Here is a 72,089-nt window from a genome sequence, read left to right as displayed (position 1 = left end):
CCTGAAAACTTGGCTTTTCAAAATAAATAAGTAAATCCGAAATCAGTGTGAATAGTAGGGCAGGGCATATGGTTATCCGAACCGGCTAGCCCGCCTAACCCGAATTGATCAGCGTACAAATGGGCGGTTTCGTAGACACAATGTCGGTAGATGCGGTTTGGACTATGACATGATTGCGGGTTACAGGTTTAACCCGTACCCGCAAAAACCTACCCGCACTTAGATTTTTTTAAAATTTTATTTTTACCTGCACTATTGTTATTTTATTATTGCATTTTGGATGAATGTAGAAGTTAATGAAAAATTACTTTTAGGTAAGTTTAGGATTTTGAATTATTTTACTTTAATTGTATTGTTGAGGAGTAGATAGTGAATGAGATTGATGATTTAGTTTAAGATTTTGAAAAATATGTTTATGTTAGTTTATGATTTGATTTAAAAATTTAGAATTTTGAATGATTTATTTGTAATAGAAATTATTTTTATTGTGTTTTTAATTTTATAAGTTTTAATTCATTAATTATTAATGTTAGAGCATTTTAAAAAATAGAAAAAAAATGACTCAAAATAAATATTTACAAAATTAAAAAAGAAGGTTTCAAAATAATTTTTTTTAAAAAAAATCTAATCCACAAAGCACCTACATTGTTGTAAACTCTATCTACACAAATCACAATCTACGCTATGAATTATTACGAATTAAATTTTTTTGAAATCATATATATATAGATCCAAATTAATTCACAAACCCTTCAAAACTGAGTCGCGACGACCCTAATGAATTGACGCTCCGCAATTTTCATTTTTTTCGATAAAGTGGTCGTTCGTCTCATGTGCTATTGAATGCACGTGACCCCACGATAAGCATCAATGTAACACATTACTTGTCCGTGTCTACTTTTAATAGTAGATAAAAAGTGTAGGTGTAGTCCAGGGTTTATTTATTTATTTTAATTTTTTTTAGAGTTGATTAAAAATTAATTTTTAATTTTTTTAAAAAAAATATGTAAAAAAATAAAGATATAATATGACTCAAAATAATTAAATTATCAAATTAAGCGTAAGCCAAAGTCATAAAAAAATATCTAAATTCCAAACTAACTCGCTTAATTCATAAATATGAAACACTGATTTAATTTTATACTTTTTTTTTTCTTGAAATCCTACAACATTAACAAAACTCAATAATAAAATAATATATATATATATATTATAAATGAACAAATTAAGCTGGGCTAAAAAACAAAACTTAACTCATACTCGGATTGAGTTTGAGAAGGTGGTTTGTGGCTAAAAAAAATAGTTATAAAAGATAAAATAGGTTATTTTAGTTACAACAAACAAAATATCACATCAAATCCATAATCATTACACTATTTTCTAAAAAAAAGGTCAAAAAAATAAAAAAGTCATTCCCAAACCAAACTTTTTAGTCCAGGCAAAAATAATCAAAAAAGCTAAAAAACCAACCCACTTCCTAAACCAACCCTCAATTTAAAAATGAAATAAACTCAAAATTTTAACTTAATTAATTGTAAGCTTATTTGGAGTGTGCTAGTATACTTTATTTTTTTGGAGTCCCATTATCTCTATATTTTTTTACATATTTTTTTTTATTAAAAATTAAAAAATATAATTATTTAAGTCATTCTAAATTTTAAAAATATGAAATTGGACTCGGGATAAGTGAGCCATCGACCATGGCCAACCCTAATCCCACACTTGGCTTAACAGATCAAATGGTACCCTTCTCTCACAGGCCCCGTTTGGTGTAGCTGTTAAAATAGTTTATAGATTATACCTTAACAGATTATAGATTATGACTTTAATCAGAAGTTGTTAATCTGTTTGGTGTAACTGTTGGATTATAGATTTAAGTTGCTGAGTAGTGTTTGTTAAATAAGCTGTGAAATAGTTTTTTTAATTAATTTTTATTTTTTGTTTGTCTACATTTCTCATAAAAAAAAATAATAATAATCTATAATCCATTTGAGTCTTTTTCTATTTTTAAAAACATAAAAAATAAAAAAATTTAAGAGTATAACCATAAATTAACATGTCCACAGCAGAAGTTGATAATCAGAAGCAAAGGGTAAGCAACTTCTCAGAATTAACTTTTTTGAGTTAAAATAAGCTGTTAGAATCAGAAGCTGTTTGAAATAAATTTAACCAAACAGTCCAAAATAACTTTTTCAAAGTTAAAAGCTATAAATTGACTCTGAAAAGCTGAAACAAACACCCCTTACAATAACATATGAAGAAAGGTTATGGTATATATTTTTTAAATATTTTTAAATGACGTGTATATATATATTTTATAGTTATAGAAAAAATAATATAATTTTATTATTTTTAAGTCATAATTAAAAAAAATCATAATATAAAAAAATTATAATAAAATATTTTAAAAAATATATATTTTTTTGGGTGAATTATAATTTAAAATATTACTCCAAAGAAAATGAAATAACCAACATGTATAATCGAATTCTCCTAACATGTAATGTAACATGACGATCATCGTGCATTGAAGTCTATGCAGCGCAGTTGTACACTCGTACTTTTTCTGTAACGCGTCCACCAAGTAGGCCAAAGTCTTTGAAACAGCGAAACTTCTCCATGTTTTCCTATTTTTCAATTCCAATCCCAAAATCGCCTTCGAAGAAGCGAGGATTTGTAAAACAAAACAAAAACCTCAGGAAGGAGAACGGGTAAACACTCCCATATTTCTCATCCTGTAACCCCAATCGATCCCTGGTAGGTTTTCTGCGACATTCTCCATCCAAATCTTGGTTTTTATTGATCAATTTGAAATGGGTTATCCTAGTTTTGATCTTATATTGAATGAGTTTTGATTAATCTCCAATCTTTCTCAAATCTTGATTGAATCTTGAACTGGGTTCGATTTTCTGGTCACTTTTGTTGTTTTTTTTAGGGGAGTGTGAAATATTGATCCATGGGGGCATTGTTTAAATTGAAGAGGGTTTGATTAGTTGGTCCTTGTGGTTAGTTTATCTGCATTTGTTGATGTATCTTGATAGTGGTATAGAAAAGGATCGGCTTGTGAACGTGCCCAGCTCATTTCCGGGTGTTCTCAGGCCATTATTGGCTCTACCCTTTGAACAAAAACTGTTCTCATTTTGTGTCCAGAGAGATAGATGGGATAGAGAGTTCTTCAAACTGCAGGGTGGGTAGTGAAATTTACCTGAATTTGTAAAGGGTTTTTGGCTGGAAAGTTGGTGTTGAGTAGAAAATAGGAATAATTTGAGATGGGTTCTTCGCAAGGGTCAACTTTGTCCACAAATGTGGCTGGGTTTGTTGATGGTTCATCTGCGCCTGGGTTTGTTGATGGTTCATCTGCCCGTAATGGCATTTCGCACGTTGATAGCTTACCCGTCTATGTCAAGGAGCTAATTGCAGGAGGTGCTGCTGGGGCATTTGCAAAAACTGCAGTTGCTCCCCTGGAAAGGATTAAAATACTCTTGCAGGTGAAAGTTTTTTAATTTGTTGTCCCAGGGCCCTTAAATGTATTTAGATTTAATTGGTTCAAGCTTATTGACTCACTGTATCTAACATTTTTGTTTGCTTATCATTTTTAATTAATTAATTTTTTTTTTTGAAGCTTGTTTATTTTCTTATAAAGGTTACTCTTTTATGTTAGTAAATTTCACATTGAGCATTGAAGAAGTTTCTCTCTCTCCCAAATATTTGTAATGTTTGGGGTAGAGTATGGAAATGCTAACACTAGCTGTTTCCTTTATGGAATGCACATTCAGAAGATGTAATCCCGTATTTATAAGACAGAGAGTTGAAATTAATGTTTAGGTATCTAATGGAATGGAGTCCCAAGACTACTTCAGTAGAGAGTCTTAGAGGGGATGAAGAAGCGGATAGGATCAAATACGCAATGATACAATATTAACAGGACATATTCAGTTCTATGTCTTTACATTGTTGGTTCCAATATATATATAATTTTGAAAGCAAGTGTTCACTTCTTTGTTCCAATTGCCCAATTTTCTCAGTATCTACTATTTCTAAATTACTATTGCATATAAAACTACCTCATCACATTCTGACCATGTGATCTAAATCAGCCTACACCAATTGCCAAATTTTCTTAGTATCTACTATTCCTATACATTACTTTTATATTTTTCTAACTCCCTCTATCTTTGGATATTTATAGACTAGAACTGAAGGGTTCCATTCTCTTGGGGTCTATCAATCATTAAAGAAGTTACTAAAGCATGAGGGTGTTTTAGGATTCTACAAGTAAGTTTAGATTAAATTTCATTGTTCACCTTTTGATATATTTCCCAGACAATGTTACTTATGAAAAAAAAACCTGACAATATTGTTTAAACTCATGTTTATTATCTCTTGTAGAGGAAATGGAGCTAGTGTCCTTCGGATTGTTCCCTATGCAGCATTACATTTCATGACATATGAGCAGTATCGCGTTTGGATTTTGAACAATTACTCTGCCTTGGGAACGGGCCCCATTATAGATCTTTTAGCTGGTTCAGCAGCCGGAGGAACAGCAGTTTTATGCACATATCCCTTAGATTTGGCTCGTACTAAACTTGCTTATCAGGTAAGTAGCTCATGTATATATTTTTGGATATTTTTTCCCCTTTTTATCACTTATGTTGACTATGTGTGACACTTAAAAGCATTAATCTAATTTTAGGAATACATTTTTTTATTAGCTCTAGTGTTTTACATTGTGATATTTTATCGATACATATGTAGATTTTTTAGTTTATGTACAATATGTCATCTCAATGATCAACTGTCTAAATATGTTGTAAAAAAGGATCTTATATATTTCGTCTATATTTTGTTCTCCATTCTAATTTTGGATATATGTTATTTGTTTTAATAGCTTCCTATCTCAATGATGATGAGATGTGTTGATTATCTACTCTCTAGGTTTAGGTGTGTACTCCTACAGTTTGTGAAAAGTGAGCTTCTATATTGCCTATTCCTTTATACATTTTCATATACTTGGTTGTTTGGTCTGTGAAACCATGTGTCTGGCATATGTATGAGATCAGAACAGCACCTTTTAATGCTTTTCATAGCTTTTATTTAATTGGAGGAATCAGGAGCAATGAATATAAAAGGTCTATGAAACATGGGTACTTCGAAAAACATGCCATATCCGTATCAGGTACTTACTGGTGTATGATATCTCGTATGGTACTTGTGCATACGTACCAGGTACACGAAACACGTACCCAAGTTTTTTCTTCTAATTTTTGGCGTATCCAGACATACCTAGTATATACCCAAGCCATATCGTACCTTAGTTGAAACAATATTTTCTTCTACTATAGAGAAAACTCCTTTCACTAGATTTCTTTTTTATTTTTTGTTTTATGCTTAACATAATTTTAAAATTAAACTATGGTTTGTAAGTTATTTAATATATTGACATTTAATTTTGATTTATGCCTTTACTTTTGGCATGAAATGTTAATTATAGGTTGGACCTTAACAAATTAAACAATTTAATTAATTTTTGTACTACTCTAAATTAAAAATAAATATTTTTTTTATAAGCATACCAAGCCGTACAACATACCTGTATCCTATTTTTTTTTTAATTTTACCGTATCGACGTATCCGTATTGTACTAGTACCAATACTCGTGCTTGATAGTAAAAGGTGACTGCACCCACAATGTGAACGGCTGAACAGATGAACCAAGAGATGGAAATTCTAGAACATGAAAAAGTGTAGCCTTAATATGTGAGAAGATTGTGGGCCACTAATTCATTTAGTTTCACTACGTTGAAAAAAAAAAAAAAAAAAGTGCCTGTGATAAATTATTAGTTTTAGATGTTTTTGTTTCTTATTGATATGCTCAAGGATTTTTAATGCAGCATTTATTGGTAAGTATATGTATTTTTGAAATTATAAATGAAGTTATATGATTCCCCAAGAGTTGTGAACTTGTGATTTTAAAACTATGATTTCATTATTAAATTCTGATTCCACTTGTTTTCCCATTTTTATTTTGCTAATTGTCTTTTTTTATAGGTTGTGGACACAAGAGGAAGTTTCAGGAATGGTACGAGAAGTTCTCACTTGCAGCCTGCATACAATGGCATAAACAATGTATTAGAGAGTGTCTACAAAGAGGGGGGAGCACGTGCTCTATATCGGGGAGTAGGTATATGATGCGCTTCTAATAAAATTATTCTCAATTACATTGTATTACCATTGCACAACTATTTATGGGCATGTATGTCATATTCACTATTCAGGGTTTATTGTCAGTTATATTTTAAGCTTGAATTTCTTGTTTTGTTGTCAGGTCCTACACTCATTGGTATTCTTCCTTATGCTGGTTTAAAGTTTTACATCTATGAGGAACTAAAGATGCATGTTCCCGAAGAGCACCAAAAGTCTATTGTAATGCGCCTTTCTTGCGGAGCTTTAGCTGGTTTATTCGGGCAGACCTTCACATACCCCTTAGATGTTGTTAGGCGGCAGATGCAGGTATTGCTTTGTCCACTTTTGTGCTTGTGGTTGAGTTTTCTTGGATTCATTTAGCCATGCATCTGTTTGACACACAGAATTTGGCAATAGATTCAAGATTTTAAAAATTGGCCACATTACTGCTTTATAGAATCAGCACCTAGTGACACATACATTTTGGGAAAGAGCAGATTTAGGGTTCCTGTAATGGGCCTAATGGTTATTAGAAATCCACGATGGCTCAATAGTGTTGCTTTCCAAAGTATGAATTGGAACCAGTTTGGAGTTTGGTTTGGGTACTGAGCAAAGCTTTTAAAGGTGAATGCATAACTTGAGGCGTTTTACCCCTCATGAAACAAGGCATATGCCTTGAGGCGTTGGTGGGTAAGCATTTTAAATTTTATTATTTAGTAAATAAAAGTAAAAATAAATAAATATAAAGGTGTAAATACTATTCTCCTGAAGACATTGAATATTTCACTGCAAAAAATGAAGTTTGCCTACGCTAAAACTAAAATTGATATCCTTAGTTTTAGTGATTGAGTTTTATCACTTGAGAATTAACTTTGCTTTTTCTTGATTGGTCATTTACTTAATTTGGCCTTTAGAATATAGTTACAAAATGAGGTTCTTTTTTATTTTATTTTTTTATGTTTAAACAATCTACTAGACTAAGTTTAACAAAAGCCCAAGTCAATCTCTTCATATGCGTACTTTTCTCATATGCTTATGCGCAAAAGGCATACAAGGTGTTCCTAAGGTGCATGTCTCAATCTCAAACTGTTATGCGCAGGTCTTTGGGGAATAAAGCCTAAAAATCAAAGCCTTGATGTGTTTTATCTTAGCCTTGAGGCGAGCTTCAGTAAAGCTTTTTAAAACTTTGGTACTAAGGTTGGACCGTGCTTATTATGGACAAAGGTTGGGTTTGCGCCCCATCCTAAATCCAACCAGTTGCAGTCAGAAATTTATTGCAATTTGATGAATGCCATTATTATTTCCTATTAAAATCTATTTAACACAAATGTCTTGCAGTTCATGTTACAAGACACGTCGGTGCAACTCTATTTAGAATCTTAGCACAACTATCCTGCTAGTTGGAGACATTGGCAGCATTAAATAGGTTTTATTCTTATTTTTATTTTATTTGAAATACATTTAGTGTATGTTGTTTTCAGGTTGAACATTCAGTACAAGGTGGTGCCAGATACAAGAGCACATTGGAGGGCCTTTCCACTATTGTTCGTAATCAGGGATGGACACAATTATTTGCTGGGCTAAGCATTAACTACATTAAGGTATATTTGCTTTAATTTTATTATTAAATAATTATAACTATCTTGATATTACAATTATTTTCTGGGCCAAGCATTAACTACTTTGTTGCTGCAAACTAGAACATTTTTTTAGAATGTGAAAATCAGTGTTGTGAAACTTGGACTGTAAGGAAAGCAAAGAGGCTGTTTTATAGCCACTGCTCAACCATAGGATCACTTACATTATTGACACATCAATTTTATATAATAGTTGTTTTAGATAAAAATAGTAAAAAATACGAATGATAGAAAACTACCAGAGTTGAGTAACAATGAATTTAAATTAATTGTAAAATAGTGGCATTGCAAGAAGCATCTCAATTTAGCACAATTTCATGGGGGAATGTTTGCCCAAAAAAATGAAGAAAGAAAAGAAGAAAGATTTAGAGAGAGATTGACTGGTAGCAGCCTTGTTGATTCTTGTTCGAACGATTGGTTTTTGGGTTCTAAGTTATTAGTCATGTGATTATTAGCATGAGAAGCAAATATAACATTTTCTTTAATTGTATCAGTTATATGCTGGCAATAATTTCTTATTATTCTCTTTTAATGGAGAATTTAATGAAAGGTTTATGATTTTGTCACCAGATTGTTCCTTCTGTTGCTATTGGTTTCACTGCATATGACATGATGAAGCTTTGGCTGAACGTACCACCTCGACAGAAATCACGATCAGTGTCCACTGCATAAATCCGTTACCGATCACTGAGATACACCATTATACATATATAAACTCGTTTATATGATTCTATGCCATTTCTACAATAGTGACAAAAGAAAGGCTTGTAATCTCTCATATGACATTGGATTTGTGATTTTCATTATTACTTGCGTGGATTACTCGGGGTGCTTGACAAAACTTTTATATTTAAAAATTGAGACACACTTTGCGTTGATGAAAATGGCAATTTTCAATTTGAGGGATTTGTTGCTATTAGAGCATGTCCAATGGTTTGTCATTGGAGCTATTATTGTTATAATTTGATAGCTGGAGAAAAAAAGTGGTACTCCAATGGCATATGTGCTAACTCAGGCAAAACCAACCTCCCTGCCTCCTTGCCTCCCTCTTTCCCTCTCATCAAAACAAATATATTTTTGCAATATTGCCATTTTTGCAGAATTAAACACAGAAACTAGTGTGTTCAGCGGTCGTCCTGAACACAGTTTTTGTGTTTGGTTCTGCCAAAATAACATGGCATCTGACCATAGGCGTACCAATGTTATAATTCTACAATTTTTTACTGTTTATAGTCAAATTATAGCAATGGCAACATTGCCATTGCAGATGCTTGTATGTGGTTTGTTGATGGGCTTGCTTGGTAGGGTTGTACAAAACACCGCCTAATTCGTTAAAATTGCACCGATTCGCACTGCACTATTTGCTAACTGCATATTAAATTTTAAAATTTATAATTCGCTTTTGAAATCGTTCTGTCCCGCCATAGTTAATATATATATATATATATATATATTAACCTTTAATGAAATATCAAAGTAAAAATGAGTGGAAAATTTAAGATACGAAATTTGTTACCAATTAGTAGTTAGATATATAAAATATATTATGTAAAATTAATCTGTGTTATATATATGAAAAATATTATGTAAATTAGTGTTATATATTATGCAAATGTTTGATAATTAGTTAGAATATTCTTCAATTTGTCAATTCGCTCAAAATTGCTCAAAACGCAATTTGTCAATCTCAATCTGTCATTCAATTTGTAATTTTATTCTCAAATCGTTTAAATCGCTCTGCGTACACCTCTACTTGGTATTTTAGGGTAGTGATGATGCCTGTCCATAGTTTCCGTAGTAGAAAGTACGGGTAAATCACATTAACATTACTTAAAGTTTGAAAAAAATAAAAACAAATAAATAAAATTTAACGATCTACTGTTTTAATATAATTATATTATTTTTTAGGAAAAATTAGTTAAGGTTCTTCTCCCATTTTTAGTAATGGAAGAGATCTACAATATTATTTTTTGATGTCTAAGGTCTCTCAACCCCATACTCATATATCACAGTAAAATTTGACTTTCTCAAATCAAATCTTATTTCTCTCTCACACACAAACACTCTAAACTCTCTTTCTCTCTCTCTCTCTCTTGATGATTTTCGATTTTGGGTCGAGTGAGAAACGAACTTGCAAAGCTCTCAAAGACATTAGAAGAACAAAACAGAGAGAGACCCAGTATGTGATTGAGAACCAGAACGATCAATTTATAGAATTTGATTGTAAATAGACATAGTCTAAGGCACGAGAAGAATGTTGAGGGAAGAACCAGAGAAGTCACCGATATAAGGAGGAGAAGAAAGAGCAAAGCTTCGATTGGGTATGCCTCTCATGGAGGACTGGGATGATTTTTTTGTAGTGAAACGGAGGAATGAGATTGTCGGTGATTGAGTGAGGAGGTGAAGATGGGTGAACGAAGTTGGTTCTCGCCTTTACTCCACGTATCGCTCGAGCGGCATAGTCGTAAGCGCACGCCGCATCCTCTGCTATGTCAAAGGTACTAGATTTAGTCACTGTGTGAATTTTCTCTGGATTTGGTCATCAACTTCTCTTGATGTTGCCAACAAAGATCTACACCACTTTTTTATTCTTCAATTGTTATGGGTAAGTGAAATCAGAAACATAAAAACAGAGATTTCATCACAGAAGCAAATGTATGTATTTAATCTATTTGTAATTAAATGTATGTAAATGCCAATTGCAATGATCAATATGGGCTTGGTGGTTATGTCAACCATTATAGCTATTGAAGGAGCTTGAATTGAATTGCAGTGGTTGTATTGAAATAGATTTGATGTGGGTTTTAAAGGAATTTTATTTGGTTTGGTCAAAAGTACAGAGAAAATTCTCTCAACTACATTAACAAACAACATTGAACCCAGTATCAAAACATTAGAGAAATTCTCTAGCCTTTCCATAGATGTGGAATTTGTGTGAATTTTTTTTGGATTTCTAGTTTTGTATTACAGTTTTGTTGTGTGCCATTATTGTTATTGAAGGAGCTTGAATTGAATTGTAATGGTTGTATCGAAATGGATTAATATGGGTTTTAAAGGGATTTTCTCTGGTTCAGTAAAAAATATAGAGGAAATTCTGATCTAGAGAAAATTCTTTCAACCACATTAACAAACAACATTAAACCCAGTACCAAAACATCAGAGAAATTCTTTAGTCTTTCTAGAATTTCTCTAGATCGGAATTTTCTCTGGATATGGGATTTGTGTGAATTTTCTCTAGATTTCTAGTTTTGTATTACAGTTTTGCTGTGTGCCATTGTTGCTATTGAAGGAACTTGAATTGAATTGCAGTGATTGTATTAAAATGGATTTAATGTGGGTTTTAAATGAATTTTCTCTGGTTCGGTAAAAAATACAAAGAAAATTTTGATCCAAAGAAAATTCTCTTAACCACATTAACAAACAACATTGAACCCAGTATCAAAATATCAGAGAAATTCTCTAGTCTTTTTAGAATTTTTCTAGATCAAAATTTTCTTTGGATGTGGAAATTGTGTGAATTTTCTTTGGATTTCTAGTTTTGTATTACTGGTTTTGAATTTCTGGGTTTAATTTTCTCTATGTTGTTCAATTTTCTCTGATTGAACTCAGAGAAATTTGAATTTTCTTTAGTTTGAACCTAGAGAAATTCTTTAGAAAGTCCAGAATTTATCTGGATTGAAATTTCTCTAAATTAATGTTGAGGGACTTTAGACATTATGAAAATATTGAATATCCTATATGTTATAAAATTTTAATATCAGATACCCTAAAAAAAAAAAATTCCCTATTTTCTATAATAGTAATCGTTGAATAAACAAAGTGATGTAATTGCACTAGTCACAAAAACACGATGTGATGCAGTGTAGTAGAGGAGTACATGTTGGCCGAGATCAACTAGCCCCAATAAGATCCAATGGATTTATTTGTTTGGGCTGTTATGGACTTGAATTTGGAAAAATTTTAATGCCGTCATTCTAGAGTACTCTTAATAAGAGAATTGAGGGTCATCGATGTTTTCAAATTTGGGTGAAACCAATTGTTTTGATCACGTTTTTGGCATGCTGCTGTATTGTGAAATTTTTTATTTTATGTTCAACTTAAGTTTTTGGTCGGTTTTAGAAATTATTTCATTTTATTTAGCATAGGAATTAGTTTATTTTTTCATTAATTTTAGAATTGATTTTTCTATATATAAATCAGTTACGTGAAAAATAAATTTTGATTATTAATAAAATTTGATATTATTTGTATTTTTTCCTAGGTATTTTGTATGAATTAATTGATTGTTAATTCTACAATTTATTATAATACCGAGGTGTCTTCAATATTACAATGACGATGATAATGTGTAGCTTGACTTTTCGTACTCCTTTTGGAACGCAAGCCTGAGCGATTTTTCTTTTATCTCAGGATGCGCGAAGTGCGGCCTTAGGCGGGTTTTATCTTGGGATGCATGAAACGTGACCCCGAGTTATTTTACTTGTTTCTCAAGACGCGTGAAGCGCGACCCTGGGCGTGTTTTATCTTAGGACCCGTGAAACGCGAGCCTGAATAATTTTCTTCTATCTCAAGATGTGTGAAGCACGGCCTTGAGCATGTTTTATCTCGAGACCCGTGAAATGCGAGCAAGAGCGATTTTTCTTCTATCTTAGGACGTGTGAAGCGCGGCCCTGAGCGGGTTTTATCTTGAGATGTGTGAAACACAACCTCGAGCGATTTTTGTTTCCCAATTTCTTAAGATGCATGAAACGTGACCTTGAGCAGTGTTTTCTTTCCTCGTCTCGCGTTTTGGCGTGGTTAGAGTGTGTTTTAGATCTTTTTGCATGGAACCTGTATTGGTTTTATGCTTGAAGCTACCTATTCATGTGTTGTTATCTTGTTGCCTTGGTTATCGCATCTATTATTGCTTATTGCATCATCTTGCATGATCATGAGTTTTCAAAATAGCCGGGTTCACGAAGCGTGTGAGTCCAGTTTTCAAAATTTTCTTCATGCATATCATTTGCATCTTGCTCCAGAACTATGTTGGTTTGATTCCTTGCAAAGGGATACGTAGGCAACTTGCGAGTGCAACCATTTAATTTATGTCTTGATTGTTTGTCCAAGTCTTACGGCCTTGTCAAAATGGATCGTCTTCGGGCTTTGACCTTTACTCACGCCATTTCATGACTTCGAGTTTTGTCAAAGAAGGACAGCTGTAGACACCCCATTTTTTATTGCCCTTATGACTTAGATGCCATCACTTGCACACCCAATGATGAATGTGTATGCTTGTCAAGTGCTCGAAGTCCCCAGCAGAATGCTACAGATTTGAGCCTTCAAATCCTATACACCTTTTGCCTTGTTTTGGACCACTACCATAGTTCTTTAAGCCTGAAAAACCTTGGGACCTGCCGACGACCACTGTTGGCTGCCGGTCACTTGTGTGGCCTGCTGGCCACAAGTGTGTTTTAGCATATATGTTTGCCAGTTGTTATCACAGATGTATGCACTTGCTTACACGCGTATGTATTGATATTTCTGAGGGAGTTTAATGTTTGTCTATATATAAAGTACCTCCCCTCTTGCTTTCAAGGTTGGAAAATTTTGGAGCAAATTATTTTCTCTCTCTCTCTTGCTAGTTATTGAACCTTTGCTTATACACTCTAAACCAAACCTTGCCATCTTTGAGTTGAGGCACTTTTGGGCCTACTTTGAGCTCTTGGGGGTGTGTATGTGTTGAATTGTTGCTTAGAACTGTTCTCCACTTCAAGCGGTATAAGGCTTGGCTTATTTCCTTGGTTTATTTGCTATTTTTCCTACTGTTTTTCTACTGTTTTTGAAATGTATAAACTCTGTAATTTTGGACTGAAACTTGTGGTTTAAGGCCTTAAAGGGTGGAGGGGTGGTTCACATTTCCTTCTACATTTTTTCTCTAGCCTTTACCCTTATGTTTCCCATATTTGCACTATCTTTTTTTGTGTTTTTAAATACTGAATTTCAAAGCTTTTTTAGTGGCTAAAATGTTGTTTTGAAGTCCAAAAATGAAGGGGGTAGCCTCCCCTCCTTATGCTTTGTTTACAAGCTTACATAGCTCCATGTTTTGCTTATTGTTCTATCTTTTTTTGTCTTAATTCCAGCATATTTTAGGACTATTTTAGAACTATTTTAAGACTATTTTTGGTTCTTAATTGCTTTTGAGCTTTGTATTGCATGCTTGTAGTGTAATTGTCCTCATAGGTTCGGTAGTTTAGGCCTTAGCTACCAAACTATTTGAGTTGATAGCATTTGTTTATGGCTTTCCATACTTGTTTTCACCCCTAATCACTTCTGCAATCTCTCTCCTTTCTTGGCTTTTGCTTTGCTTTGAAAGCTAGTTCAAACTAGTTGCTTGTTTAAAGCATGAGATTGAGGTCTTGTTCTTAATGGTTTAATCCCTTTGGGGGTTCATTACCAATGACATGACATTTCTCTTATGTCTAAAACAACTCTTGGTTTGATGCTTCTTTTCATTAGAGGACTTAAAGCTCACCTTTGGACTTAATTTACTAAGGAATTGTTGGTAATTAAAATGGAGTAATAAAATGAGGACTAAAAGTGATGCAAGATAATAACTTAGTTAGGGTTCAATTAGACGTTAATTGAACCCTTGAGTCTTGAATCGTTTCATACTTGTTCGTGATGAAAATGGTTCAAGAGTCATTGTCGACCATTTCCCTTGATCAATCTATGATAGGGAGTTGTCGACCGCTTCCCTTGATCAATCTATGATAGGGACGGGATTTGAGAGTCGTTATTTGTTGCATTTATTGAATTTGCACACTTTGGTTCATAAGCCATCATGCAATGAGATTGCATCGATTAATAGTTTATAAATCAAATTTACCACTCTTTTGAGCTGTTTGATGATAAGAAGGGGTAAGTTGTGCAAATAACCCTTGAGAATACCTTGGTTATGCTCTGTTTGCTCTCTGTTGTAGCAGGAGGAATTAGGATTTTATAGTCGGCAGACCACCATTTCTGGACGGCAGGCTACCATTTGTGGCAGACAGGCCACCACTTCTGGCCTGTCAGCCACTTTTGTCAATTTGAGCAGTGCCCTTTTGAAGCAGAAAAGAGTTGGTTTTAAGGTGAAAAACAGTGCAAGTGTTCTAACTGTGCAATAAAGGCTTTCTGGTAGTAGAACAGTGGCTTTTTCGGGTGGAAATCCGCACGCATGTATGAGCACTCCTCGCTTCGCGGGGCTATTTAGTCTAACTACTTAGCTTAGTTATTTGTTGCAATTAATTAGTTATAGCTAGTTAATTTTGTTGTTGTAATAAATAGTTAAGTAGTTTAGCTAATTTAATTTGTTTTGTAATAACTAGTTAATTAGTTTAGCTAGTTAGTTTATTCGGACCCTCCTGCGTGAGGGCGCAAACTTGTAATAATGTGTATGTCTTCCAACCTCACGTTTTTCTCTCTTTTATTTACCTACTTATGATGGTCAGTTTAGGGCATCATGTTTTGTTTAGCATCTCTTATGCCTTGCATCCATTGTCTTGCATGCATTGAGCTCAACACATCATTCTAACTTGCATTGTTATTGCTTACACTTCTTTGAAAACGTGCACATGCTATCAAATTGATTCATATGCCATATTAGTAGCCAAGCCTAGTAATTGCATATCGCATGCGTTGCATTAGTCACATTGCATAGTTAGAATCATACATTTTTCTTAACTCTTTCATCTTTTTGGCTTGGAGTACTAGGTGAGCATTTGTGCTTTAACATATTGCACGAATGTGATTGTTTCCATGTCTACCATGTTTGCCATGAGGCTAATTGCTTAAATGATAAACTGTTTAAATATTTGTAGATGAAGGCTAATTGCTTGAATTTGGATAGTTTGATTCATGTACATTTGAGCCCACTTTTTCAAGTGGCACATTTACAAACTCATTTCAAAAACAAAATATGAAATCAAGTGTTCCAATTTTTGCAAGTTAGTCTATACTTGCGTGTGGGCGCATCACATAATAATGTTAGCCTAATAATCGGAACAAGAGTATATAATGTAAATAAGATTCACATCATGATTAGTAGAGGCCGATCTTTGATCGGGCGAGCAGGATGCTCAATTCATGACCTTCCTCTCTTGTACCTAAGTTCCCGAGCCAAGACAATCTTGGTGATGACAGACATGTAGCCTTTGGCACGAGTCATGGGTTTCCTATATTTTTCAAAAATATTTAGGTGACGACTCTGTATCTGGAAAAATAGTCCATTTTTGGCAATTTGATTCAAAATCGATTTTCCAAAAGATTTGTTGGATTTGGACTCTTTGGTGTTTATCTATTTCACATTGCACTTGTGAGATCAGATTCAGAACTGTAGGAGTCTGATACTATAAGGCTTATTCATTTTCCGAAAGGGGGCATGAAAAGTCGAGCTACAGATGTATATGCTAGGGTTGTAGATGGATGACAGTGTATGGATTAGGTTGAAGTCATGTAATAACCCTCGTCACTGTTTACCGAATAACCACTGATTACCGTTAAACTGAACTGATTATGACTAATAACTGAACTGATTATGACTGATAATTGAACTGATTAAAGTACTGAACTGACTGACTGAAAACTGGAACTGAATTGACTGAGTGTGTGTGTTAATTTGTATTCTATTTGTTTGATTGATTATTTGATCTGTTCACGTTTTATGTTCAAACTGCTAATTGGAGGCCTTATCGGCGGCCGAACCGGGAATTGATTGATGTTTTATGATCATCATACTTTATGTGATTTTATGGTATAGTTATCCGAAAATTGATCTGGTATGATTAAATTAGATTAAAATGAGCCAATTAAAGAGTTAGGCTTAATTACTAAATTGCCATCCTAGTGGGTCACTTACTTAATACTTTGAGGACTCATTCTTATGCATTACAAAACATTTACTCAGCTCATTCCTTGCCTTTGCCGACCAGAGAGAGAGATAAGGGAGAGAGTTAGATTTCATCTCACTTTGCTTGGTCTTGCTTGGAATTTAAGAGAATTGAGGTATAGATTACATAATTGAGCTCCTAGTCTTCTAATTCAAGACTTAGGTAAGGATTTCATCTTCTCATTCTTGTGTTTGAGCTAATTCGTGCATGGTCCATGTTAAATTGTAGAGCTAAGCCATGTTTTAGTTCATACATGTTGATATAGAGCATAATCCATGCATGCATGTTTGAATTGTTGGATTTTGAGTTGAGTTCATGGAAAATTGTTACATGCATGTCCATGATTTTGTAATGGTCCATGTTTTCATCTTGTTTTTGGATCAATTGGCTCCTTAAAGCATCAAATTGAGCTTTGAGTTGTTTAAAATTCATGCATGTTTGCATGTTCATCTTGTTCTTGAAAAATGGTTTGAAATTGAGTTTGAATTAAACACCCTTGGGCTTTGATTTCTCAAATTGAGCTTTGAACCATGTTATTCTATGTGTTTACAAATGTTTTCTGGAAATTCAGCCCAAGAGGTCGAGTTTTGAGTTGTTAAAACTTGGTTTTTGGCTTGGAGGTGCAATATGGAATTCCCAGATTTTGCACTTCCGCTCGAGCGAGGACTAGTGGCGCTCGAGCGTGGAATCCGAGCATCCAGTATTTTCTCTGCACTGTTTTACAGTCCGCTCGAGCGGAGTATTGGGAGCTCGAGTGGAGGCATGTGTCTCACGATCGAGCGAGCGTCGAGCGTCCGTCGAGCGGAGATTTCACCCATCCAGTACTTTTACAGTACGCTCGAGTGGGAAAGTTGACGCTCGAGCGTGTACCTTTGTTGCATGACCGCTCGAGCGGGGAAACCTGCGCTCGAGCGGGACTCTATTTTCCTGAAACTTCTGAAACTGTTTTCTGGTACATCTTTGCATCCTCATCTCATTCTAGGCATTCTTAGGCCTAGTTTAAGACATCTTATTGAGGATATAGATGTAGAACACACCGAGGCAAATTAGGGATTAAGTTATTATCTTTCCCAGCTGTGTAGCTTAGTGTGTTCATCTGTTAACTGTGTAGGGTTGGCGACTGGGGAGACACGCTCTAGCATACTGTAGCCCAGAACTCTGTGAGTAACGATTGTGTAAAGATATGTTCAAAAATGATTATTTTCTGAACAACTGAACTGTACTGATTACTGTTAACTGAATGAATGTATGTCCTATATTCTGAACTGTATTGTGGCATCCTTAGCACCTACTGTTTACTGTAACTGTGACAGAAATCTCTGTCGGTTCCCTTGTTGGAACCACTACTGTTTACTGACTGATGGCCATCACTACTGTTTGGTCTTTTAAGACCTACTTTTTACTATACTGTTATGCTAATGGATGTACCACATATGACTGTACTGACTGAACGACTGAAATACTGATTTAATGAATTGTTTTCATTACTGTAAGGGCATTCATTCTTAACCTCTTTACACATTATGTTATTCACTGGGCTTTAGCTCACTGCTTATATATATATGTAGGTGTACAAGCACCAGACCGCGGCTAGGAGCGTCAGGGTTACTCCAGTTTTGTCAAGCCAACTACTGTGCCTCACTGCGAGGTTTCGAGCCTATCGTGTTAAGGCTTAGGGGTGTTTTGCAATTCCCCCTTCTGTACTGTCTTACTGTTCTGTATAGACTGAATGTTTACTGCACTGTTATGTAAAGGGTTGAGTCCCTAGTTTGAATGATTGTACATTTTGTGCATACTGTTCTGTACTGATTATGTATATATGTATGAAAAGTCTTTTTGCATACAGACCGTCACAGCTCATTGGACATTGTTTATTTACTATTTTGGCTTCCGCCAGGCCCTGTACTCTGTTTTACTGTTCTACTATTCTGTAGGCCTTCGGTAATCTCGGATTACTGGCCGGTTACGGTGCTAAACCCATAGGGCCGGGTTTGGGTCGTGACAAGTCAGGAGGTGATGGGTTAGTGGTAACTTGAGGTCTTTTCAGTGGAGTTGTGATCTCTTCGCCAATATGATCTTGAATCTTATGACGGAGGCGGATGCAACAGTTTGTATCATGACTGTACTGTTGATGATAGGCACAGTATTTAGTGGGGTCATGTCTTGGTGGAAGAGGATTTGGAAAGGGTCGAAGTTCTAGAAGCTTTAGAAGCCCTTTTTCTAGCAGCGTTTTCAAGGCTTAAGAGAGACTCATGTAAAGAGGATGAAAATTTTGGACTTGGGGCCAAGTTGAAGCGGTTGGGTTTTGACTATTATCAGGAAAATGATTTTTGATGGGAGTGGTGACAATGTTTACTTTTAAGCATTTCACAGCTGTACTACCATTAGTAGTAGCATTGGAACTGTGAACAACATTCTTCTTCAAAGGCTCATTATCTTCCACAATGATCCCTTATCTGATGGCATTCTCGATTTGAACCCCCATTTCATAAAGTGTCACGACCCAAACCCGCCCCTATGGGTTTAGCACCGTAACCGGCCAGTAATTCGAGATTGCCAAAGGCCTGCTTAACAGTAATACAGTAAAACAGAGTATAGGGGCCTGGCGGAAGCCAATACAGTAAATAAACAATGTCCAATGAGCTGTGACAGTCTGTATGTAAAAGACTTTTTCATACATATATGCAGTCAGTGACAAAACAGTACGTACATATATACAATCATTCAGTTCAGAGATCTAATCCTTATTAAACAGTACGGTAACAATCTATACAGTTATACAAAACAGATACAAAGACAGACAGGGAAATTAAAACACCCCTAAGCCATAACTTGATAGGCTCGGAACCTCGCAGTGAGGCACAGTGGTTGGCTTGACAAAACTGGAGCTTAACCCTAACGCTTCTAGCCGCGGTCTGGTGCCTGTACACCTACATATATATATGAGCAGTGAGCTAAAGCCCAGTGAATAACGTAATGCGTAAAGAGGTTAAGAATGAATGTCCTTACAGTAATGAAAACAGTTCGTTAATTTAGTATATCAGTCATTCAGTCATATGTGGTACATCCATTAGCATAACAGTACAGTAAATAGTAGGTCTTAAAAGACCGAACAGTAAATGATGGCCATCAATCAGTAAACAGTAGTGGTTCCAACAAGGGAACCGACAGAGATCTCTGTAACAGTAACAATAAACAGTAGTTGCTAAGGATGCCACAATATAGTTCAGAATATAGGACATACATTCATTCAATTAACAGTATCAGTTCAGAAAGTAGTACAGTTCAATTGTTCAGAAGATAATCATTTTGAACATATTTTTACACAGTTGTTACTCACAGAGTTCTGGGCTATAGTAAAGCTAGAGTGCGTCCCCAGTCGCCAACCATACACAGTTACAGATTGAACACACACTAAGCTACACAGTTGGGAAAATAATAACTTAATCCCTAATTTGCCTCGGTGTGATTCTACATCTATATCCTCATTAAGATGCCTTAAACTAGGCCTAATAATGCCTAAGATGAGATAAGGATGCAAAGATGCACTTTAAAAGCATTTTCAGAATTTTCAGAAAATAGGGGTCACGCTCGAGCGTAGGTTACTCCGCTCGAGCGGACATGCAGACAAAGGTTTCCGCTCGAGCGTAGACTTACCTGCTCGAGCGTTCTGCAAAACAGTGCAAAAGTACTGGATAGGTGGCAATCACGCTCGATTGGGCGCTCGACACCCGCTCGAACATGAGACACAATGTCCCGCTCGAGCGTCAATTATTCCGCTCGAGCGGACATCAAAACAGTGCAAAGTACTGGGAGCACGAATTTCATGCTCGAGCGCCAGTCACCCCGCTCGAGCGTGAGTTCAAAATCTGGAATTTCCAGATTTGAACTTCCAAGCTCAATCCAAGTTCAAATGCATTAAAACCAATTCCTTTGGGCCCTTTTCCCTGGAAGACATTTGTAAATATATAGAATAACATGATTCAAAGCTCAATTTGTAAAATCAAGGCCCAAAAGGAAGATCAATTCAACTCAATTTGAAACCAATTTTCATGAACATAATTCAAACATAACATGCATGAATTTAAACCATTTCAAAGCTTCAATTCATGTTCTAATGAGCCAATATTTTCAAAGACAAGGTGGAAACATGATTTATGATCAAAACATGGACATGCATGTGGCAACTTTATGAAGAACAAGCTCTAAAATGCAAGAGTATACCATGCATGCAATAATTAAGCTCTAATTCAACAATTTGAGCCATAAGTTGGCTCTAGACTTCAACTTTGCTCAAAACCATGCAAGAACAAGCTTAAACACAACAACGAGAGGTTGAATTCCCTTACCTAGGTCTCCAATACAAGGTGAGGAAGCTTAATTTGCTAATTCTCTCTTCAATTCTACCAAGTTTCCAAGCAATTTGGTTGAAATCAAGTCCTTCTCCTAGCTCTCTCTCTCTAGTCTGCTAAGTCTAAGAAAAATTGGCTGATGAAGTGTTGTAATGTTAGCATAGAGATCAACTAAGAGGCTCATGAAAGTCCACTAAGTGGCAAAATGGCAATTAAGTCCAACTCTTGTAATTTAACTCATTTTAATCCAATTTAATCATACCAAATCACATTTTAGATAAATACACCATAAAATCATATAAATTCCAATGAACACAAATCATCAATCAATTTCAGATTCGGCCGCCGATAAGGCCTTCAATTCGCAATTTAAATACAGAGGCATGAACAGATAATCAAATAGTCAACAGATAGACATACAATTAAACAGATATACTTAATCAATTTAGTTCCAGATTTCAGTCAGTCAGTTCGGTACTTCAATCAATTCAGTTACCAATCATAATCAGTCTCAGTTTAGCAGTAATCAGTGGTTATTCGGTAAACAGTGACGAGGGTTGTTACATAAAGCTCTATAAAGGTAAATAGAGGTAAAACAATCATCTTCTGCAACAACTTGCCATATAGATTCCGAACAACCATTTTTATCTGATCCTTCTCAGAAGGTCTCGTGGTCATCATCGAGGCTTTGGGCCTCCATTTAGTCACAAACTCAGAGAAACCCTCTTTTGGCTCTTGACGGGTTGCCTCGAGATCACGAATTATGACCTCAATCTGTGTATTGTAAGAGTACTGAACAATGAAGGCTTTGGCCATCTCCTCCCAATTCTGTTTGACGGAATCTTCTAACTTAGCATACCAAATGGCCGCTATACCCGACATGGTGCGACCAAAGAGAGATAGCTTCTGTGGTCTAGTTAAGTCCATTGGCCGCAAGATATCATAAAACAATCGCAAGTGGACCATCGGATCCTCGGAGCCGTCAAAACGATCAATGTGCGGCATCTTAAACTGATCCGATAATGTAACTACAAAATCAGTGTATCCATCCTCTATGTTCGAGATGGAGTTAACCCCTTGTGCTCTTTTGAACAACTTCTCTAGTTTGTTGACTTTGAGCGTAGTTGGATCGACTTCGAATTCAAATGGTGCCTTGGTCTAATAAACCGGTGCTTTGGAAGCTTGTGCTAGGATTGGCTCTGTTGGATTGCCTTGGTTTTCTTGGACATTGGCAATATTAGCAGTGGCACCGGGCACAGGGATAGCTGTGGTGGGCGCATGGGATGCAGAGGCCGTAACTAGCTGTGGTTGCTATTGTTGTAGCCTGGTTATCACCTCGGCCTGACGGGCCATAACCTCAGCTTGACAGACTGCGTCATGCTGTAGTGTCTTGATTTTCTATTGTAGATGGTGTATTAGTTCCTCTATACTGGTCGGGGGATATTGTGCCATTGGAATAGGTGACCGGTCTCGTGCTGGGTTGGAAGTAGATGGTTGTTCCCAAACCGTTCTGGACACAGGTGAGCTGAGTGGTGACTACTGTAGGAACTGGACTAATGAATGTTGTCTAATCCTCTTTCACTTTTTAACCGGCGACAGTGAAGCAAACACTGGTTACCCCTAAACTAGGTCCCCGACCTTACAAAGTCTATCAACACAAGTCTAGAGTACCCGAGGGATATCAGAGCCTTTTGAAGCTATGGTTCCAGGACTGTGTAACAAAAAAGAAAACAAACAGCACTTCAGCCCAATTTCACGAGAACAGATATGATCACAGCTAAGTGAATATACTCCTTGGTGAATTCTGCCCTAAAATAGATACCAACTGTACCACTGATATGAACATTCTTGTACAGTTTCACTGTAAAGCACATACTAAGTAAAGAGAGCCAAAACACCCCTATAAAGGGGTAGGGTTACCATGTCCTAGTTTTGGCATGAACTAGGGTTTCACTACTTCAATCAAGTGGTTTCACACATTCCTGCACACGGGTGAGTATCCTGTCCTAGTTTGGAACAGTCACTATGGCTTACTATATTCAGCTAGGCCAAATGGTCAAAGAGGGTGTCTCGGCAAGACTACCTAATATATCTCTCACACCTAACACCGTGAAGTGAAATGAGGATCAAATGGTACAACGGTAGTCCAGATCCAAAGGTTGTGTTCCCAACATGGCAGAGCCCATGACCAGTCAGCCTTTTGGCAAGCTTTTGGGTAAGCCTTCGGCAAACCGTCCAAGAATAGCAGATGGTAAACAAAGTGACTTAAGAGCATCAATGCAAATGCAACGCAAAGAACATATAAGTGTAGATAAAATTTCACATCATGAAATTCGAGTCAAGTTCTCTAATTTCCCCAGTTGAGTAGCTAGAAACTGTAGCTTAACTTTTCATGCTCCTTTCGAATACGACTAGCCCTACAGTTCGGACTCCCGTGGTTCTGAATCTGATCTTATAAATACAATGTGAAATAGATAAATACAAAAGAGTCCAAATCGGGCAAATCTTTTGAAAAATTGATTTTGAATCAAAATATCAAAAATAGATTGTTTTTCCAGATACAGAGTCGCCATCTTAATATTTTTGAAAAATTTAGGAAACCCATGACTCGTGCTGAAGGCCACGTGTCCGTCATCACCAAGATTGTCTCGGCTTGGGAACTTAGGTACGAGAGGAGAAGGTCATGAATTGAGCACCCCACTCACCCGATCAAAGATCGACCTTTACTAATCATGATGTGATTCTTATTTACATTATATGCTCTTGTTCCGATTTTTAGACTATCTTACTATGTGTTGCACACAAATATAGACTAATTTGTAAAAATTGAAACACTTGATCTGATGTATGTTTGAAAAATTGTTGAATATGTACCACTTAAAAAAATGATCGCATATGTATATTACTTAATTTATTCCAATTTAAGCAATTAGCCTTCATCCACAGGCATCCAAGTAGTTATATCAATTAAGCATTTAGCCTCATGGCAAGCATGCTAAACATGACAACAATCACACATATGCGATATGCTAAAGCAGCAAAATGCTCACCTAGTACTCCGGGGTGAGCCAAAAGAAACAAAATGATTAGAAATCATGTATGATCCTAGTTAATGCAAAATGACTAATGCAATGCATACAAGATGCAATTAATAGGCTCAACTACTAATATAACATGTGAATTAATTTGATAACATGCGGTTTAAACACGTATTCGACGAAGTAATAAACGACAATGCTTGTTAGAATGATGAACCGAGTGCAAACATGGGAAATGCTAAATGAAACATGATGTTCTATCCTATCCATCATAAGTGGATCAATAAAAGAGAGAAATATGTGGGGTTAGAAGACATACACAAATATTACATATTTAGCCTTCGCATGAGAGGGTCCGAATAAATAAATTAGTGTAGACACCCCATTTTTGACCGACCTCAAGACTTAGACGTCATCACTTGTGCACTTGATGATTACGATTGCATTTGTTCTCTTTGAATGCCCAAAGTCCTTGGTGGAATGCCCTGTCTTTGAGCCTTTAAAGCTTGTTCATTTTGTGCTTTGTTTTGGACCAAAACCTTGTTGTTTCAAGTCTGGAACTTGTGGTGACCTGTCGGCCACCACCATAGGTTATCGGCCATGGCTCATGGTTGTCGGCCATTGGTGTGGCCGGTCAGCCATTAGTGGTGGCTGGTCGGCTACTAGTGGTGGCCGACGGCCACCAGTGTCTTTTTCTAGATATTTGTTGACAGTTGTGCCAGCTGTTAGCACACTGAGCTGCATCTTCCTACATGTGTATGGTAGGATGTTTCTAAGCTCAAGACTTGTTTTTCTATATATAGGGGGGTTCCTCCTCCATTTTGGAGGGCTAGCAATTTTGGAACAAAATTCTCTTTCTCTCTACATTTCTTCATCTCTCTAACAATTTTGTGCATAGTTGCTTAGATACACTCCACTTTTGTCCATCAATCCTTAACAAGAGTTGCTAGTCTTTGGGCTGAGGTAGCTTGGGACTTGTTTTGAGCTCTAGAAGGAGGTTTTGGCTTGGATTGTTGGCCAAACTGTGTCTTCCCTTCAAGAGGTATAACACACTCCTTTTATACTTGTTTTGCACACTTGCTTTGCCATCTTTTGCAACTGTTTTGGGGTTGGTTTTGAACTGTCAAAAACTATGTTTTTGTGGTCCAAGTCTGGCAAATCGTTTTTGAAAACAGATTTTTTAAAAGAAGTGCCAAACATGGACTGCTTTGCCAGATACAGAGTCGCCACCTAAATATTTTATTTGAGAGAATTTAAGAAACCCTGACTCGTTGCCTAAGGCCACGTGTCCGTCATCACCAAAGTTGCCTCGGCTCAAGAACTTGGGTACGATTGGGGAAGGTTAGCTATTAGCACCCCCGCTCGCCCGATCAAAGATCGGCCTCTACTAACCATGATATCTAGTTTTGAAAACATTATGCGTTCTTATTCCGATTAATTAGCTAGAATTACTATGTGATGCGCACAACACAAAAGTATAGACTAGATCGCCTAATTTGGAACAAAGCATTGTATATCTGCCCATTTGAAAGACAATTTGAAATTTGCTACTCGCAAGTAGGCTAAAACACGGATTTCAACGAGTTGTTCCAACTCAAACAATCCAACCTTCACCCGCAAGCATTCAGGCAGTTTATCACATAAGCATATAGCCACATGGTAAGCATGTTGTCATGTTAACATTCACATTCATGCGAGATGCTAAAGCACAAATACTTACATCATACTCCGCGCCAAAATAGAGAACTCGTTAGCACTCATGCATGATCCAAGTCCATGTTAAGTGCCTAATGTATCGCATACAGAATGCAGTCTAGAATAAGCTCGGCTAATCCTAGGACGACATGTGAAATGCAACAGATAACACGTATTCAAGTTAGATTTGAAATACTATGCAGTTAGTATGATGTGCCGAGCCCGGTGCATGCAATACAGATGAATGAATGCACGCATGCATAGCATAAGGTATGCTAATTGAAATATACCCTAAATCTAACCATTATAAGCAGTTAAATAAAAAGGAGAAAGAAATGGGGTTGGAAGACATGCACACACGCACCCACACTTATTACAAATTTGCCCTCACTCGGAGGGTCCGAATGAATAATACAAGCCGCCTAATTAACTAACTCACAAGCTAATTAATTATTACAGAACCGAATGAATAACTAGCTACAACTAATTATTACACAACTTAATTAATTAACAAATTAATTAACTATCAAATGAAAGACAACAAGCAGGTAGGGAAAGTAGTAAACGGTGCTATTCCAGCTCTGTTTGAAGAAGGGAGGCATGCATGCTCGCTTCGGTTCTTCGCCTCGAAACGCCTTCCGGTTGCTCTTTAGAGGCTCTGTTTGCAGGGTGTCTTCCAGTGCTTGTTGCTGGACCTTACCAAAACACTGCAAGGGAAGTCACCAGTGGCCTGCCGGCTATGGAAGGATCACTGCCGGCCAAAGATGGTCCATTGTCGGCCAAGGGTGGCACACTGCCAGCCATCAATGGCAAGCTGCCGGCCACTGGTGTGCTGTGACACCAAACTGCAACGAAGCACAAAATAGAGAAAATTGAGGGTTTTCCAAGGACATGTACGCACCATGGCACTCCAAATCACCTCAAAACATCAAGGGAGAGGCCTAGTCGGATCCACGACCATCAATCACGCATCCCGATGCATGATGGCCAAAGATCCAACTTATGCAAATCAATATGAAAATCAATGCACAAATGAAGCGAGTAAAGCCTAGAACTCTATCATGAATCGTCAAGAGCTTCGGCGACCGAGAATTAAGACATGTTCCATCACTCGGAGTATGAAACGTTCCTCGTTTCCCGTGTTCGGATTAACACTTAATCCGAACAATGCAATGCATGTATGCTTTATGTAGCTCAAATATGCAATATGAGGCTCAAATATGCAAGGCATGCCGAATGCTATGCAACTAAGCATGCGAGTGTGCAAACTAAGCTAATGTAACGCAAACACACTAAGTATGCAACAAGGATACACAATGCAACTAGCTAAATAACGTGCAAACGTGCGAACATGATATGATGCAAGCATGCGACCAATGTAATGCAACATGTCAAATATGCATTGGTGGGCTTAAACCATAAAGGAGCAGATCTCAGCCCATCCCAAAATAGTGGCCAAAGTGCAAGGAAGCAAGGCCAAAACAAGCTGGTTAAGCATGTTCATGCAAGAGGCCAATGAAGCACATAAACTAGAGCTATATGATACAATGCTTACAGGTCTCAAATACCTCAAAATAGTCACCCCACATGCCATATTGATGCTGAAAATGCCATGATCATACACCAAAACAAGCTTAAATGATATGCCCAAACAATGGACTCTTGAAGCACATGAACTACAACTACGTAATACAATGCATGAGAGTTTTATCCAGCCCAAAACAGAGTTTCTACATGTTAATTTAGGGCCTAAAACATGCTGGAAAATAGTCAAAACAAACTAGAAAAGCATGCTCTCCTTTAGGCCATTCTAAGCATTTAAACCACAACCATGCAAAGTAATGCACAAGCTACCTTAACACCTCAAAACAGAGCTTAATCACAACAAAATATGGACTATTGCAGGCCAAAGTTAAGCTAGCACATGTTAGGAAGATAGACTAAAACATGAAACAAGCTATGGCTAAGGAGCAAAATTACACTACAAGTGTATTATGCAAGCATGGAGTGACAAAACCAACCCAAAACAGGTTCATGGTATGGTAAAACATCACCAAAAATGGACTGAAATGGACTCAACAAAAGTCAAGCACACATGCTACTTTGATGAGCTATGGATGGAGTTACACTACACATACTATATGAATGCAAAATATGACCAAACAAACAATGGACAGGGCCAAGGCAGGTCCTCGAAGTCACAAAAATAGGCCTGAACCAAGCCTCAAAGATGCATGGAGGGATGGTCCTTTGGAAGGCCAAAAATGCAAGCAAAGAGGAACACAAAGAGAGGGGACTACCCCCTCTGATTTAGGACCTCAAAACTACATCTCTACCACTGAAAATCCACTGGATTTCAGTGGTAGGAAGGCCAAACCAAGGCTAGCTCAGAGGCCTCAAGATATGGCTTAAAACAAAGCCAAACAAAGCATGCAAGGGGGCTACACACCCCAAACAACAAAATGACCTTAACCGAACTTAAAAATTACTTAAAAACAAGAATTTTTCCATTTATAAGCAAAGCCTAAATCAATATGCAAAGAGGGCTAAAGTAAGGTACAAGAAAGTGCAAAAATGGGGGAAATGTTCACCCTTGAAGACCTTCTTCGAAACCAGCAATTTCAGGGGGTGGAAACCAGTTTTCAGAGCTTAAGAATCCTTCCCAAGAAGCTTAATCCAATGGGGGTGGTGTATCTCTATGGGTTGTAGTGTAAAAGTGTAAGGAAATCTAACTTCAAAGCACAAAACACACACAATATAGAAAGAAAGAGAAGTTTTTCTCTTCAAAGTTGTAGAACCTCTGGCTAAGGAAGAGGTTTCTTCCTTATATAGAGGAATGAAAAGCCAAATTTTCTTCAAGAAGCTTTTCAAGGCCTCCATCCCTCTATACACGTGTATGGAGGGGAGCAAACAAAAATCCAGCTGGCTCAAAAGATCTGGAGGAAAACCAGCTGAGATAGAGGGGGTGCCGGCCATCAACAATGGCCGGCAGTGGCTCACTGATGGCCGGCAGGGCATCACCAATGGCCGGCAATAACCAAGACATAGCCGGCAGTGCCATGCCATGGCCGGCAGTGCACCAAAAGGTCCACTCTGACAGGACCTAGTCAAGGTCCAAAAAAAGGGCAGAAAGGATACAGGGTCTGGGAAGCTCGAACCGGTGATGTTCCGCCGCGACAGTCGAGTACTCAGCGAGCAATCAAACTAGTTGTTGGGTGTACCTGCAAGCATAACCAAGTCTCGAGGACGGTCAAAAATGGGGTGTCTACACATTCCCTCCTTGTGTCTTTTTTGCATGCCTAGTTAGCCCCATGTATTAGCTTAAGTGGTTCAAGTCCAGCATGTTTTGAACTCAGTTTTGAGCTGTTTTGCCACTGCTTTGGCTATTTGGTACCTTTTGAGTCTTGTATTGTATAGTTGTAGTGTAAATCCTTTCACTAGCTTGGTGTTTTAAGGCTTTAACCACTATTGGTTTGAGTTGATTGCATGTTTTAGTGCTTTTTTTTAATCTAATTTTAGCACTTATAATCTCTGCAATCTCCCTCTATGCTTCACTCTTTCATTTGCTTTTGAGGGTTGTTTTAAGCTTGGGAACCTTTAAGCTTGAGATTGAGATTATGCTTAATGGTTTAATCCTCTTTAAGGGTTCATTACCAACGGCATGATCTCTCTCTTGCCTTACATTATCCTTTGGTTGACACTTCTTTCATCTTAGAAGACACTCACCAATGGAAAAATTGATTAATGATTGAGTTGGTAACTAAAATGTGTAAACAAAATTGGTAAGTAAAAGTGACAAGATAAGCATCTCTTTGTGTTGCATTGCATGTGTTCAAATCGGACGTTAATTTGAATACAAGGAAAATGAGACATTTTATACTCAAAAGTGATAAAATGTGCCATTTTTCTAGGTTTCCATTGTCCTTGATCATGCATGATAGGGTGATGGTCATTTTGGTCTCATTTTGCATTTATTAAACTTGCACAATTGGTTTCACAAGCCATCATGCAATGAAATTGCTTGATTGATGGTTTATGAACCAAATTTTGTCCCTCTTTTGATTTCCCTATGAAAATGAGAGGCAAAGTGTGCAAACAACCCTTGAGCAATACACTGTTTTGCTCTGTTTGCTTTCTGTTACAGCAAGGAAGTCCGGACTATCAGTGGTCGACAGCCACCACCAGTAACCGACCGGCCCCTTGTCTGCCATCAGTGAAATTTGCACAATGTGTTGGTAAGGTGGAACAGAGGTGTTCTAGAAGTGGGCAGAATTGTTAGTGTTCAAATGTACAAACAGAGGCATTCAGTAGCAAGGCAGTGGCTTTTCGAGTGAAAACCGAGCATGCATAGGCCTCTATCGTTTCTCTGGATTAGCTAATTAGTTTAATTAGCAATATATCAAATATGTGTTGTAATTAATTAGTTGTACCTAATTAAGTGTTGTAAATAATTAGTTAGTTTAACTAGTTGTTCAATTTTGTTTTGTAATTAGTTAACTACAATAGTTAATTAATTCGAGTTTTGTAATAATTAGTTAGCTTAATTAGCGTAGCTAGTTGATTAGCTTTTATTCATTCGAACCCTCCTTCGCGAGGGCGTAATGTTGTAATAAGTGTGCTTACGTGCATGTATGTTTTCCAACCCCACGTCTTTCTCCCTTTTATTTACTCGCTTTTGATGGTTAGATTAGGGACATGTTTCAGTTAGCATACTTTGTGCCTTATGCTTGCATCCATTCATTCGTATTGCATACACCAAGGCTCGGCGCACCATTCAAACTGCATTGCTATTTCAATACTTATTTGAATATGTGTTTAACCGCATGTTATCAAATCGATCCATATGTCATATTAGTAGCCGAGCCTATTAATTGCATATTGCATGTGTTGCATTAGACACTTAACATAGTTAGGAATCATGCATATTTCACTAACTCATGTTTTCCTAACTTAGAGTACTAGGTGAGTTTTATGCTTTAGCATACTTGCATAGGTGTGAATGTTGCCATGATTAGCATGTTTGCCATGAGGTTATGTGCTTAAATGCTAAACTGCATGAACACTTGTGGATGGAGGCTTGTTGTTTGAATTGGAACAATTCAACGAATGTGCGTTTTAAGCCCATTTTGTTGAGTGGCAAATCATGTTTTAAGCCCACTATGTTTGGTGGCAAATCCATAAACTTTAAGGTGGCAAATTCAAACCATTTTCGCAAACAAACATGAGTTGAATTGTTCCAAATTGAGCAAACTAGTCTATATTTGTTTGTACGCATCACATAGTAAAGCTAGCTTAATAACCGGAATAAGAACACATAATGTACATAAAAATCATATCATAATTAGTAGAGGCCGATCTTTGATTTGGCGAGCGGGGGTGCTCAATTCATGACCTTCCCCTCTCGTACCTAAGTTCCCGAGCCGAGGCAACTTTGGTGATAACGGACACGTGGCCTTTGCCACAAGTCATGAGTTTCCTAAATTCTCCCAAAATAAAATATTTAGGTGGCGACTCTGTATCTGGCAAATCAGTCCAATTTTTGGCATTTTTTTATTCAAAATCGATTTTCCAAAATGATTTGTCGGATTTGGACTCTTTGGTGTTTATCAATTTCACATTGTACTTGTGAGATTAGATTCAGAACTGCGGGAGTCCAAACTGTAGGGCTTTCTTTTCAAACCTTTTGAAAGGGGGGCGTAAAAAAGCCGAGCTACAATTAGCTAAGCTACTTAACTAATTATTACAAACCAAATGAAATAAACTAACTACGCTAACTAATTATTATAACACCACGAATTAACTAACTATTTAAGCTAATTAAATAAGTACAACACAAAATTAATTAGTTATTCTACTTAGTTTAGTACAAAAACTAACTAACTAATTACGATGCACTATTAATTAGCTAATTAATTAATTATTATGAGCCCTGGGTAATAAGGGTTGACCCATGCATGCACCCGGATTTCCACTTGAAAAAGTCCTATGTTTTGCTGCCAGAATGCCTCTGTTGCACAGTTAGAAAATTGCACTGTTTTTCCACCTCAGCCTCTGCTTTGCTTTACTGGAAAAAGGACACTGCGTGGCTGGAAAAAGTGGCCGGCAATCCAGAAGTAGCAGTCTGCTGCCTAGTAAAAGTGGCTTGACGGCCACTAATGTTGGTACTTTCCTGCTACAACAGAGAACAAACAGAGCACAAATAGAGCATTCTCAGGGGATGTTTGTCCACCCTGCCTCTTCTTATCAACAAACAGGTCAAATGAGAGGTAGGCTTGATTCGCAAGCCATCAATCGACGCAATTTCATTGCGTGATGACTTATGAACTAAGGGATACAATTTCAATAAATGCATAATGAAGGACTCTCAAAACTTCCTCCCTATCATGGATTGATCAAGAGAAGTGGTTGACCTTAGAAACTTGAACCATTTCATCACTAACAAGTATGAAATGGCTTAAGACTCAATGAGTTCAATTAACATCCGATTGAACCCCAAACTTGATTTCATTATCTTGTTCCATTTTAAGCCATTAATTACCCCTTTTAATTACCTTTTCATTCATTAGTCATTTTAGTCCAAAATGAGCATTAAGTCTACTAAAGGAGGGAAGTGTCAAACCAAGGGTTGGATTAAGGCATGAGAGAGACGTCATACCATTGGTAATGAACTTTCGAAGAGATTAAACCATTAAGCACAACAATCTTTATCTCAAGTTTAAACAAACAATCGGTTTGAGACAATTCTCAAAGCAAAGGAAAAGCCAAGAAATGAGGGAGGTTGCAGAGATGATTAGAGATGAACACAAGTATGGAAAGTTTAAAATAAATGCTATCAACTCAACGAGGTTAGTGGCTAAGGCCTAAACCACCAAACCTATGAGGACCATCACACTACAAGCATGCTATACAAAGCATAAATGAAACTAATAGCCTAAAACAGTCCTAAAGTAAACAAAAATAGTGCTAGAATTGAGGTACAAACAGGTAAATGAGTAAACTAAAATAATGAGGAATTTAAGCTAGTAAATAAGCCAAAGGAGGGGTGGCTAACCCCTCCAATTTTGGGACTTCATAATCACATTTTTAGCCTTTGAAAAACTTTGAAATTCAGTGGTAAATGTTGGTCATATAGGCTACTTAAACGAAACAAATAGATTGAAAATTAATCAGTTAACTTACATAACATGAACCATGATTAACCGAAATACAAATGGAATTAAAATATTGAAAACAAGGAAGCAAACCAAATTCTGTGTGATATCACAATCTCCTTAAAACAGATTAGTTGCCTCACTGTGGATGCTGGAGGAACGTCGACTTCTGTCTCCCAGGATAAGATGGCTTAAACCGGCTAACTCAGAAGCACCTTCTGTTTGCTTTGGCGAATCGATAATGTCAACACTCTCTCACACATGAAGGAAATTGTAGATACAAGCAGACTGACTATATAATTTTGGAAGGGAAAAGTTATATCTAAATCAAGGGAGATCGGTCTCCTTTTATACACCATGGGGGAGAGAGGAGGAGCCTCTAGCCATGAAGGCTATCATCTAATGCCCATGAAGACTGGCCACTACTGACCATTACTCTTGCAAAACTGCTGGAGTAATGGACCAAAATTGATGAGAGAAAATATCTGATATATATATATTTTCTGTATACACAAGTGTGTATTTCTACCACAATCAATGTGAGATTGGTAGTTATAAACAATTCCCAAAACCTCATTCATGAGGCCATCTTTATGAGATAATTTCTCATTCAATTCTCAATGATTTTTTGTCATTCGTTATGTGGTGTAAAGATCTTGTTACAAAGAATCTAAACCAATTTAATCCCACCTCAACCAATGGTTGGGACCTACTTTAATTTCACATTAAAGTTTACTAAAAATCCATTTTTTTCCAACAGTAAAAAGCTCAAAAAAAGTTGAGAAAAGAATGGAAAACACAAGGGCAAAAGCTTAGAAAACAAGGTTCAAAGAATGGTGGTTAACCCCTCCACCTTTGGTAGTTTAAACTACAAGTTTCAACCCATAAAAACAGTGTAAAAATAGTTCAAAATCAGCAAGAGAATATAGAAAACAAGTAGTCTAAAGATGCTCAAAATTATACCTCTTTAAGCAAAGCAACTCTTTTGTTAACAAGCCCACAAGTTCTTACTCTCAAGGGCTGAAATTTGGACTCAATAATCTCAGTAAGGAGAGTTCCAATATTGGTTTAGGAAATGGTTTGGGTAAGGTGTGTGTGTTGCAAGATAGAGATAGAGAGAGAATTTCAAGTTTTGGGGTTTTTGGAATTTTTTGTAACCTAAAACCAAGAGGGTTGGCCTTATATATATAGAAAAATAGCCTCTCAGGTTGGAAATATCTATATAGGCATAGCTGGAGCTTTTGGGGGACAATTGGAAATAAATATTTGCGTTTTACACAAGTGGCCGGCCACAAAAATCTGCTTCTATACCTGACTTCAAATGGGTATATCTTCTTCATCCGATCTCGGTTTTAGATCATTCTTAAATCTAAATTGAAGTCCGGAAGTCTAATTTCCAATGGTGGTAGCCTCATATCTAAATTCTAAGTGTGAAAAGAGATATGCTTATTTTAATGAAGGCTGCTTATTTCTATCTTAACTGGATTGATGCCTAACTTCAAACAGTCATATCTCTCTTATCCGGACTCGGCTATTGGAGATTCTTGAGTCTAAATTGAAGCTCCAGAAGTCCTTTTTTTCATGGTGGTGGCCTCATAACTAAAGTCTAAGTGTACAAAAGGATATGCCTATTTTAGTGAAGGCTACTCAGTTTTCTCTTAACAGTTTCATGCTCAACCATTTCCCCAACTAGTTTTCTTCCATTCCCTCCTATTTCCTTCAACTCCAAACCTCTAAATAAGATGTTTTAAAAGATTTTTCAAAGAGTTCACCTCCCTTTCATTTATTTTCACTCTGTCTTTACTCGGTTTACCGAAAAGTGTAATATTTTAAATGAAATACGAGCCTCGGAATATCGTAGAAACATTTGGAAAAATATTTTTAAAAAAGAGGGTTTTAAGGTCTAAAATAGTTTTGGTCAAATAGGGTATAAGGTTGGGATTTAGAAGCTTTTTTTGTTGAAGAAATCGAACGTTTGTTCAGCCTAACTTTCATCATCGAGTGATCAACCTGAGCCACCCAAGTTTTAAGGACGGTAAAAAATAAAGTGTCTACATAATGGCGAACAAAGAAATGTTTCGTTATAACTTATTGGAATATAATGGCTAATAAAGAAATTTTGGATTGAGTTTACTCTTTTTTTTTTTTTTTTTCTTTTCAAGTTACGCAACTATGATTGGACATATTTTCAAAATAATTTTAAGAATCGCATTTACAAATTCAATAATAGAATACATAAACAAAGAAATTTGTATTTTTCACTATGACTGCATATATATACCTTCTTTATTTTTATGTTCAAAACAAACTCACGTTACAAGTTTACTCATGCTAACCGTCGCTCATCACTGAGTCATGCCACGCCTTTGATAACTTGACAATCTAACTAATTACTCAATTTCTAATTGGGTATAACTAAGCCATAGCAGGTACAATTGAGTCCTAGTATAACTTTGATAACTCTGCAATCTAACGAAGTACTCAGGCCAAGTTTGGCTATAAAGAAAAAAGTACACTTATTTCATCTTTTTATCTTTTTTGGGTCACATCAATCAACATCTCTCTCTACTTTTTCTACACATAATATAAAAAAAGTCAAAAAGTGCACTTATTTAGTCTTTCCAAACTAGGCCTCAATTTGGGTATAACTATGTCATAGCAGGTACAATTGAGTCATAGTATAAGTTTGATAACTCGACAACTTTGTAAGGAATTGTAACTTTTAAACAGACAAATTTCAATTATTCAAAATTTATTATTTTAAATTTCTTATTCACTAAACACAATTAAGATAATTCATCATATACGTAGTGGATAAGAAATTTCAGTATTTTTATTATTACTTACAAAAAAATTTATTAAAAAACTAATAAATAAAATTTTTAAAATATTATAATTACAAATTAAAATGAACACATTAATATGAACTAAATTTAATAATTATGAGTTTCTTTTTATTATGACTAACCATCAGCATTTTTGTTTATTAATTATAAACAGAATTAGTTTCCTCCAATATTTCTATACAACATTTATAAAATATGTGTCAATAATACATTTGCACATATTTCTTTGATATTTTCAAAACTATTGTATGTAATATTTTTAATTCTAAAAAAAATAGAATATGGTAACTGATTCAACTGATAGTATAAACCAAGAAGTGAACAAACCATTTACAATGCAAATACAAAAAGTGGTGAATTTTGTAGGCAAAAGTAATGCATAAATGGATGAGCAAACACAACTCATCATTCATGATTATTTGCATTGGGTAGTTGAGATAATCCACTCATTGAATACTCACGTTATGTTTCGGTCCTACACAACTTTTTTCAGTACAGAAATTTTTTGCACAGAATGCATAAATTTTTTTGTGTAAATAGTATTTCACTTTCAAATTAGGGTGATTGGCTTAGTGCGTGACGATTGAGGTCTGGAGATTTGCTCCCTCTTAGGTTTTAGGTTTGAATTCCTTAGTCAGCAAACGCATACCTTGGGCTACGGACCGCAAGGTGTAAGCCTTGTTTCGGAAGATTTGTTCGGGCTGTAGGGGGCCACGGACCACAGGGCATAAGTACTGTTTCAGAAGACTTGTTCGGACTATAAGAATTTAGTCTAGTGTGCATAAATTGGCCCAGGATACTTTTTACATAAAAAATTAAAATATATATATAAATATATATATTTCTCTTTCAATAAACAAAATCATTGTCAATAAAAGTATATTTACCCGGGCACCATTACTATCATCATCAGTCACGGTTAAGACTTTCATCATTAAAACTAAGATAAATTACAAATACATTTCATGACGTTTGTTTTAAAAAATTACAAATATATTCTTATTAGTATTTTTTATTTAACAAAATTAATAGAAAAAATTAAATTCTTTTGCTCTCTTATATATTATAAAGTCACCTAAATTTTTAATTGAAATAAATTTAAGACGTTATTAAAAACTGTTAATTGATTTGATAATTTATTAATAAAAGAGATCATATATTATGAAATTAAAACTTCAAGAGACAAAATATAATTTTCAAAATTATTAAAGGTAAATCATATTTTAAACAAATTAAAAAAATGTATTTATAATTCATAAAGACGAGCTTTCATGTTAGTTGCACTAGGGTGACTACAAAAAGTTAATGCAATGACAATTCACGTTTTGAAACATGTTGGCACATTTATTTTTAGTGATTTAAAGGTTTGAAAAAATAATGAAAATCTAAGGAGTATAGAGTTTTGGCAGGACACAATGTAAAAAATAATAATAAAAAAAAAGAAAAAAAAAAGGTCATAATGATTTTAGAAATGTGTTTTTATATGATTAATTTAAAATATTTTTTTTATTAAATCTGGTATAATAAAATTTCTCCATGTACTGATGAAATGATAAAAAAAAAAAAAAAAAAAAATTCAATTCAATTCAATTAGAATACATGTAAAAATGTTAATCCAAATAGGGTAAATTAAATTTAATCTTCAGTAAAAATGAAAAAACAGAAAAATTAAGTAAAAAAAAAAAAAAAACTCAATATTATAATCTAAATACTAATATACTCATTGTTATTTTTCTCAAAAATATTTATTGTATGTCTAAAAAATTTAAAGTTTGAATTCATAAAGAAATATCAAACTTCTGTATCAACCTAACATTAAAAATGAAAAATAAAAAATAAAAATTGTATTCAAATGATTTATATATATATATAAATATTGTTTAAAGGGAATGAAAAGGTGTCGGTTGAATATACGGGTAAGAGAGGACCACGGAAGTTGACCCTCCAATTCATGAATGGTTAAATAAAATAAACAATGGAGGGCACGAGTTGAAATTGGTTCCTTCTTCAATCCTTCTGTTGAGCTTCACTGAAGGTCCAGTACACCCCAAAATCCTTTTTATTTAATCATTACTTTTACTTGTTTTCTTTTTAACTTTATCATCACACTCACGCCCACCTTCTTTGATTCTTCAATCCATGAGTATAAATAAGCAAGAAACAGAGTGATGCACTTGAAATATTCATTTGGAGCTTGTTTCAGAGAGATTCATAGAGAGAGAGAGAGAGAGAGGGGTTCTGAACACCTTGGTTTTGGATTTGAAGGTGAGGAAACATTGATTTATACCCTTTTTATTAAAAAATTGTTATATTGCTTTTTATGGGTTTTTGATTGAGTTCTTTTAGTTCTTTGTTCTTGATGGGGTTGTTGAATGATAAATGCTATCTAATGTTTGGTTCTAGGTCTAGAATGAACTTTTTGCTGTTGTTCTGTTGGGTTATTAAATTTGATTAATCGTTGAACTTCCCTTTTAAAAAAATAAAAATTTCCCTTAAAATGATTACCCATGACCTTTCCAAGTTTTGGGTTTTGTTTTTTCTTTGCATATGTAATTTAATAAAAGGGTTTCTCCTTGATTCTTTGCTTCTTCTCTTACGCTGTGTTTGGTTGGGGGATTTGGGAAGAGAAATGGAAAGGGAAATGGAAATGAAAGGAAAAGGAAAAAGAATTAATAGAATTTCAAATCCCAACTATGTTTGGTTGTGTTGGTTATAAAATAGAATTGATGTCCTAAAAGGTCTCCTATTTCTTTGTTTATTTCTCACCCCCTTTCTTTTTCCATATATTTTTTATTATAACCAAACATAAATAGGATTACATTTCTCATTCCTTTTCTAAATCCCACCCCAAAAACCCCAACCAAACACAGCATTAATGAAAAAGGGGTGAATTTGTTTTCAAAAACATACCGGCTAGCTTTTTATGTCAAAATACTTGTTTTGTGTTTGCAGTTTTGATAACCCAATTTTCATATGTGGCTATTATTGCAACAAATCTGATTACTCATAGTTTTTGTTATTTTAGCTTTCTACCCATATAATTGCCCTGAACTGAGAAATGTTTAGAATTTATACCAAAATTAATCCTTAAATGTTGTTGAACAGGTTTTGATTACTCTCAATCACACCCTTAAGTCTGTTGCTGCTTTTAAATCAACGTGCCTCTCTCTTTCCTTTCTCTCATCTGCGTGGAAGAAATCATGAGACATAAGTTTTTTAATTGTCCTGATACCACTGCGACTGTTTTGGTGAGGTCAATAAGCTTTAAAAGAGATGATGGTGGATTGGCCTTTAGATTTCTGAAAGAGAATTCAGAAACCATGGACAAGTCTGAGGGATTAGATCAAAACCCACTATCCGAAAAACCAACGCTTAGAATTCCACTCAATAATTTAGTTCTTGACAAAGAGAATGTGGATTCAATGCCTTTAGAGGACAAAGATTGTGACTCAAAATATAAATCGAAGCCAACAATTTCAATTCCTGAGGCAGTGATACTGTTTTCGCCAAGACCTATTAATGAGCTTGATGCTGCTGCGACCAAGGTTCAGAAAGTCTACAAGAGTTACCGGACCAGAAGGAACCTTGCCGATTGTGCAGTTGTGGTCGAAGAACTCTGGTTCGTCTCTGCATCATAATCTACAGTTTTGTAGTGTTGTTATTAGTTATTTCATTGTTTTGATTTGTTTTCTTCCTAATTTTCCTAATATAAAAATTGTTTTAGGTGGAAGGCCTTAGATTTCGCTGCTCTCAAACAGAGTTCGGTATCATTCTTCAATGTTACGAAACATGAAACTGCTGCATCACGGTGGGCACGTGCAAGGACTAGAGCTGCCAAGGTTTGTTTTAGTACATTACAACTTACCAAATGTTGTTTAGAGAGTTTTGGCATTAACAAATGCTGATTCTTTTGTGTTTTGCAGGTAGGGAAGGGTTTATCCAAGGATGAAAAGGCTCAAAAACTAGCTCTCCAACATTGGCTCGAAGCAGTAAGCCCACATTCTTGTTATCAAATTACCTGATTGTGTATCATTATCTCCAATAATATGATTTTCTTATGATTATGTGTACATTCCAATCCAAAAATGGGTAAGATTTTGGAGTTTGTATCCTCGACACCATAGACCAATAGTGACCTCTAATTGGTATCACTATTAAGCTTAGGGTGGTGGATCACTACTCTAATTCATATTTTCATGACCTTCCAACAAGTATAGCAGCATATTTTTCCCATGCACTTCTTGTCAAATAAATCTGGGTGAAAAACTATGTTTGACCTTTGTTTTCAGCTAAAATTGGGCAACCTTTACAACAAGAAATTTAGATCAAGTCAAGCCTTAAGAAGTTTCCTTTTTTTTTTTTTTTTTTTTTTTTTGATGATTCTTAGGAGGCTTCTATACTCTTCAGTTGTTGGATAGGTTTAGATTACAGCTTCAAATTGTTGGGTATTGGAAGGCGTATAATGACTTATCTTGTCAATTGTTCTTTCTTTATTTTCCAGATTGATCCACGCCATAGGTATGGGCACAATTTGCATTTCTACTATGATGTATGGACTGATAGCAAGAGCACCCAACCTTTCTTCTATTGGTAAATATGCCCTTCTCTTACAATTGTATACAAGTGAACCCCGCTTTTTATGCTGTTTTTGATCTTTCCTTTTCTTTTCTGTAAATGCAGGCTCGATGTTGGAGATGGTAAAGAACTAAATCTTGAACGTTGCCAAAGAACAGATCTACAACATCAATGCATTAAATATCTCGGACCTGTAAGTTTTATTATCTATGCAAATTAGATGAGTGCATATAGAGAAGTGCTATTTATTTACTTTTTTTCTGACATCTATTTTTTTTTTTTTTTTTGTCTCCCAGAAAGAAAGAGAAGCATATGAAGTGATTGTGGAGAGTGGAAAGCTAGTATACAAGCAACATGAAATGCTGTTAAACACAGATGAGCATTCCAAGTGGATCTTTGTTCTGAGCACAGCAAGGGTTTTGTATGTGGGACAGAAAAAGAAGGGTGTTTTTCAGCACTCTAGTTTTCTGTCCGGAGGAGCTACAACTGCAGCTGGTAGATTGGTTGCCCGTGATGGGATTCTTGAGGTATACAGGACACATAAATACATGAATTCATGTACACACACATATGATATACTTGTGCGTCCATTTGAGCTGCTTGATCTAATTTGTTCTTGTTACTTCAGGCAATATGGCCATACAGCGGTCACTATCTTCCAACTGAAGACAATTTCAAGGAATTCATTAGTTTCCTTGAGGAGCACTGCGTAGACTTGACCAATGTTAAGGTAATCTCTCTGCCTACTCAACATAAAATTCTGTTTATATAAATGCATTTCTTGATAGTTAAACTAAAGTTTCATCAAACCCTCTTATTTAACTAACCACATCACCAATTATCTGATATTAGTATTACTTGGGACAACGGTAGCTGATGTTTCACCATTTTCTCTGCAGAGATGTGAAATAGATGATGACAGAACCTCGTTTAAAGATACCTACGAGGACTCTAAGCCAGAGTTGGTAGAGGGTCTGTCCACAACCACAATTTTAACAGATTTGGCTGCTGCCAATGGCGACGGACCAACCAATGATATATCGAACACTTCTTCTAATCAAGAAGACGGTAAAGCCACCAATGTAGGCAATGCAGAAGCACCCATTTACAACTTGGCCAAGCATTTATCGTGCAAGTGGACTAGCGGAGTTGGGCCCCGCATTGGGTGTGTCAGGGACTACCCAACAGATCTACAATCCCTGGCACTTGAGAAAGTCAACCTATCACCTAGGGTTACACCTGGCCGTTCCTGGAGTAGTATTCCGATCCCTTCACCTCGACCTAGCCGGAAGATGCGGCTCTCACCTAGGCTGGCATATATGGGACTCCCAAGCCCAAGGGTCTCTTCTTCTTCAACTGGTAATTAGACTCTTCTAATTTCTCACTTATCGTTGAAATGGCGTTGACATTAGTTTTGGTTCACAACCTTCAGCTAATGTGCATTTCTTGTGCCGTTAGTGAAATTTTTGATATGGTTTTAATGTAATGTGAGGGATTAGCCTAAAATGCTTTGTTCTTTGATTCTTTTTGTAAATGCAACGTTGTCTTTCTTGCAGTTTTCTTAATCACTCTCTACTCAGGGATTGTCTAATTCCAATTTCCAAGTTGTAAATATACTGTTTAACTGTTCAAATAAAGAGATCTTTTGTCGATTCTATTGTTCCTTCACTTTCTTTTTAGCATCTTTATCTTGTACAGTTATTTATTTATGTATCAACAATGAAACACATAATGTATTTTCCACCCAAAAAAGAGGAAAATGAAAATATCAGATGTACCCGGTTATGAGGAGAACTAGTGTGTAACAAAAGCACTCTTTTTATGTATAATTTAATGGGAAAAACAGAAAAGTCACAAGAATGCCTTCAAAATATGTTAATCTTGAAAAAAACAGCCATGTCTTAGTTCAATTGAAAAGTATTAGAAGGTGCAATGCATATATACCAAAGTTTTTTTTTTTTTTTGATGCCGAGAACACCCCAAAGGTAGGATCTTTAGAATGCACCCTTACAAGCCAAACTGGGAGAAACTAGCCAATTCACCTAAACCATCAGACTTCCGCCTGAGTAGTAGGGGATTCAAACCTGAAGAGAGGAGCAAACTCCACCGACTAAGATGACCCCTTGGTGGTATATACCAGAGTTTTTGTGGAAGAGAATGTTAGCTCTAGCCCACACTTCACAAGCTGAGGAGCCTACTATCCACATGGTGAGGGTGGCACCATGTGCTAAAGGAAGATGGTGGATAGCTAAAGGAATATGGTGGGGACAGCACAACCAAACCTACTCAGTGTTGTTTCTTAACCACTCCTCCTCTTTCGTGTATAAATTGAGATGAGTGAGGAAGGGTTGATGAGTGAATGCAGTGAGCACAATGAGAATACATAGAGTGAGAGAGAAAAATACAGAGAGTGTAATCTGTGAGTGAGAGTGCTATAGAGAGAATTGTGAGATGTGAGTAATGTAATCTCCCTCCGGGATAATGGGTATCTCTTCCGTGGACGTAGGCAATTACCGAACCACGTAAATCTCTTGTGTTATTGTGTGTGATTGTTTTCTGGTGTCTTATAGTCCTAACAAGTGGCATCAGAGTCTCGTCGGTCGCATTTCGGAATACAAACAAAGTGTTTTTTCGAAATTGCCCAGAAATCAAGTTGCTCAAAATTCACTTTTGAGCATACCAGGAGCAAGGTCTCCACGAGAGGAGTCCAGAACTGCAAAGAAGAGACCCAGAAGAGCTTGCACGCGCTCTCACGCGCTCCCTGAAGTCGGCGCGTGAATCATACGCTCTGCACGCGCCCCACACGTCGTGAAGAGAAACCGACGCGTGATCTCACTCTCACCCACGCGCCCCACGCACTACTTAAGGAGGAAGACAAGTGTGTTGCGGGTGTTGTGACGTCACACGCCACGTCACTGTCTGACACGTGACTACCACGATATCGCCACGACACTACCATATAGATTCCACGTCAGCAAGCCTGGGTCACGTGGCTGCCATGTCATCAAGCCTAGTGCCACGTGGCTGACCACATCATTACCCTATTGACCAGTCAACCCAGAGGCTGAGAGTTATCCGCTGCTGCGCGGCTAAGGTACACCTGCAGATCTGAATTGTCCAAACTGTTTTAGCTTGATCTGAGCCATTCTAAGTCTGTTTTTGACGATCTAATAGTGCTTTCCAACTATTTGGAGTATTTTGAAGACATCCGTACGGTCAGATTTGTGAATCAAAGTTTCTGTAAAAAGAAAGAATACGATGGAGGAATCCACATCAACTTCAGGATCTATGTTCAAGTTAACTCCTTCCAATTATACAATTTGAAAGTCACGGATGGAAGACATCATGTTTTATAAAGACCTATTTGACCCTATTTTTGTAAAAAGGGTTAAACCTGAAGAAGTGAAAGACGATGACTAGATAAAGATGTACCGCAAGACTATCGATTGTATCAGACAATGGATAAACCACGGTGTGTACCATCATGTCGTCGAGGAGACAGATGCCTATTCTCTATGAACAATGTTAGACGACATGTACCAGTCAAAGACCGCTCGGAACAAAGCCTTGGTGATGAGAAGGCTTGTCAATTTGAAGTTGAAGAATGGTATGTCTGTCGCTGAACACACCAGTGAATTCAAAAATCTGGTGAATCAGCTTGCAACCGTTAAGATGCGCTTAGACGATGAAATGCAAACCGTACTACTGCTCAGTTCTTTACCGAACAGCTAGGAGACGTTGGTGGTCTCTTTCAGCAACTCTGCACCAGAATGGAAGCTGACCATGAACATGGTCACAGACGCCATGTATAATGAAAAGACAAGAAGGAAAGACATGGGAGGTAATCAATCCCATGCTCTTGTCACAGAAGATAGAGGTAGAAAAAGAGGTAAATGAAGAGGTAGAGGAAGAAGCAAGAGTAGAGGCAGTTGGAACAACGGGAGTAAATCCAGAGACAATAAAGGTTGAGGTAACTTCAGCTTCACTTGCTTTCACTATGGCCAAGTGGGTCACATAAAGAGAAACTACCCAAGCCAAAAAGATAAAGGCCAAAGCAGTAAGTCAAAGGGAGATGAGAACACGACAGCCACAACAACTGATGAAATACTTCTTGCAGTTGGTGAAGAGGAGGATTGTCTTCACGTGGCTGACCACAACTACACAGAATGGGTGATAGACACAACTGCATCCTATTACGCCACTTCCCACAAAGAACTCTTCAGCTCGTACAACGCTGGAGATTTTGGCACTGTTCGAATAGGGAATTCTAGCTATTCGAAGATTGTGGGTATTAGAGACATTAGTATTCAGACTAATGTCGGGCATAAGCTAATTCTCAAAGATGTGAGGTGTGTTCCAGATTTGCGCCTCAATCTTATCTCCGGAAGCTCCCTGGACCGACAAGGCTATACAAGTACATTCGGAAATGGCCGTTGGAAGTTGATAGGAGGAGCTTTGACAATCACCAGAGGAGAGATGTCTTCAACACATTATAAGACTCCAACAAAGATCTGTCTGGAAAGTCTTAATGCAGCAGAAGACGAGGAGTTACCAGACTTATGGCACAGAAGACTGGCTCACATAAGTGAGAAGGGATTGCATCTGTTGGCAAAGCAATCTAGAATACCCTTATCCAAAGGGAGTGCCCTGAAGCCGTGTGATCATTGTCTTTATGGAAAACAACATCGAGTATCATTCAATTCAACGAGCAAGAGGAAAACAAAAGTGCTCAGTATGCTATACTCGGATGTTTGTGGCCCAATTGAAGTGGAGTCACTTAGTGGCCGCAAGTATTTTCTGACTTTCATTGATAATGTATCAAGGAAGTTATGGGTGTATTTCCTGAAGACAAAAGATGAGGTATTTCAGCACTTTCAGGAGTTCCATGCAATGGTTGAAAGAGAGACCGGGAAGAAGTTGAAGTGTCTTCGCACAGACAATGGAGACGAGTACATTTCCAATGCTTTTGCAGCATATTGTGCTAGCAGAGTTATCCAGCACGAGACAATAGTTCCCGGCACCCCACAACACAATGGTGTGGCAGAGAGGATGAACCGCACTATTATTGAAAGAGTCAGATGCATGCTTAGAATGGCAAAGTTGCCAAAGTCATTCTGGGTTGAAGCCGCCCGTACAACTTGTTATCTCATCAACAGGTCGCCTTCAGTCTTGTTGAATTTTGCTATACCTGAGGAAGTTTGGTCCAAAAGAAAGGTATCATATTCTCACTTGAAAGTCTTCGGGTGTAAGGCCTTTACATACATCTTCAAGAAAAACTAACAGAAGCTTGATGACAAGTCCACTCCATAGATATTTGTGGGATATTCAGATGCAACATTTGCGTACAAGTTGTGGGACCCAGTGAACAAGAAGATGTTCAGGAGCAGAGATGTAGTATTCCAAGAAGACCAGACAGTAGTAGATTTTGAGAAGTCTGCAAAGTCTAAAGATGTCATCACTCCAAACTTGTTTTATCTCCCGAGCCATCACAAAATGCTAGATGTGATGATGTGCAACAAGAAGTGCCAGAGTTGCAGGATCCTATGCCAGAAATTGAGGATCAAGAGGAAAGAGATGAAGACCTGGATAAAGAAGGTGTTGAGCAGGGGGAGCAACCCCCTCAAGCAGAGGCAACTAGGCCTCAGTTGCGGAGATCTGGAAGAGCTGTCGTGCCATCAACCAAATATCTCGCTTCTCAGTATATTCCGATTATTGATGAAGGGGAGGCCGAGAGTTTTTCGGAAGCCAAGAATCATACAGAGAAAGACTGTTGGATGCAAGCCATGAAGAAGGAGATGAGTTTTTTTACAGAAGAACCACACTTATGAGCTTGTTTCACTTCCAAGAGACATGAGAACCTTGAAGAGAAAATGGGTGTATGAGTTGAAGAAAGATGGCAACAGTAAAATACTGCAGCATAAAGCTCGCTTGGTGGTCAAAGGTTTTGGGCAGAAAAAGGAAATTGACTTTGATGAGATCTTTTCCCCAGTTGTGAAGATGACTTCCATTCGAGTAGCTCTGGGATTAGCAGCTTGCTTGAATTTGGAGGTAGAACAGATGGATGTCAAAACTGCATTTCTCTATGGTAATTTGGAGGAAGAGATCTATATGGAGCAACCAAAAGGATTTGAAGTTAAAGGAAAACAGAATCTAGTCTGCAAACTGAAGAAGAGTCTCTACGGCCTGAAGCAGGCGCCGAGACAATGGTACAAGAAGTTTGATTCATTTATGGTAGATCACGAGTACAGAAGAACGGTAGCAGACTAGTGTGTATATTTTCAAAGGTTTTCAGATGGAAATTTCATCATCCTACTGTTGTATGTCAATGATATGCTGATCATCAGACATGATATTGCTATGATCAACAAGTTGAAAAAGGACTTGTCACAGTATTTTGACATGAAGAATTTAGGCCCAGCACAACAGATTTTGGATATGAAGATTGTTCGTGACAGGAAAGCCAAGAAGATATGGCTGTCACAGGAGAAATATGTTAAGCGATTGAAAGGTTCAACATGAAAGATGCCAAACCAGTCAGCACACCACTAGCCAACCATTTCAAGGTGACAAAGCGTTCTTGTTTCACGACCAGCTCTAAAAGGAAAGATATGGAGGCAATCCCTTATTCTTCTGCAGTAGGGAGTTTGATGTATGCAATGGTGTGTACCTGGCCAGATATAGCTTACGTAGTTGGCGTTGTGAGCAGATTCCTCGCCAATCCAGGAAATGAGCATTGGAAGGCAGTCAAATGGATTCTTTAATACTTGAAGGGAACTTCAAAAATGTGTCTATGTGTTTGGAGGAGCTGAACTAATTTTAGAGGGTTTTATAGATGCCGATATGGTGAGTGATCTTGATGGTAGAAAGTCTATATCAGGATTTCTGTTCACTTTTACAGGGGGAGCTGTCCCATGGCAGTCCAAACTACAAAAGTGTGTTGCTTTATCTACAACAGAGACAGAGTACATTGCTGCTGCAGATGCTAGAAAGGAAATGTTGTGGTTAAAGCGATTTCTCCAAGAATTGGGTCTACGGTAAGAAGAGTACAAGGTACATTATGATAGTTAGAGTGCAATTGATCTGAGCAAGAATTCCATGTACCATTCCCGTACAAAACACATTGATGTCCGGTATCATTGGATACAAGAAGTAATGGAAAAGCAACTGATGAAGCTAGTGAAGATTCACACGGACAAGAATCCTTTTGACATGATGACCAAAGTTGTCAGTAGAGACAAACTGGAAGTTTGCAAGAATTTGACCGGGATGGACTTCAAGTGAGAAGTCAGTTATCCATGTGGGCGTGGAGGGGGAGAATTGTTAGCTCCAGTCCACACTTCACTAGGTGAGGAGCCTATTATCCACATGGTGAGGGTGACACCATGTGCTAAAGGAAGATGGTGGATAGCTAAAGGAATATAGTGGGGACAACACAACCAAACCCACTTAGTGTTGTTTCTTAACCACTCCTCCTCTCGTGTATAAATTGAGATGAGTGAAGAGGGGTTGATGAGTGAATACAGTGAGCACACTGAGAATACATAGAGTGAGAGTGCTATAGAGAGAATTGTGAGGTGTGAGTACTGTAATCTCCCTCCGGGATAATTCTTTAGTGGATATCTCTCCCGTGGACATAGACAATTGTCGAACCACGTAAATCTCTTGTGTTATTGTGTGTGATTGTTTTCTGGTGTCTCATAGTCCTAATAGAGAAATGTCTAATTCACAACAAATTTTGACTTTCTTCCTATATTTGTTCAATTGTTGAGCTGTGTGCTTGCACCAGAAGTATATATATACCTACCACACTGTTTTCTGAAACAGAATGTACAAAAGAACTATGGGACGGCCCTAGATACCCTCCGTTTAAAAAAATTATTCACGACACACGATAATGAATAGCTTATGTTGTATTTCCATTGAATTATGCATATTACCAATACCTTTTTCAAAATATATATATATATATATTTAAATTAAAGGCATTGACTGTCAGTGTACACCTCAGCTGGCAACATGGGTGACAATTTTGAGGCACCATGAGCTTTGGTTTTAAAAAATCCATGTCCAGAAAGATCGTTCCTACTCAATATCTATGTTCACTTTCTTATTTTTTGTATTGAACACATGAATCTATGGTGAACATGGTCCTCTATTCTTTTTTGACATGTCTAAGCTCTCTGAAAATTGCAAGTCAAAGTCGATTCTAAATGAAACTAGGTATGTTAGTTTGTCTTCAATCTTTGTACCATCATCACCCCTAAAAACAAAGGAAAAATGAAAATAGGCATGATGTTATCCATTTAAAAAATTAAAGGAGACATAACTGTTTGTTGGTACACAATGCCACTTCTTACGACTGTTGCTAGACACGATGTCGAATACCATAAAAGATATAAGTGAAATCTTCGTATCACCAATTAATTTTAGGAGAGATGGTAAAATTTAGTTTGACACGGTTCATTTTAGCATTTTGACAATGATAAATAGATTAATGATATAGAAAGAAAAAAAAAAGCATACTTAAAATACATACAGAATGATGCGATAAATTTGTAAGTATAATTTTAAAACAAAAAACTCATTAAGATGCTTTTTAATATCAAAATTATCATTGACAAAATTATTTTAATGAATGAATGTACTATAATTACAGTGATCCCAGATTTTTACCCAGCTTTTATGGTGTTTCGGACTCGGGTCTTGTGTTTTAATGTTGTTATTTATGCCTTTTCCCCATCTTACTCTTTGAACTTGAGTTTTGGAATGTCTTGGGCGTGTTTAGAACATGTTGGTTGCTAGTTGGTCTAAAACCTTGTTGCCCAGAATTTTGGTCTTCCGTTCGAGCAGACCTTCTTGTGCTCAAGCGGGTTTTGAAAACATTCAATACTTTGCATGTCTGCAAAAAAAATGCTGGAGAAGTGTTTTTCACGCTTGAGCGGCGTTTCTTACGCTCGAGCGGGACTGAGCTCAAGCGGCCTTTCTTGCGCTCGAGCGGCTGTCTGAAGTCTATAAAAATACTGGAAGTGTGTATTCTACGCTCGAGCGAGTCTTCTTGCGCTCGGCGGGTAGTGTCTTGTTGTTGTGTCTTGGCGTTCGAGCGGCATTTTTTGCGCTTGAGCTGGACAAATTTATGTGTCTGACGCTCGAGCGTCAAAATCTCTGCTCGAGCAGACTGTGCGTATATCAGATCGCAAAAGTGACTTTTTATATCATTTTTTCAGTTCTCTCTCTCTCTAAAACTCTCCCTAAACCAAGATTTAGACATTCTCTCTTTAAACTTTCATTCTCTTTACATTTTGACCTAGATCTATTGATTCTCCACTTTACTCCCTTTGATAAAAAGTTGGAGCATCCTAAGATCTATATTTTGATCCAAATAAAGTCAAGTTTGGGCATCATTGTGATCTTTTCACTTCTTCTTTGATCTTCTACACTTGAAGTATGGAGTTTTTACACTTTAATATGGTTTTTAACTTAGTTATTTGTCTAATGTGTAACAATGGTGGGTTTGGGAGTATATTGAAACACCAACCTAGGGTTTCTGTAAAATGTGGAAGATGGGTTTTTGGTAAAAATGAAACAAATGATTATGGGGTTTGAAAATGAAGCCTTGTTGTATCAAAATAGTTGGTTTTGGTGCTCGGTTGAGATTTGGGGAAAATGAGAAATTTACCCTAAAATGAGTATTATATTTAGTTTGTATAAATAAATGAGATTGATGTTGTAAACATGGAATTGGACAAGTATTGAAATGGCGGGTGGAATGAAATAGATGATGTGTCTTATCTTTAGGAATTTGAAATAGATGATCTGTCTTGAGAATATTTATACATGTATATCTGTTCAGAAATATTTGTATTGGGTTATCGGTGGAGGATAGCTTTGATTGTTGTAGAAATTGCATGTGGATTAGGTGAATTGATGGTTGATTATCATTGAATATGATCATACTGTAAATACGTTGTATATGTATGTTTATTTGGGAGTGGAAAATGGATGTACTCCATTTGTGATTATGTATTTATATACATTGCATATGTATGTTTGTTAAAAAAGAAAAAAGGGATGGACTCTATTATAATTAAGTTGGCCGGAGTGTCCTAGGTGAAAGTCCTGAAATCTATACATGGGTGCCGATCCCGCGGACGAAATATGTGTAAAATGACAATTGGGAGTGTCAATGTTTTGATTGTGAAATCTGTCACGACCCAAACCCGGCCCTATGGGTTTAGCACCGTAACCGGCCAGTAATCCGAGATTACCGAAGGCCTGCAGATACAGTGATACAGTAAAACAGAGTACAGGGCTTGGCGGAAGCCAATACAGTAATTAAACAATGTCCAATGAGCTGTGACAGTCTGTATGCCAAAAAGATTTTTCATGCATTCATACATATACAAACAGTACAGAACCGTATACACAATATTTACAATCATTCAGACTAGGGACTCAACCCTATGTAACAGTACAGTAACACTTGGTCTATACAGAACAGTAAAACAGTACAGAAGGGGGAAAAACAAACAAAACACCCCCAAGCCATAGCATGGCAACTCGGAACCTCACAGTGAGGCACAAAGGCTGGCTTGACAAGACTGGAGTAACCCTGACGCCTCTAGCTGCGGTCTGGTGCCTGTACACCTACATATATATATATGAGCAGTGAGCTAAAGCCCAGTGAATAACATAAAGCGTAAAGGGGTTTAGAATGAATGTCCTTACAGTAATGAAAACAGTTCACTTCAATCAGTATTTCAGTTGTTCAGTGCAGTAAACAGTCATATGTGGTACATCCATTAGCATAACAGTAACAGTAGGTCTTAAAAGACCGAACAGTGATGATGGCCATCAGTCAGTAAACAGTAGTGGTTCCACGAGGGAACCGACAGAGATCTCTGTAACAGTAACAGTAACAGTAAACAGTAGGTGCTAAGGATGCCACAGTACAGTTCAGAAATAAAGGACATACATTCATTCAGTTAACAGTAATCAGTTCAGAAAACAGTACGGTTCAGTTGTTCAGAAAATAATCATTTGTAAACATATCTTTACACAATCGTTACTCACAGAGTTCTGGGCTACAGTATGCTAGAGCGTGTCTCCCCAGTTGCCAACCCTACACAGTTCACAGGTTGAACGCACTAAGCTACACAGTTGGGGAAATATCATAACTTAATCCCTAATTTGCCTTGGTGTGTTCTACAACGATATCCTCATCTAAATGTCTTAAACTAGGCCTAAGAATGCCTAGGATGGGATGAGGATGCAAAAATACACTTAGAAAACATTTTGCAAACTTTGCTGAAAATAGGGGCTTCGCTCGAGCGAGACTTTCTCCGCTCGAGCGTAAGTCCAAAATCAAAGGCTTCGCTCGAGCGAGGAATCCTTCGCTCGAGCGGTCTGCAAAACAGTAAAAGTACTGGATGCTGAGATTTTACGCGCGATGGTCGCTCGATGGTCGCTCGAGCGGAGCCCTGGACAAAGGTGCTCGCTCGAGCGGGGAATCCTTCGCTCGAGTGAGGAAGCCAAATCTGGAATTTCCAGATCTGCCTCCCAAGCTCAAACCAAGCATTCTACCACTCCAAACTCGACCTCTTGGGCCCAAATTCTGGAAAACATCACTAAATTCAATGTATAACAAGTTTCAAAGCTCAATTTATGAATTCAAGCCCCAAAGGTGAGTCAATTAAAACCATATTCAAACCCATTTTCAAGAACAACATTCAAACATGCATGAATGAGTTTTAAACCAAATTAAAGCTCCAAAGCTTGTTCAAATGAGCTCATTTCTTTTCAAAACCAGATGAAAACATGGTCTATAACAACAATATGAGCATGCATGTACTAATGTCCATGTAATCAACCTCAAAATGCAACAATGCTAACATGCATGCAAGAGATGAGCTTCAATCCAACATATATGCACCAAAACATGGCTTAACTCTACAATTAAAGCATGAATTGTGCAAGAATGGATTCTAAGACAACAACAAGAAGATGAATGTCCTACCTTAGTCTTGTGTTCAAGGTCTAGGAGTTCAAAGTAGCAATCAACACTTCAACAATTCTTCAATTAGCAAGCAAACCCAAGATGGAAGACAAGTTCTCTCACTCTCTCCCTCCCATGGTCGGCTAGGCTCAAGAGAAATGGCTGATGGAAATGTTTTGAGTCAAGTATGCAAGACTCTAGCATCACTAGGTAATGTGCCACTAAGGGTGGCAATATGGTAAATAAACCAAACTCTTTAATTAGCTTATTTTAATCTAATTTAATCATACTTAATCAATTTTCAGATAATTGTACTATAAAATCACATAAATTATGAGGGTCACGGAACATCAATCGGTTTCTAATTCGGCCGCCGATAAGGCCTTAAATTAGCAGTTTAAACATATAAACATGAACAGATAATCAGACAATCAAACAGATAGAATGCAATTAACTAACATATACTCAGTCAATTCAGTTTCCAATTTCAGTCAGTCAGTTCAGTACTTTAATCAGTTCAATTATCAGTCAGTTATCAGTCATCATCAGTTCCGTTTAGCAGTAATCGGTGATTATCGGTAATCAATCAGTCCCTAATCAGTAAACAGTATGAGGGTTGTTACAAAATCGTTGAACCATTGAGTTGTAATCTCATTTGAGTGGTTGAAAAATAATGGAATTAAATCATGCATTAAAATGAATTAAGGGAAAATGAAATGGAATATAGAATTGATGTCTGTGATTACACACACACACACACATATATATATATATATATATGAGAGTATGAATGTTTATCCTGATCATTGTGTATACATAAGTACTTATATCTTTGTTAAACCTCATATACTATGTGAGATTATTCTTACTGGACTGTGGCTCACCCTATTTAGGGAAACATTTTCCGGTAATGATGGCATGCCCCCACCAAAGCAATAGCATTGGAGGGTTATTTGGAAAGCAAGAGGGCTTCTTGTTTTGTTTCACATTTTGTATAGCTTAGGGCTTTAATTGTAAGGGTTAGTCCCACTTTTGTTGTGACCAAGTTAAGACTTGGAAATGTGTAAGTCCGAAGGGCATTTATTTATGTTAAACTCTCTTGTAATATTAACTTCGTGTAATAAGAGAACTGTTTACTCTGATGTATGTTGCCTTCTTTATATATGCTTATGGGTTCTATTTATGGTTATATTTTAAGCGCGTTACTATAATTTTGAAGGATAGCATTTCTGTTACAAATAAACTATTAAGACTGTGTTTAGATTATGGATTTTGGCAAGGATTTGAAAAAAAAATAAAAAATAAAAAAATAAATGAAATATATTTACATTTCACTTACACATCACTCACATTTTTTCTTTCTTTCTCTCTTTCTTTCTCTTTTTTTTTTTTCCTTTCTAAATTTATAATTCAAACACAATCTAATTATGACAAAATGGGCATTTGAATTGAGATATCTCTATGGTTTGCAATTAATTTTAATGGCAAATTGCACTAACAGTCCTTATAGTTTAGGACTTGTGTCACTTTAATTCCTGACTTTTCAATTGTGACACGTTTGACCCTAAATTTTGAATCTTATTCCAAATAAGGACAATTGAAGATACCATTATTTAATTTCAAGGGCAAAATCATCAATTTAATAAAATATAAACTAATTTGACAAAAATATATGTCCAAAAAATATTTTTAATTTTTTAAAAATGATTTCTATCCACTAAAGATAAAATTATGTAAAATTGATCAAAATTAAAAAAAATTACATGAATACTTTTTAAAAATTAATTTTATATGTTCATCATCCAAACACATAATAAAAATTAATTTAGTAAAAAAAATAAATAAATGTCTAAAAGATTTATCAATTTTACATAATTTTATCTTTAGTGAGTAGAAATAATTTTTAAAAATTCAAAAATATTTTTTTGACATTTATTTTTGTCAAATTAGTTTATATTTTATCAAATTGACGATTTTTTATTTTACCCTTGAAAAATCTAATGGTATCTTTAATTGTCCTTATTTGGAATAAGATTTAAAATTCAAGGTCAAATATGTCACAATTGAAAAGTCAAGAACTAAAGTGACACAAGTCCTAAACAATAGAGACTATTAGTAAAATTCACCCGAATTTCAAATATTTGGTAATCTAATCATAGGCAGACAAAGATTAATTAATTGGAGGGAGTTGGACCATGAGTGGAGGGCAAAAGGATAAGGACTTGGAAGTAGTTAGGGTCCACAGGATAATTTGAATTAGAGAGGGGCAGATATTCAATAACACAAAATTGGAAGTCAGACAAATACAGCTAATCCAATTTACCAGAATCTTCAAACCTCGGTGTCAACACCGACAATCGGACAAAAAAGTTAAAACCGTGGTCGGTAATTGTAAGGTAACAATTTTTAAGGATAAAACGATAGTCGGAAGAATTGCATAAACATACACCAAAGCAGAAACAATTGCAAAAATGTGGACGAATAAAAAATAATGACAAAATGAATGGAATTTAAATATTAGAGTAAATTACAATACATCTCTTGAGATTTTATTAAAATGTGAATCGTTTTTTGTGATTTTAAAAATTATATTTTATCCGAAGATTTTTAATTTCATAACAAATTGTCTATTAGATTAATAAATCATTAAGTCAATTAATAGTTTTTAATGATGTTAAAAATATGTTTCAATTAATAATTTAAGTAATTTTATTATTATACAGGAGAATAATTATGAATTTTATTTTTTCAGTTAATTTTATAAAATAAAAAATTCTAATAAAGGGGTATTTGTAATTTTTTAAACCACAGGAACTAATCTATATTTTAAGTATATCTCGTGGGGTGTATTTATAATTTGCCCTAAATATTAATTGAAAAACATGTAAAATTACAATTTTGTTATTTTTTCTTTCATTCATCTCTTATTTCCCACTCCCTTATTTTCTCTGGTCACGTATCATCTCGCACCCTATCTTTTTTAATTGTTAGTCATCCCTTTCTCGCCTTTCATATTCGCCACTAACCTCACTCTCAACCTCCTCCGTCTTCAATTTTTTGAGTCTTACTTTTCAACTCCAATATTTTTTCTCACTGCCATCGTCATCACTATACGATCAATTCAACTGCTATTAAGATTACTTTTTATTTTTGATGATTTTAAAAAGAATCTTGCTAAGAGGAATTAAAAAGATTATACAATTCTTTAATGTGATTTAATACAAAATGTACAAATGAAGTTCTTAAAGACTTAACTCAAGGTGGGTGGCATTGTGGTTAAGGCCTAGGGATTAAGCCCCTAGGTCACAGGTTCAATTCCTCGTTAGGAGGTTGGGTCTCAAGTTGTCTAATCAGTACTTGTTGTGGGTTCAATACTTCCCTGCTGTGGGAGTCCTGACTTAAGCGAAACTTGTTTTGGGAGATCAGAACAAGTTCCCAAGTTATAGTTTCTTCGCTCGGAACGGCTAATAAAGGGCGCTGCCTTGGCAGCCTTGGACCTGCCAGAAAATAGGGAGGATTTTCTTGTAACCATAACAAAAAAAAAAAAAAAAGTTCTTAAAGGCATTAACGAAATTCTTTTAAAAATTTAGGGGTTGTTTGGAGTGTCATAAATAAGTGTACTTTTTATCTTTTTGGACTAAAAAATTAAGGAAAAAAATATGGATGTTTAGGTTAATTTTTTGACTTTTTTATGAAAAAATGTGTATTAAAAAATTATATAAATTAGTGTGTAGGGAAAAATTAAAATTGAGAGTTATGCAGTCGTAATTTTTGACTTTTGATAAATAGTGATAACTTTTTAACTTTTTAAATAATTTTTTACCTTTTTTTCAACTTATCAAAAACTTGACTTTAATAAGAGCATCTCCAACGGTAAATCAGATTTTTCACCAAATTTGAGTAAAAAATAACCCATTTTACCAAATTTGATACCACTCGCTCCAACGGTGCACTTTCATCAAATTTGTGCCGGGAACAATCGGTTGGTCGACCGGCCGATCGACCGGTTGGTCGACCGGTTAAGCGAAATTTTTTTTTTTTTTGAACTTTTTGAATCTTTTAGTGGTCGACCGGCTGGTCGACCGGTTAGGCAAAAATTTTTTTTTTTTTTTTTTTTTTACTGTTTGAACATTTTCTTCGAACCGTTTGAATCTTTAGGCGGTCAACCGGTTGGTCTCTCTCAATGGTTAGGAACAGTGATTTGGTAAAATGCTTCGCCTGTTCTCATTTTGGTAAAAGATTTGCTGAATTCTGGATTTGATATCGATTTGGTGAAACCGTTGAAGATCAAAAAGTGACTTTTTCATTAAATTTTGAATTTAATACCAATTTTGATGAACCGTTGGAGATGATATAATGGAGACACTCCATGTCCAACACATTGCTCAATAGTCAATGTCCCGATTCTTTTTCCCATACAATATTGTCTTTTATAGTTTTGACAGAGTTATGAGGAGGTGCTATTCAATGTTATTTTCCAAAACCGAAGGGCATTTACTCACGCGGTCCTCAAAAAAGGGAATCCAAAGCAAAGCGGGAACAACAGGCCCTCGTGTCCGTTAATTTTTGAATTTCAAATATGGAACAGCTCAACCCACTCTCTCTCTACAGTTCCAGAGCTCATCCATCGCTAACCATTTCAGCTCCCATTACTGTCTCTCACCAACACTTGTTCAAGATCTCTCTCTATTTGTCTCTGAAAACATTTAGTTTCAGCTCTGTACGGCTCTATTTATTGAAAAGAAGAGTTTTTTTAGCTGAGAATCTCAAGTTTCAATCTTCTCAATCAATAACTAATCATTGATGGGTGGTTCAGGAAAGTGGGTCAAATCATTAATTGGTCTCAAGAAACCCACAAAAGACGACCAAGTAAGTAAACCTAAAAATTTCCACTCTGAATCTACAGATTTTGCTTTCTCATCTCATCTCTGTTGTAATTAATTTTCTTTCTCTAGGAGAAATGGGGATGTAAGAGCAAGAAATGGAAGCTGTGGAGGAGTTCATCAGGGGATCTTGGGTCCAAATTGACGGGTTTGAAAGGGAATCATAGGGGTGTTGCATCAGAGGGCTCTGATTCTTCGTTGGTCGCTACTGATGCTTTTACATCTGCTGTAGCTACTGTCGTCCGAGCTCTGCCTAAAGATTTCAGGGTTGTGAGGCAAGAATGGGCTGCAATCAGGATCCAAACTGCATTCCGTGGATTCTTGGTAATTGTGTTTCTCTTTTCTTCTCTTTTTCTTGTCTGTTTGGTTGTTGAGAAAATGTGAGTAAAAAAGAAAAACTTTTTTTTTTTATTTTTTTTATTTTAAATTGATGCATGGTTTCGTAGCTTTGATAAGCCATTAGCTTCTGCCGCAAAATTTTTGAGATTGATGGATCTTATTCTCTCCGTTTAGTTCAGTTCCTACAATAATGGATTCGTGTATTTTTGGCATATGCAATAGTAAAAAATTTGTTCATGCTGCGGAACTCTCTATTTTAGTAATTTTTAAATTTTTTGGTCAAAATATAAGTTAAAAAAATTAGCCTATGTTTGGGAAGTGGGTTCTGTAGCTTTTTTGGTTAAAATAGTCATAAAAAATAAAATAGACTTTTTAGCCCAATAAGACAAAAGATCACATCTAATTCATAATTATTATATTTTTTTTTTTCACAAAATAACCAAAAAAGTCAAAAAAATTAAAAGTCCTTCTCAAATCAGGCTTTTTAGCCCCAGGTTAAAATAGTAAAAAAAAATCGAAAAACTAAAAAGTTAATAGAATGATTTTTTGATTTTTTTATAAAAGAATGTGTAAAAAATAGAAAGAAAAATGAATCTTTTAAATTGTCAAACGAGGCAAAGCTGCCCCTTTAGAGAGAATCAATAGAATGATTAAAACCCCAAAACTCCATCATTTCAAGAAGTAAAGAATGCTAGCTGTTCACTTTAAAAAAAAATAAAATCTTGGGTTACTAAACTGTGGTTAAGTGTCTCCGATCCTTTCTCTCTTTTTCCAGTCAAATTTAAGTAAAAACTTGGTTAAAAGCTTTATCTAGTATAGAACACTCCAATCTTTACTCTCTTTTTTTAATAAATTCTTTTTGGAAGTTTTCAAACTTATCGTAAAACCTGTTTCAATCATTTTTGATGAAAGAAATTCATCTCCAATCTTTACTTGAGAAACAACATTAATTTTCTGTTACATGTGTCAATCAGTGGATGAAGAATAGTTTTAGCATTTTCAAAAAATTCCCAGTTTTGGTTTGAATTTTGATGCAACATGAGCTCACCTAGGCAGGGAATATGTGGAATAGTAGTTGTCGTTTGTGCAATCCAAATGATGTTCTGGGAATATTGTATTAGTCAGTGTCTGCCATTACAAAAATGTAGGCAAGACGAGCTTTAAGGGCCTTGAAAGGAGTGGTGAGGCTACAAGCCTTGGTTCGGGGTCATCAGGTGAGGAAGCAGGCTGCTGTGACTCTGAAATGTATGCAGGCTCTTGTTCGAGTGCAAGCCAGAGTTAGAGCTCGTCGTGTGCGCATGTCTATAGAGGGGCAGGCTGTGCAGAACATGCTAAATGAACATCGCAGCAAAGCTGATCTCTTGAAACAAGCCGAGGTATGATACCTACCTGACCCTGGAAATTTTTTATTTTTTGTTCGAGATTCTGTCATACTTTGTTTGGATCTTGGGTTTTTGAGGGAAAGGAAAAAGAAAAGAAAAAAAAAAATTAGTGAAAGAAAAATTCTTTTCTTTTGTTGGGCTAAGAAAATGTGAACAAAATGAATAGATATTTGTCCCCCAAAAAAATAATTTTTTTTGTTTGATATATGTAAGTATTTTCATTTTCCTCACCAAATTCAAGATTCAAATGTAGCGTTAGAGGTAACTTCCTTGTTTTGGCGCCATGAATATTCTTTTTCTCATCATGAAATTAAGAATTTTTTTGGAATTTCCATCTCGGAAATTTTCAGGAAGGGTGGTGTGACAGTGCAGGGACACTAGAAGCGATTAAAACAAAGCTACAAATGAGGCAAGAAGGGGCCTTTAAGAGAGAAAGAGCACTTGCGTACTATCTTGCTCAAAAGGTACCAAGATAATTTACTTTAACCTCTTCTCTGCCTTCGCTATAATAACATGACTAAGTTCTTCATTTTTGCAGCAATGGAAATCAACCCAGAATTCAGATTCGCGAACAAATGTCTCGGTGTCCTCTTTCAAAAGCCACGAGTTTGATAAGAATAGCTGGGGTTGGAGTTGGTTAGAACGTTGGATGTCTGCGAAGCCATGGGAAAATAGATTGATGGAAAAAGTTCACACTGATCCCTCAGAGATAACTCCACCTTCTAAAAGTGGTGCTAATTCACTAGCTCATTCTAGTCGTTTAAAATCTTCTGAACCGTGCTCGGTAAAAGTCAGAAGAAACAATGTTACCACAAGGATTTCAGCGAAACCTCCCTTGGTTGGGCAAGTTACACGCTCATCTTCAAGCCCAAGTTCTGAATTTCGATATGATGGGAGCTCAGCTTCATCTTCAATTTGCACGTCTACAACTCCTGTTTCTGGAAACACTGTCATGGCTTCAGATAGAACAGAAGAAAGGAATAACAATAGGCCGAGCTATATGAACGTCACTGAATCGACTAAGGCTAAGCAGAGAAATTTATCTTACAGAGTTCAAATGCAGTCCATGGATGGGTTTCAGTTTCTCAAGAAGTCATCAGAACTTTGTAAAGAGGACTGAAAAAGCAGTGCTGGTTCTGATCCTTCTGTCAATATGTCCAGGCCGCTCTGCCTGCCCACTGGAATGGAAAAAAGCCGATGAGACTAGGGAAGGAGAGATAATTGTTTCGATGACTAACGTGAATTGGTTCTTTGGTGTTGCAAAGCTCAACAGCTTCGTGTTCTTTTTATAGCTCAGGAAGTATGTTGCTTCAAAGCAACTGTACTATGAGCTAATTGGTACTGAAAACTTTGATGAGGTGCAATTTGAGGCCTCTTTCATTCTGTAAAGTAGTGAGTTTGGTTGTGAAATTTAACCGTTGCCTTTTTGTATTAGTATTTCATTTCCAAACATTTATCTTGAAAACTCAGTTGGCATGCTACTTGACTCCCTCAACCTATAATATTTTCAAAATTCAGAAAATCACATCTTAGTATGACGTATTTCAATAAATGATCAAATTGGGATGATTTATTGAGGTCACCAAACCAAGAAAAACATTGAAACCATCGAGATTATACATGCCAAGAACAATACCCTGCCAAGCTTAACAATGTCTATGCTCTTTTGATGGCTCTAAGCCAAACACCATGCTTGAAGTTGAGAATTATGCCATACTCTAGTTCCAGAGGTTTTTCCATGTTGGGGGAATGGTGAAACACATATTTACGGTACAGATGAATCAGTGAGAGTTTTATTTCATACAAAGAAAATTTTTGGCCAATGCATGCTCGAGGTCCAATTCCAAAAGGTATGTGTGCATAAGGGTGCCTTTGTTTCTCTTCTTCACAATTCGGATCAAATCTCTCTGGCTTGAACTTTTCTGGTTCCGGAAAATTTTTAGGGTCTTTAGCTAGAACTCCAGGTGCCAACCAAATCCATGTGCCCTGCTCATTCATAGAAAAAATTAACAGATGAGATGCCTATATTCTAAGGGGGGCAGCTTGTGGACTGGACGGTGTTGTTGAGCCCGTGAGGCTCATCACGGGTTCTATTTCGATGACTAGAACTGTTCAATGTGTAAAACTCGTCGAGTACTTTATCCTTATAAAAAATCACGTTAATCGAATATCGATAGCTACTTGATTGGATCGGATTTTTGTCCACTATTTATTTTGAAAATTATATTTACCGTTGATAGAAATCTGATACAATCAAATAGGTATTGATATCCGATCAATGTGATTTTTTACAGGAATAAAATAATCGACGAATTTTATACATTGATGGTTCAGATCATCGAAACAGGACCCGTGATGGGCCTCCACGGGCCCAACAGCACGATCTAGTCCAATCACGGACTAGAGAGAGGCCTAGCCCATTCTAATGCATTCATAAACATGCCTGACTACATAAGCTTGTTGTATGATATTATGATTAGGAGCTGACTTCTTGCCAGTTAAAACTAAAGGATTGTTTGGGATGTTCTAAATAAGTGTACTTTTTGACTTTTTATGAAATATGGGTTGGGTTTGAAGTGATGTGGTAGAGAAGTGATGTAACCTAAATAAGAAGATGTGACTTAAATAAGATAGTGACTTTTTGACTTTTATTAAAGATGTCAAACTTGGCCTAAATGGCCAATACAGTTTCTATTAAACTGAATTAGACATCCAATTCAACTGGAGAGAAGTCTATATTTAATAGGAGTCGAGTTCTTGCCAGTTAAATAAGACATTCAGTCTAGTTTTTGTTAGACTGGACTTCCAGTTTAACTAGAGAGAAGCCTATCCCTTACGCTGATTATATGTAATACCTTTGGCAAATGGTAACCTCCTATCTCCACTTCCTTTGATGTTTCTCTTGCTATTAATGGGGAAACTGTATAGAACCTCATTGCCTCTTTGACCACCTGCAACCAAACAATCAAAACAAGCATGAGACAAAGTAATCTTTTTGGATAAGTACTTTCACACTTACAAGCCTCAAATCAGACAAATTGATCTTAGACTTGCCTGGTCAAGATAGGGAAATTTGTGTTGAAGATCATTAGCAGTTGGCATCTGATCATGGGGACCGAAGCTGTCAATCTCTTTAAGCAACTTCTTCTCAACTTCTGGATGCCCGGCAACTAGATATACAGTGGAAGACAATGTAAAGGAAGTTGTGGCTGATCCGGCAAGCAGATGCTCATAAGTAACTGCACTGATGTCGTCCGGGGTGAAAACATTCTTTGACAATTTCCCTGTCTCCCTTGCACTCAATATAAGCGACAAGAAGTCCTTTGAGCCTCGGTCCTTGTCTTCCATCCTCTTCACAACAATCTCATCAAGGCGGCTGCTCAAATCCCGATTTGTCCTTTCAACTTTCCAGTCCATGGTGCCCGGTATTCTTTTCAGAATGAGGCGAAATGGTTCTTGGAGTATGGGGACAAGAAGGCCTAATATGATTGAAAAGGAGCCTGAAAGGTCCATCTTGAGCATTGTTGTGGAGTAGATGTGTTGATTGATGAAGTTGCGGACTCCCTCATTGCTATTACCCTGATGACCTAAATCATTCATAGAGTCATCACTTGTTGACCGTGGCTTAGAGAGGCCAAAGTCAACACCAAATGCCACTTGTCCGATCACATCCGTGGCCAACTTGAGGGAGAGGTCAGAGAAAATGATGTCCTCTTCTTTGTTGAAATGGAGGTTTTGAGTAGCGGATTCGACGAATGCTTGCATAGTCGGCACCAACTTGGCTAGGTGGGATGGCTGGTAGACTGATAATATGGTGTTTCGCATGGTAGACCATCTTGCATCCCTATAGATAAATCAGTCGCACATCAAACTTTGTTCATGTGCCAAGTATTGTTGCATTGTGTGATCTAATTTAATCATTACGAATCAATTTGGAATAGTACTACCTTAAGCCACATCATTCTGTATAAATTTGGGATTTTTTTTTGAAGCCTAGGCACGCCTTTAACAACTATGATAGATAGACATAGTGTATGTGTTTGTGATGATATACACCTGGTGAAGAAGAGACCCTTTTGATGAAGAGGGGAAGCTGAGATAGGAGAGGGAATGCTTCTGTTGGGAATGTCTTTGAATTTCTTAATTCCAACTTCTCTACACAACTCAGGATCTGCTACTATTACCAGTGGTTGTCTTCCCATATGAAACCTGCACCCCCACAAAAACCATAGAAATATTATTCCAAAGTTCACAACAAAAATTGAAAATAATTTATTCGTTATTATCATAAACATTTTTTAGAAAATTGAGATAAAAAAACCAATTTCAGAAACATCAGAAATATATATATATATATATATATTTTCCAATTAATGACAACATCATATGCTTAATATGTTCTTACAAAACAAATTTACTAAAACTACACCAAACAAACCAATATAGCCTCTCTCTCTTTCTCATAAGACTACTTAAGACTAATCTTAGCACTAAGGCATGCGTGATAATGTATGCATGCTTGAAATGATTTCCCATTTTTTGTTTACTCATCTTGAAAATCTTGATTCCATGTTATCTTTCTTGCTAAATGATTTCTGTGATTTTGGTTTTGATTGTCCTCTGAAAAACTTGGAAAAATTTAATAAACACTTGGGAAGATATAATGAATCAATCCAGCAAATATGTATATTGCTATATAATAGTAGTAAGAAAATCTAACCTGAAAATAGGACCATATTGTTTGGAAAGGACTGAGAACAACCCAGGACCATATTTAGCCAGCAAGGGAAGGTTTCCTACCAATGGCATCGCCACTGGGCCAGGTACCCTCCTAACCCCCCAATAGGGTGCATAGAAGTACCCCAAAACTCCAACCAATAAGCCTAACACGGAACATGCAAGTGATACCATAGGGGTCCTAACTAAGGTCACACCTACCTCTATCAATCCTTGGAGGGTCTCATTCACCAAATCCATGAGAGAGAGAGAGAGAGAGAGAGAGAGAGAGAGAGAGTTTTCAGGGTCTTCTGTATTCACATGGGACGGAATATAGGAGGAAAATGAGACATCTTGTGGTGTAGTTGGTCTTTGTGTTGTGGGTAATTCAATGATGATACAAGGCAAAATGGGGGGGCCCTTTTTTATGTTGATTTTTACTCATCAATTGTGAAACCAAATCCTCTTGGAGAAAGAGAAGAAAAAAAAAAAGAAGGAAAAAAAAAAAAAAAAGACGAAAGCATTTGAGCAAGGAAATGAAAATGATTTGACATTCTTTTTTGTCATAGTGCAATCTGTAAGAGCATCCACAGTAGAGCTGCTATAAAAAGAGTGTTAGTGTCAATTATTAAGTTTTAGCAAGGTTTGTTGTTTGGTGCTGCAGTCGATCTGTTAAGGCGTGTGTTAGTGGTGTGTGTTAATATATTTGTTATCTGCAGCGATCGTTTAGCCAGCGAAGGAGGGTGTTTGTCTGGTCTTACCAGTTGACCGGCCGGACGTCCGGCCGGTTGACAAGTCAACGGCAACTTTTTTTTTTTTTTTTTACTTGTTGGGATTTTTTTTGGACTTGAAATTTAATTTTGGGCTTGAAATTTTTGATTAAACCAAATTATTTATTTATTTTATTTATTATATACACACACACACATATATATATATATATATATATTTAACACACACCTTAACACACTCCTTAACATATCCATTGCACCACCAGTCACTCTCTAAAATTAACAAACTCTTAATACATCTTAACAAATATTTTTAGGCCCCACTTTTATTATTTTTTGTCATATAAAACAGACCTTAATACATTTTTTTAGCCATTCCATCGTGGATGCCCTAACTTAGCTGTGTTACAAATAAAGCTCTCCCCATCTTGTCAAAAGATGCAGGTCTGTTTGTGGTCATTTAAGGCTAAGTTTGGGAAGACTAAATAAGTGCACTTTTTGAATTTTTATGAAATATGGGTTGGATTTGGGTTGGGTTTGAAGTGATGTGTTAGAGATGTGATGTGACTTAAACAAGATAGTGACTTTTTGACTTTTTGAATTTTTTGAAAGATGCCAAACTTGACCTTAGTGTATTAAGGTTGGTTTGAAATTGGGGTTTACTCAAAAATCCAAACTTTCTAACACAAAATTATGTTGGAACAATCTTCTGTGTAAATAAAATAACTAGAAATAAACTCAAACAAAATAAATAAATAACATACCGGATTTATTTTGTCGAACCAAATAAAATTACAAGACCAAGTCGAGTGTGTGACACTCTGTCCTTAAGACAGATTCGCCCCGCTATGGTACTTACGGATGAGTGGCGTCTATCTCCCAAGATACAATGATCTTCACAAATTGTAGTAGTACTCCAAACAATTTGTTCGGTAAACCAAACCTGTGTTCTAACTCTCTGAATTTTGTTCTAAAACTAAAATGAAGAATAATGCACAAATAAAATCTGGACAGCAATTTAGACAATCTACAGACTGATTTTTCCGACCAAAAATACTGCTGGAATGATGGTATTTATAGGCACAAAATTCTGTCCCAACAGGTGTGTAAACTGCCAAACAGATATGAAACTGTTATAGGACAGATACAAATTGGGAACTGGACAGATCTGCTACTGTGCAGATTTCAATTTTCCGAAGAATTTTTTTCCTGGATGTTTTTTATTTTTCCCCCACATCTGCTGGAACAAGTCTAGTATTAATAGACCCGAACAGGTACATAAAAAGGTGAACAGATTATATTTGAAATGAACAGATGTCATTCAAATTTCAAACAATTTGCAACTGTTTCAATATATTTCAAGCCGTTGTACAGGAACAGTTATACATCTTTCAAACAATTTGAAGAAGTAGTCAAAGGAGACTAAATTCTAAAGTGTTGAAATATAAATATTATTAAACTATTAGACTAGATAATCAAAATAAAGCCAATAGTATAATAGATTTAATAAAACCTGTTTGGAATATAAATATTAATCTATTTGACAAACTTTAGGAAACTACTTTAGGAATCCAAAAATTTGAATTTAGATTTAAATTAAATTCCCACACTAATTTCTTATTGAAAAAATTCAAAAGAATTTTATTAAGAAATTAATGTTAAACTTGAAAACGATGTCAACTTCCCATTCACTCATAAATGGTTTTGACATTCCGTATTCACCGTGTGACTTGCCACGCGGCAAGGAAGACTTCACCTCGTCGAACCCACCCCAAACGTTGTTTGGGGTCCACCCAAATTGGGTTAAAAAATATGCCTATATAAAACCATTTTTTCCAACAAATTATATTTTTGTTTGATTCCCAATTCATGAAAGGATAATACCTATCTAGCGAAATGGCCGAAGCAACTGTAAGTGTTTTGCAAGAATATAAAGCAGAGAGCCAGACAACCATTATGCCTCTACAAGCTGATTGTAGAGGCGTGTACATGAATATGGAATAGTTTCTTTTCCGTTGGTGATAGAATCGGAGAGATAGATATTAGATGCTATTGGGGCTTAGTGGGCTCACATTGGTGGTTTGAATGGTTTAAGTTATAAGACTCGCTTGAGCATCCTGTAAAAAAATCTAATTGATAAAACATTGATAATCATATGGTTACATCATATTTATTTTATAAAAATAAACAATTATAATTTTAAGAATAGATTATTCATTTAAAAAAAAAATATAAATATAATCCAAACAATGTGGTTATTGATTTTTAATCAATTTAATTTTTTGCGCAACAGTATCTCTCGAGTAGAATGACAAAATCAATGACGACATTGAGGCACTAGGCAGGTGTCACGGACTTAGACTTCGCAAGCCTACCGTGCGGCCTTAGATGCCTCTCAACCCTCTTGGTTGCACCTAAGTCAGTCTTACCCACTCAACCACACTAACACACACAGTTTAGATGGAAGAATGCCTTTACTATACAAGTTAACTTTACAAGTATAGTCGTGTACAAAGCTTACAAGGCTCTCACACTCACACTCACACTCACAAGTGTTTCACTCTTAGAGCTCTCTTGGATCTCTAGGTCTCTAGGTGCCTAGCAAATGAGACCCCTCACCCTTATATAGTCATCCCCCTCCTCAATGGACGGCTAGGATCATTTTGATCCAAGGGCTACAAACTCTCATCTAGAACACTTCATAGAACTATCTAGGACAACTACCCCTTCTACTACAATCTAGAACTCTCTTACACTAGTGTAGTACATGGTAGGCTTCTCCAGGATAATCTTGGATGTTCCAGACCCATCCAGACTCCTGTGGACACTCCAAGGCTCTTCCACATTCCGGAATCTTCCAGGCCACTCCGGACCCTTCTACCACGTTCTAGAGTCTTCCAGCATACTCTAGGTTGGTCTCCCTCATTCCGGAACCTTCCAGCGCTTTCAGCATATTGCCCACGTTGCTCCTTGTGTCACATATATTGTCGGGGCGTGACACTCTCCCCCCCAATCCCGTGACGCCCTCGTCACGTAGAAGCATACCGAGCCACCACGTCTCGATACGATCTGTGTTCGCTGCTGCTGGTGCTTGCCTCCTCTTTGCCCTTGCCATGCGGCCCACTCTGCTGCATCCCTACAAGTGCCTTCCTCTTCGGGCAGTCCTTCACCATGTGCGGTCCGTTGCACAGGAAACACTCGACCCACCCTTTCCTCTTCAAGCCCAGCCTCTTAACCTCATCAGTGTACTCAAACCTTAGAGTGGCACCTCTCTTCTCCTGCGCATGTGAAGTTTCCCCTTAGCCTTCACCTCCGCGCACCGCCCATCCTTCTTTTAGATGTGCATCTCCTCACTCTTCTGGGATATCGACCCAAGAAGTTGGATGCTCCCCAGTTGGGCCACCTTCTCTGAAGGGTCTTCACTCTCGGAGTCCCTCGCCTCCTTCTATCTCTTCCTTTCCATGGCACTCAGCTGTTTCTTCTTCTTCGGGCAGTTTCTCACCATGTGCGGTCCGTTGCACAAGAAACACTCAAGCTGCCCCCTCTTCCTTGGAGATCCGGTGCGTTGCCCCTTCCCTCGGCATTCCCGTCTCTTCCGGGTCTCGCCCTTATTGTGCTCATCCTCGGTGGTCTGAGGAGACTGCCTCCCACCTTTGGCACGGCTTTCTCGGGCATCCCTCGCACCCTCATAGCTCTTAGGTTCTGGCGCACGAACCTTCCTCCTGACTTGAGCCAAATTCCCTCCATTGCCAGCGACGATGGCCTTCTTGCATAACTCCAACTCTAACTCCAAGCTAGCTACTCTTGCTTCCAGGGCCTTCTGCTGGGTTGGACTGTCTCTAGCTACCTCAAAGCGAGACGAATTCACCCTTCCCTCGAAGGAGTCCACCTTCTCCTCCAGCTCCTCCACCCTAGCAACCAAACTAGCAAAGTAGGAGAAAAAGTCACTGATACGAGATGTGGGCTTACCAGGGCCAACTAGCGCATCCTCAAGCCTAGTGAACCGCTCTTCCATACTCTCTATCATCCCCTCGAGTCGTGCCTCCAATGCCGACATCGACTCCTTCGTTGAGAGCTTCCTCACCCTGGGGACGTTCCCTTCGTCGCCAGACGTAGCCATGTACACCTTTGCTCTGATACCAACTGTCACGGACTTAGACTTTGCAAGCCTACCGTGCGGCCTTAGATGCCTCTCAACCCTCTTGGTTGCACCTATGTCAGCCTTACCCACTCAACCACACTAACACACACAGTTTAGGTGGAAGAATGCCACTCAACCACACTAACACACACAGTTTAGGTGGAAGAATGCCTTCACTATACAAGTTAACTTTACAAGTATAGTCGTGTGCAAAGCTTACAAGGCTCTCACACTCACACTCACAAGTGCTTTCCTCTTAGAGCTCTCTTGGATCTCCAGGTCTCTAGGTGCCTAGCAAATGAGACCCCTCACCCTTATATAGTCATCCCCCTCCTCAATGGACGGCTAGGATCATTTTGATCTAAGGGCTACAAACTCTCATCTAGAACACTCCATAGAACTATCTAAGACAACTACCCCTTCTACTACAATCTAGAACTCTCTTACACTAGTGTAGTACATGGTAGGCTTCTCCAAGATAATCTTGGATATTCCAGACCCATCCAGACTCCTGTGGACACTCCAAGGCTCTTCCACATTCCGAAATCTTCCAGGCCACTCCGGACCCTTCTACCACGTTCTAGAGTCTTCCAGCATACTCTAGGTTGGTCTCCCTCATTCCGGAACCTTCCAGCGCCTTCAGCATATTGCCCACGCTGCTCCTTGTGTCACATAAATTGTTGGGGCGTGACACAGGGCATTGCCCAAAAGTACTGGGAAAAAATTAAGAACAGAACAGTAGTCGTACTAGTGATTACATCACGCGAGCTCAGCCCAGCCATTGAATATGGGGGGGGGGGTAATCCCGATTTTCCCATTTTAAGTCTATTTGACCCTTGTTCATCTATTTCGGAAAGAAAATATTTGAAACCCCATGACCTCGATTGATTTGTGACTATTTATTATTATTTTTTTAATTTTTTTTCCTCTCTCTCACAAAATGTGAGGATCTTGAGCATAGCCGATTTCGGAATTTAGAAACGACCTATGCCTCATCAAGAGAAAAAAGATGATGAAAATAATAATAATAAAGCGTCATCATATTCGTATGATTTTCAATTTTTTGGGGTTAATTAAAAAAATTTTTGGTAGTCATTTTCATCAAACTAATTTCTAATTTTTTTAATTAAAAAAAAAAAAAGGAAAACTGAACATGAAGAAGAGAGAGAAACCTGAACCCGTGACTTTATAATGAAGTATACGGAGTATGTCCATTTGGAAAGTTAAGGTTTGGAATTTTTTAACTAAAATAGTCACAAAAAAACAAAATAGATTTTTTAGCTTAATAAGACAAAAGATTACATCTAACCTATAATTATTACATTATTTCTCTTACAAAAAGTCAAAAAAGCTAAAAAACTTTTTCCAAACGAAACTTTTTAGCCCTCGGTTAAAATAACCAAAAAAACCAACCCCACTTCCCAAACGAACCTGAGACACTACCATTCCTCATCTTTTGTTTCCTCTATTTTTTCATCAATCAATTGAGTTTTTCTAATATAGAAATGGTGAATTGATTAAATCGTAAATCATCATATATATTTTTCATTAAGTACTTGGGCATGCATAATTTCCTTAGGAAAAAAATAATTAATTAGACTAACTAGGGTTGTTTGACAATGGCTAAAGAGCACAAAAGATAAACTAAGCTAAATAAGTTAATAAAACAAAATGTCACATTCAAATCACAAAAGTCAAAAAAATCAAAACAACCAAACTTTTAATCCCTAACTAAAATAATTAAAAAATGAACAAGTCAACTAAAAAAAGCCAATTATCAAACCGCAACTCAGTGGTTCAGTTGGCCACATGTACGTCACTAAAAATTTAAGATTTCAGACAGACAATACCATTTTCTTTCCTAAACTACAAACTTCAATATATTAAAAAACAAAGGAAATCTATAATTATTATTATTATTATTATTATTGAACCAAAAAGGAAAGAAACATATGCAAGTTGGATTGACATTTTACTTCAAAAACAACTATCAGAACCGATGAGAAAGTAAGACAATGTTTGGTTAAAATAGAATGGGTAAATCGCACTTTTTTTGACTACTTTTTCACTTTAATTCTTAAAATTTATTTTTTCACGCTTTAGATCTTTATGTTTGAAATTCGTCTCAATTTATTTCTAAAATTAATTTTCGTTCAAAATTATACAGAAAATACCATAATAACTATCACATAATATAAAAAATATATTATTATATTTGAATTTAAGTTTACCTTAGAGATATAAGTTATATATAATAAAATATTTTCATATCACATGATTGTTAATGTGTTATTTTCTTTTTAATATTTAACAAAAATTAACTTTAGAAATAAACTAAGAAAAACTTAAAATATAAAGAGCCAAAAAATAAATTTTAGAGACAAAAGTACGAAAGCGAGCAAACATAAAAAGGGCTGACAAAGTGTCATTTATCCAAATAGAATTGAATGAAATGACCATTTTCTTAAACCAGTTGATGATTATTCTATTTATAATGCATTTTTCATTTTCTTTTTAGTGATTCAAACGTGAAAATTAACAATTTTCATAGAACAATCATTCATTAGATTTCATTCGAGTAAACTAAGCACTATCAAAGAGAGACAGCAATTAAGCTAACCTGAAAATAGGACCATAACGTCTGGCAAGGACTGAGAACACGTCCGGGCCATACTTGGCCAGCAAGGGCAGGTGCCCTACGAAGGGAACCGCCGGAGGCCCAGGTACCTTCCTAACACCCCAATAGGGACCATAGAAATACCCTACAACTCCTGCTAATAAAGCCAATATGGTGCATACAGATGATATCATTGAAACCCTTATCAAGGGCAGTCCTATCTCCATTGCCCTCTCAATAGTTTCACTCGCCATGTCCATCTAGAGAGAGAGAGAGAGAGAGATATGAAACTTGGTTCTTGATGTGGTATTGAAGAGTTTATGTGGAATATATAGGAAAGAGGATGAGCATAGCTAGGGAAGAACTGTTATCTATATATTATGAATTTTTGCTCTTAAAATTATTCTAAAAGTGATGTGAGATGTATTTAAAGTTGAAGAAACATAGGTCATGTACAGAATAATTGTAATCCGTAAATATATATTATAAATACAACAATGATTCATCTCACTAAAAATATCACCACTAATAACACTAATACATTAAAAAAGTAAAAAAAAAAAAAATACAATTCCAAGACTAAAACATCACATCATTAATGGCGGGACCCACTGCCACCTAATTAGTGGGAGCACTAATTAGTGCTCCCAAACATTTTTCATTATAAATATTATATAAATTTAAAATTGCAAAAATATATATTATAATCCGTAGATATATATTTTAAATATGAAATGAAGTATTGTGCGTTAAGCATCTCCTGAATGAATTGTTGGTCATTGTCTGTAATGTACTGAAGATTGGAAAATGGTGGCCCCCTTTATCCTATAAGTATATTTTTATATTTTATATTTTAGTGGGTGAAGAACAATATCTAGTGTTTTCTATAATTATATTTAGCTGGT

At 36.6% G+C, this 72,089-nt stretch overlaps 4 protein-coding genes across 7 annotated transcripts; 3 read left to right on the top strand and 1 right to left on the bottom strand.

The window, feature by feature from the left end:
• Positions 1-2,495: 2,495 nt before the first annotated feature.
• On the top strand, positions 2,496-8,704 carry LOC114257648 (mitochondrial carrier protein CoAc1). 2 transcript variants are annotated; one of them, XM_028197432.2, is made up of 7 exons: positions 2,496-3,488; positions 4,190-4,275; positions 4,390-4,597; positions 6,049-6,181; positions 6,326-6,510; positions 7,665-7,784; positions 8,391-8,704. In XM_028197432.2, exons 1-7 carry the CDS (start codon positions 3,270-3,272, stop codon positions 8,490-8,492), a joined length of 1,053 nt encoding a protein of 350 aa, XP_028053233.2. In that variant the 5' UTR covers positions 2,496-3,269; the 3' UTR covers positions 8,493-8,704. The 2 variants fall into 2 exon arrangements, 1 of the variants encoding a protein (XP_028053233.2); XR_014349812.1 differs by having other exon boundaries at positions 2,530-3,488; positions 7,649-7,784.
• Positions 8,705-37,707: 29,003 nt separating this feature from the next.
• LOC114257647 (IQ domain-containing protein IQM1) lies at positions 37,708-42,038 on the top strand. 2 transcript variants are annotated; one of them, XM_082903797.1, is made up of 10 exons: positions 37,750-38,073; positions 38,914-39,427; positions 39,533-39,647; positions 39,732-39,797; positions 40,310-40,398; positions 40,489-40,576; positions 40,680-40,910; positions 41,012-41,113; positions 41,283-41,347; positions 41,378-42,038. In XM_082903797.1, the coding sequence occupies exons 2-10, from the start codon at positions 39,009-39,011 to the stop codon at positions 41,748-41,750; spliced, it is 1,548 nt and encodes a 515-aa protein (XP_082759923.1). In that variant the 5' UTR covers positions 37,750-38,073; positions 38,914-39,008; the 3' UTR covers positions 41,751-42,038. The 2 variants fall into 2 exon arrangements, with proteins under 2 accessions (XP_028053231.2, XP_082759923.1); XM_028197430.2 differs by having other exon boundaries at positions 37,708-38,073; positions 41,283-42,038.
• Positions 42,039-56,914: 14,876 nt separating this feature from the next.
• LOC114257646 (protein IQ-DOMAIN 6) lies at positions 56,915-60,460 on the top strand. The gene is given in 6 exon segments (XM_028197428.2): positions 56,915-57,244; positions 57,331-57,582; positions 58,746-58,973; positions 59,330-59,443; positions 59,518-60,093; positions 60,096-60,460. Coding segments are annotated over 6 exon segments (1,260 nt in total). The 5' UTR covers positions 56,915-57,178; the 3' UTR covers positions 60,120-60,460.
• A 71-nt stretch (positions 60,461-60,531) lies between these two features.
• On the bottom strand, positions 60,532-71,640 carry LOC114257645 (cytochrome P450 711A1). 2 transcript variants are annotated; one of them, XM_028197426.2, is made up of 5 exons: positions 71,188-71,640; positions 63,036-63,188; positions 62,034-62,823; positions 61,835-61,930; positions 60,532-60,965 (listed from the first exon to the last, which is right to left on the bottom strand). In XM_028197426.2, the coding sequence occupies exons 1-5, from the start codon at positions 71,442-71,444 to the stop codon at positions 60,636-60,638; spliced, it is 1,626 nt and encodes a 541-aa protein (XP_028053227.2). In that variant the 5' UTR covers positions 71,445-71,640; the 3' UTR covers positions 60,532-60,635. The 2 variants fall into 2 exon arrangements, with proteins under 2 accessions (XP_028053227.2, XP_028053228.2); XM_028197427.2 differs by lacking the exon at positions 71,188-71,640 and adding an exon at positions 63,700-64,085.
• Between the last annotated feature and the right edge of the window lie 449 nt (positions 71,641-72,089).

Source organism: Camellia sinensis, chromosome 13 (genome assembly GCF_055761805.1).
Source record: "Camellia sinensis isolate YWXY chromosome 13, ASM5576180v1, whole genome shotgun sequence".
In the NCBI taxonomy this organism is placed as follows: Eukaryota; Viridiplantae; Streptophyta; class Magnoliopsida; order Ericales; family Theaceae; genus Camellia; species Camellia sinensis.
Note: the sequence above shows the minus strand (reverse complement) of the source record. Positions and strands in the feature narration are given on the sequence as shown.

Bases quoted from the DNA above. Each gene is read 5' to 3' on its own strand.
- LOC114257648 (XM_028197432.2), top strand. From the start codon at position 3,270: ATGGGTTCTTCGCAAGGGTCAACTTTGTCCACAAATGTGGCTGGGTTT. The intron at 3,489-4,189 runs GTGAAAGTTTTT...GGATATTTATAG, and splicing joins GGATTAAAATACTCTTGCAG to ACTAGAACTGAAGGGTTCCA. The intron at 4,598-6,048 runs GTAAGTAGCTCA...CTTTTTTTATAG, and splicing joins GTACTAAACTTGCTTATCAG to GTTGTGGACACAAGAGGAAG.
- LOC114257645 (XM_028197426.2), bottom strand. From the start codon at position 71,444: ATGGACATGGCGAGTGAAACTATTGAGAGGGCAATGGAGATAGGACTG. The intron at 62,824-63,035 runs GTGTATATCATC...ATTTATCTATAG, and splicing joins AAGGGTCTCTTCTTCACCAG to GGATGCAAGATGGTCTACCA. The intron at 61,931-62,033 runs GCAAGTCTAAGA...GTTTGGTTGCAG, and splicing joins AATTTCCCTATCTTGACCAG to GTGGTCAAAGAGGCAATGAG.
- LOC114257647 (XM_028197430.2), top strand. From the start codon at position 39,009: ATGAGACATAAGTTTTTTAATTGTCCTGATACCACTGCGACTGTTTTG. The intron at 39,798-40,309 runs GTAAGCCCACAT...TTTATTTTCCAG, and splicing joins TCCAACATTGGCTCGAAGCA to ATTGATCCACGCCATAGGTA. The intron at 40,577-40,679 runs GTAAGTTTTATT...TTTGTCTCCCAG, and splicing joins GCATTAAATATCTCGGACCT to AAAGAAAGAGAAGCATATGA.